The sequence below is a fragment of the Triticum aestivum genome, chromosome 6D (genome assembly GCF_018294505.1).
Source record: "Triticum aestivum cultivar Chinese Spring chromosome 6D, IWGSC CS RefSeq v2.1, whole genome shotgun sequence".
In the NCBI taxonomy this organism is placed as follows: Eukaryota; Viridiplantae; Streptophyta; class Magnoliopsida; order Poales; family Poaceae; genus Triticum; species Triticum aestivum.
Window position 1 is genome coordinate 459,627,044 of NC_057811.1, and position 70,321 is coordinate 459,697,364.

The 70,321-nt window shown below is 47.4% G+C and overlaps 4 protein-coding genes and 1 pseudogene across 7 annotated transcripts in view; 4 read left to right on the plus strand and 1 right to left on the minus strand.

Moving 5' to 3' along the window:
- LOC123145888 (golgin subfamily A member 4) overlaps positions 1–11,565 on the plus strand; it is a 12,175-nt gene extending 610 nt beyond the window's left edge. For both annotated transcript variants that reach the window (XM_044565404.1, XM_044565403.1), the window contains exons 3-12: positions 1,055–1,184; positions 2,113–2,313; positions 2,472–2,594; positions 2,742–2,779; positions 2,853–2,967; positions 3,578–8,116; positions 8,719–8,838; positions 9,770–9,877; positions 10,062–10,204; positions 11,033–11,565. In XM_044565404.1, the coding sequence (XP_044421339.1) occupies positions 1,107–1,184; positions 2,113–2,313; positions 2,472–2,594; positions 2,742–2,779; positions 2,853–2,967; positions 3,578–8,116; positions 8,719–8,838; positions 9,770–9,877; positions 10,062–10,204; positions 11,033–11,264 (5,697 nt within the window). In that variant the 5' untranslated portion in view covers positions 1,055–1,106 and the 3' untranslated portion in view covers positions 11,265–11,565. The remainder of the gene's footprint in view (positions 1–1,054; positions 1,185–2,112; positions 2,314–2,471; positions 2,595–2,741; positions 2,780–2,852; positions 2,968–3,577; positions 8,117–8,718; positions 8,839–9,769; positions 9,878–10,061; positions 10,205–11,032) is intronic.
- Positions 11,566–23,743: 12,178 nt separating this feature from the next.
- LOC123141993 (adventurous-gliding motility protein Z) lies at positions 23,744–34,924 on the minus strand. 3 transcript variants are annotated; one of them, XM_044561030.1, is made up of 13 exons: positions 34,419–34,924; positions 33,845–33,959; positions 33,473–33,509; positions 32,969–33,067; positions 32,719–32,877; positions 29,906–29,992; positions 29,793–29,803; positions 29,523–29,597; positions 28,903–29,109; positions 27,367–27,510; positions 25,243–25,401; positions 24,929–25,195; positions 23,744–24,439 (listed from the first exon to the last, which is right to left on the minus strand). In XM_044561030.1, exons 1-13 carry the CDS (start codon positions 34,718–34,720, stop codon positions 23,876–23,878), a joined length of 2,226 nt encoding a protein of 741 aa, XP_044416965.1. In that variant the 5' UTR covers positions 34,721–34,924; the 3' UTR covers positions 23,744–23,875. The 3 variants fall into 3 exon arrangements, with proteins under 3 accessions (XP_044416965.1, XP_044416966.1, XP_044416967.1); XM_044561031.1 differs by lacking the exons at positions 27,367–27,510; positions 28,903–29,109; positions 29,523–29,597; ... (5 more) ...; positions 33,845–33,959; positions 34,419–34,924 and adding an exon at positions 25,512–25,667 and having other exon boundaries at positions 23,744–25,195; positions 25,290–25,401; XM_044561032.1 differs by lacking the exons at positions 27,367–27,510; positions 28,903–29,109; positions 29,523–29,597; ... (5 more) ...; positions 33,845–33,959; positions 34,419–34,924 and adding an exon at positions 25,512–25,592 and having other exon boundaries at positions 23,744–25,195; positions 25,290–25,415.
- Positions 34,925–35,092: 168 nt separating this feature from the next.
- LOC123141994 (uncharacterized) lies at positions 35,093–35,886 on the plus strand. Its single transcript, XM_044561033.1, has 3 exons — positions 35,093–35,274; positions 35,392–35,627; positions 35,784–35,886. Exons 1-3 carry the CDS (start codon positions 35,121–35,123, stop codon positions 35,799–35,801), a joined length of 408 nt encoding a protein of 135 aa, XP_044416968.1. The 5' UTR covers positions 35,093–35,120; the 3' UTR covers positions 35,802–35,886.
- Positions 35,887–47,958: 12,072 nt separating this feature from the next.
- Positions 47,959–56,180, plus strand: LOC123142701 (uncharacterized). The gene is made up of 3 exons (XM_044561491.1): positions 47,959–48,397; positions 48,540–48,775; positions 55,509–56,180. The coding sequence occupies exons 1-3, from the start codon at positions 47,959–47,961 to the stop codon at positions 56,178–56,180; spliced, it is 1,347 nt and encodes a 448-aa protein (XP_044417426.1).
- Positions 56,181–65,295: 9,115 nt separating this feature from the next.
- Positions 65,296–67,292, plus strand: LOC123141995 (uncharacterized; annotated as a pseudogene).
- The last annotated feature ends 3,029 nt before the right edge of the window (positions 67,293–70,321 follow it).

Consider the following 70,321-nt stretch of genomic DNA (forward strand, 5'->3'; position numbering starts at 1 on the left):
GCTTAAAGCTCTTGGGTGTTGTCCCGGACATGGAAATCTTGGCTACAAGCAGGGCGTGTCTGCATTTTTTCACGATTTCTGAACTCTGCAATTGCACACTGCAACTAGCTGCATCTCTTGTCTGCACATGACACTGGTGTCTTTGCACAGGACACCAGCTGCCCAGCTACTGATCCACTAGTACCAATTTGTGTTATATAACTAGTTGAATTTTGGCTGCAAACCAAGCATGCTCTAAATCCTTGCTTGTGATATGCGAGTTTGTCAAATTGATCATACCCGTGCATCTCTTAGTTGCCTTTTGAAACTAAAGATGCATATGCTATATTTTGATTCCTTGATAATTTTGAAGCTAAACAAGGGTCTAGAGAAACGAAATGCTTAGCCTAGTTTGGCTCAATGAGGCCTGATACTGCATGGAATTAGTCCTATGTATGAATTATAGCAGGACAAGATTCTTGAATACTGCCTAACTTTACCTGTCTGGGTGAACTGGGGACAAATTCCTGTCAGCTAGTATGTTTCCACCCTGTGGCTCTAGATCTACGCGGATAAAAAGTTAAATCCGGGCATCTTGGTGTAGGTGAATTTTCAGTTATTAATTTTTCATTATTCCGTGTATCTAACTCTGGTGAACATGTGAGGTGCTGAGAAACATGTGGTTGTTAGTAGGAATAGCTATGAAATTGTTGGGACCATAGTGCAGAAAACAATATGTCTTCAATTCTTTGTATAACTGCTATCATGTAAGTGTACCAGCCAGTTGCTTTTAATGACTAGCTTTTATACTGAATTTTTCTCATTGGTGGGTATGATTCCTGTCCCCGTGTTTGTGTGTTTGCACATGCATGAGGACATTCTGATCTACTCCCTCCGTCTCATAATATAAGAGCGTTTTTGACACTAGTGTAGTGTCAAAAACACTCTTATATTATGGGACGAAGGGAGTATCTTGTATGGTTTTTGGCTTGAATTTTGTTTGATTTGAAGGAGATTTTTAAAATGTATTTATGGATTTAAGGAAGTTTATATTGTCTTTGGTGCTTGCTTTCAGACAAAAGACCCCCCTAGAAGTACCAGATGCTTAAAGTATAAAGATTGACAGCATGTCAAGGGTGCGAAAATGGAAGATTGAAAAGGCCAAAGTTAAAGTTGTATTCCGGCTGCAATTCCATGCAACAAATGTAAGATCAAGTTATTTATGCTAACATAATTTCTTTGCCTTTTTGGTTGTTGAGACATTTTTTTGGTGAATCTTACTTTCGAGGAAAATATCCATTTTTCCTTGACTCTTGCATGGGTCTAGATTTCATCTCAACTCAAAAACCAGACACATTTCACCCTGAATTCCTGAAACCATTTGTTTTCACCTGTAGGCTGTTCTTTTTTTTTTGCAAAGGAGCCAAAGCTCTGTTTTAACCAGACAACAGCTTTATGAGAAAACCCCTGAAAGAAAAGGAAAATATAATCCAGTCCTTAGGGAATCCTCCACCCCCCACATGTCGATGGAACATTGATGTTGGCACAGCTGGAGTTCCACACCATCGCCGGGACAAAAAAGTAGTGTCCACACAGGCAGCTAGGAAGTCACCCTTAGGCTGGTTTTATATGTGCTTTTCGGCTTTTCACCAAGTCGGCTGCCACATCGCTGATTTCAGCTTACATGCAGCACAGTGAACGTAATAAGAAATAAATATTTGTTTATTTGGGTGATGTTGTATTTTTCTTATTTGTTGATTTGCTGACTAGTTGCCTAGTTATTCTCAACCTAGAGCATGATTATGGGTCCCATGACATTGCCTGTCAAAAACATCCTAGATCCTACATATAGTGGCGTGTCGCCGTGTCGCCCAAAACCGTGTTGGGATTATTTGTGGGGGTGGGGGTGGTATTTCCAAAATTTAGGCTGTGGTTTGTCCATTTTTTGAGTTAGGGGTGAAAGATGCTAATACATACCCTGCCAAAAGTTGTAGGGTGTAAAATTGACTTATTTCCTGCTCTCTGATTTTTACTAATATGAGTCTTGCAGTTTGTGTGAATACTCAGGATTATTGCGTGTTTCTGCCATCCATAGTTGAATGATCTTTACATGGTTACTTGTTTCTGTTGCAGATTCCATCTACAGGATGGGACAAGTTGTTTTTGTCCTTTATCTCTGCTGATACAGGAAAGGTAACTGCAAAAACAAATAAAGCAAATGTGAGGAATGGAAGCTGCAAATGGCCAGATCCTATTTATGAAGCAACCCGACTTCTTCAGGATTCTAGGACTAAGACATATGATGACAAGCTCTACAAACTTGTTGTGGCCATGGTGCGTTGCACAATTGGTTTCGCTTATCCTACATCTTCCTTGGCCATGGACTTGCACACACGTTACGTTAATGTTTTGATATTGTGACCACTTAAATGCTGGATGAACTTACTAACAAGTGATGCTTGCTCTTTCTCCACTTGTTCTTGGAAAATCAGGGGACTTCTCGATCTAGTATTCTTGGGGAGGTCGATGTTAATCTTGCCGAATTTGCAGAAGCAGTGAAGCCTGTTTCAATCGCACTTCCTTTTCGTGGTTGCGACTTTGGAACAGTATTACATGTATGGTTTTTCCCCTACAATATACGTGCATGGGTTTTAGATAATGTTTTAACTTATGTCCATAATCATCAGAAAATAGTCTTTCACTGTTTTGCTTGCCTTCTGGTTGTCCTTTCTAATGTTGTTCTTTGATGAATACCATTGCAGGTCACGGCACAACTGCTGAGCACCAAAACTGGCTTCAGGTTTGGCCACGACAACAACGAAATTAGTTTTGGATTATTGGTTCCAAATCTTATGAGTGCTTTCTTGGTACAGGGAATTTGAACAGCAAAGAGAAACTGGTGCCAGAAGTTCTCAGCAGCTAGTGAATCAAAGAAGTCATGATCCTTCTGAAATTGCTGTTGCTTCATCCGATGTTGGTAGTGATAAGGTTGGTATAAATCCCTACGAAGTATTGGACCTCACTGCAATGGCACATGAAATGAAAACAAAAGAGTTCATTTTCAGGACAGTCATGTGTTTTATACTGTTTCTTGGTAGTAACTACTAACCTCCATGGAAGTCCCATAAAAAAACTACTAACTTCCATGCGTACATGGTTTACTGGTGAAAAATAATTCAAAACTTCTGACTTGAACTGCAACAAAGTAGACCAAGTTATGTGCTAGATTGCTTTGTTGAGAGTGACCTTGGTTATCTCAAGATTATGAAAGGATACATTTGAAGGGACTGCGGTCCTTTGGTTCTTTAACTGGAGGCATCGATCTATATTGAGTGGTCCTTTGGTTCTTTAACTGGAGGTATCGATCTATATTGAGTGTACTATTGCTGATTGTGCTGCAGATACATCACTAGAGAATTTACGTACTAGGCCTATATTCGTGACAATGAATGGAATCTGCATATCATGCAATGCCTACTGTTTTCATTTAATAAATAAATTAGCTAAACCATCTCCATATCCTTTTCTATGCATTTCGTCATTTGATGTAATTAAGTTACTTGGTACAAACCATAATTACCTTTATCATTTGTTATAGGCTAACACAAGGAATAAGTTAAAAGAAACTTCTTTGGGGTTCCCTGTGGCCGAAGATTCTGCGGGTTCAACCGAAGATTATGAAAATTCGTCACATAATTCAGATGGTTATTTTGCCGAAAAGAATGATCCATGTGGCAGTCATGAAATCAGTAGCTTTAGGAGCATACACTCTGGTGATTTACCACTGTGTCCGACAAGTCAAAGCCCTACACCAGAGAAGGGGCCATTTCGGGGTAAGCGTCTTTCACCACAAGGGAGCAGTGATTGGAGTCATGGTTGGACTCCTGAGTTGTCTACCAGTCATGATCTTGCTGCTGCTCATGACGAGAATAATCGAGTCAAGACCAGATTGGAGGTGGCTGAGTCGGCCTTTTCTCAGCTGAAGTCAGAAGCAACATCCCTGCAAGATGTCACTGACAAATTAGGCAGTGAAACACAGGGCCTAGCTAACCAGCTTGCTGTTGAACTTATGTCACGCGGCGAGCTCACTACTGAAGTATCTTTCCTAAGGACAGAATGTTCTAGTTTGAAAAGAGAGTTGGAAGAAATGAAATCTGCTAAACCCTTGCAGCATGAGGCTGATGGAGGAAATGGTGTTCTTGCTACAGATAGTTCAGTACATAATCTCCAAACGGAATGGCTGCAAGGCTTGCTGCTTCTTGAAAGTAAACTGCAGCAGACCAGAAATAATGCTCTCCATGGACTTCAAGCAAGTGATCTTGATTTCCTTCTTGCTGATATAGGGGCTATTCAGCGTGTTATTGAGAACCTCAAGCAAGGTGTTCAGCTTGGACAAATGAAAGAAAATAACTATCAAGAACATTTGGCTCCACCATCCAATGTTGCCCATCAATCAAGCTCCGGACGTGATCATAATTCCGACAAGAAAAACACTGGCAGTACAGCCACGATGGAGGAAAAAATGTGTGGGCTCTTGCAGAAGTTGGAGGACTCAAAAACTGAGAAGGAGAATCTGCTGGAGAAGATGAGCCAGATTGAGCGCTACTACGAATCTTTTATCCACAAGCTTGAGGAAAGCCAGAAGCAGACAGCAATTGAATTGGAAAATCTCAGGAAAGAACACAATTCTTGTTTCTACACAGTTTCTGTCCTCCAAGCCCAGAAGCAGAAAATGCATGAGGAGATGAATGACCAGCTAATGAGATTTGCTGAGGACAGAACAGCTTTAGAAGCTCAAAATAAGGAGTTTGAGAGGAGAGCTGTTGCTACGGAAACAGCACTTAAGAGGGTCCGATGGAATTATTCTGCAGCTGTTGATCGTCTACAGAAAGACCTTGAGTTGCTGTCCTTTCAGGTTCTCTCTATGTATGAGTCAAGTGAAACTCTTGCAAAGCAGCCCATTGTAGAAGATGCTGAGCATTTTCCTGAAGAGCATTCTGCAATAGCAGATTTAAGCGGTACTATAGAACATGACCAAGACAGGCCTGTTGTCAAACAACGGGGAACTGAAGGTCTTCATGAGGCAACTGCATCTCAAATGTTTTCAACTGAAAATGGCACATCACGTAGTTTTAGCTACAAAATGGATGGCCAGCAAAACCTCCTTCGGGCTGCCAAAATTGAAGAACTTCGTAGCAGATCTGAAGTCATATGTAATCCTGATTCACAGGTGAACTGCTCCAACACCGAAGGACCAAAAGATGCTTCTTCCACAATGGAATCTGATATTTTAGAAACGTACGCTGTTAACATTCAGTGGCAGGTCTTCTCTGATGTGCTACGAGAATCTCACTATACGGCACTGGATATGATTAAGCAAATGCAGGGAAGGCTATACGTGCTAGAAAAAGAACTCCATGACTCTAATGATGCTAGGGAGTCTTTAATGCTCAAGTTAAACTCTGCACTGGACCAATCAAAAAGTTTGAAAGAAAGTGAATCAGGATACATTTTCAAGTGTGATGATCTGACAGTGAAGAACCAAATATTAGAAGCAAAGCTCCAAGATATTTCAGTTGAAAATGCTTTACTTATGGAAAGGCTTGTGGTATCTGAAACACTTGTTGAGGAACATAAAACTTGTGAAAGCAAGTACAGTGCCTGCACTGAAGAAAGGAAGAGATTTGAGAACCTTTTAATGAAAGAAAGTCAGCAAACTAGTCAGCTTAAGGATGAGCTCAGATCAGTAATGGAAGATTTTGAGGCAGTGAAAGATGAATTACGTAAGCAGTCCTCCTTAATCACTGAGCAGCAAATTGTTTCTACATCACTTCAAGAGCAACTGAGCATCCTATGCTCTAAACTTATTTCTTTGAGCAAGGACATCGACATTCCATGCTTGGATGACGTATCTTTGCTACATGAACTTGAGAACAAGAATTACGCTGCTGTCATAGCAAGCTTGGAATTCTTCCAGCAGCAAGCATGCCAGAAGGTGCTTCATCTCCATCACGAAAAGGAGGCATTGGAAGAAATGTGCGATGTTCTCCGGAAGAGATCAGACAAGTCTGAAACAGAATTGCTTGATGTGAAGCAGAAGTTTCATTGTGATATGGCTGGAACAGAAGAAAAGTTGAATATTTCTGAGGGACATGTAGAGAAGCTTCAGCAGGAACTGCAGGAAATGGTACATAAATTTGAGACAATCTCAGAGGCTCAAGAGCAACACTCAATCAGCAATAGTGACTTAACATCAAAGTTGGCAAAAATGGAAGTTGAGCTGCGGATTGTCACCAGTGAGAATGAGACTCTTGTTGAAAAGATGAAAGACATTGCTGCTGTTGTTCAGGAACTTGAGAGGACCAAAGTAACTCTTGCAGAATCCGATGAAGATAACAAAACTTTGGCCCAGTCTCTACAGTCTAAAGACGAACTGTTGATGCACATGGAAAATGAAAACAGAGGTTTGCAAAATTGTCTGAGCTGTACTGAGGGAAATTTACTAAGAGAAAAGACAACGAGGGAAGATCTTGAATCTGCCCTCGCAAGTCTTACATCTCAACTTAGTGAGAAGGATCAGGTCCTGCTATCTTATAATGAGGACAAAACAGAGTTACTTCATCTGCGGGACCAGATTTCGGACATGAGTAAAGAAAACAGTTTGATGCAAGATGCTCTTTCAGAAAGTGAGCAAATCAAAAGGGACCTCAGTTGTAAGAATTGCTACCTTCACTCCCAGCTCTCCAATGCTGAAAATCAGTTAGGAACAATTCTGGAGGACTTGCTTGCCAGTGAAATTGAAGCTAGTTATATGATAAGTCAGGTTGAGGAGGTTGCCGTGCAACTTGATTTCTTAAAAAATAATTTTGGGAAGCTTCAGCTTAAGAACAAAGATGCTGACGAGTTATTAAGGGCGCACATGTTGACTATAGCAGAATTAACTGACAGAAATGCCACACTTGAATCAGCTATCCATTCTCAAGAAATCAACTTTGCGAGGGTTATTCAAGAGAAGGAAGGGCTTGAAGAGCTTATGAAAAGAAATGAACAAACATTGGCTCAGGTTAGCAATAGCGAGTCTCGAGATACATCAGTATCAATTAATAACAGTGAGGCAGAATTGAAGTATCATGACGAGATTGTGCAGCTTAGAGACGTGCAGACAAATCTTGAAGAGCACGTTGATGGTTTGAGATCTGCGAAAGATGAAGTTGAAATTCTAAACGTGGTTCTGAAATCAAAATTGGAGGAACACCATACTGAGGCGTCATCACTGCTACAGGATTCTGGATATCAGTTGACAACTTTAAAAGAACAGAACAAAGAGCTTACGCAGAAACTTGCTGAACAAACTCTGAAGGCAGAAGAGTTCAAGAACCTGTCTATCCAATTGAGAGAGCTAAAAGAAAAGGCTGAAGCTGGGAAAAAGGAGAAAGAGGGGTCATTGTTCGCCATACAAGATTCCCTTAGAATTGCATTTATCAAAGAGCAATATGAATCAAAGGTTCAAGAGCTTAAAAGTCAGGTGTTTGTCTCTAAAAAGTATTCTGAAGAGATGTTACTGAAGTTACAAAGTGCTTTGGATGAGGTTGAAACTGGGAGGAAAAACGAGATTGCTCTGGCTAAAAGAATTGAAGAGCTATCAATGAAAGTTTCTGAACTGGAGGTGGAGATGCAGGATTTATCTGCTGATAAAAGAGAGTTGTCTAATGCATATGACAGCATAATGACGGACTTGGAATGCACAAAACTGAACTTCGATTGCTGTAAAGAAGAAAAGCAGAGGATCGAGGTCTCTCTTCAGGAGTGCAGTGAGGAACGTAATAGAATAAGGGTGGAGCTTGACTTGGTGAAAAAGTTGCTGGAGAATATGGCATTAACCGACCATGTCGCCTCACCTGATAATTCTGGATCACGCATCTCTCGTGCCACATCTATCGGGCAAATTCTGGGAGATGTTAAATCTGGGTCTGCACCAGAGTTAATACCAAAACTAACAGAAGTTGATTCAGAATTACCCGAAGATGAAGGTGAAATCCATAGCACACATATTTCATCAAATGTAGCAGAATCAGAAGATGTCGGTAAGTCTGATGAGCATCCACATGCCAAGCATGCACCGACAAAGAACTTGGAGGTAATCAATCTAACATAAATGTCTTTATCTTAGTTTAGACTAATTGCGATTGAAACTAGGGCACATGGAATACTTGACAGTTGCTCACAATTGAAGTAATTTTTTCCCTGTAGGATAGTATGTTTACACATATGAGATATACCATGGTTCTCATGTTATATTATTGTAGTTACCAATTACCTTGAATCTATATATTTCAAACATAAGAGGACTAGAAAGAGGCCTGCGTCTAAGATCTGAATAACCTAAGCACATTTTAGAAACTTCTGTTTCAGCGTTTGATGGGAATAGCTTGTTAATCAGATGGCAATATTAAGTTGGATGATGTCGCGGAGTCCTTTGACCCAACTTCACAAGAAATAAGATCTGGCTCTTGTTGAATTTTTACCTGTCAGTGCTTTGTTTAGAAGTGTATATACACACCTCCTGGTGTGACACTTCACTTTTGCTTTTGCTTCACAATCACCAAGTAGAGTTGAAAGATATTCATCTGGCAGTGTGCATTTATATATATTTTTTTAATAATTGTTTTGCTTCGGTATCTGTAACATTTATAGCAGTGTTTGTTCTCTCAGCTTACTTTAATTGTACTATTTTGATAGAATTGCCATAAGCAATCTGACGAATCATTGGAGAATCATCCAACTGTCGACAATACCATCAAAGATATTTCTAAAGAGCATAAGAAATTGGCAAATGACTTGAATCTTTTCCAGAAAGAGGTATGTTGAAACTTCTCTTACTGTACTTTAACACAAATTCTGTTCCTACCAAGTTTTGAAAGGGTTCTTACATGAAAAATAATAAAATATATGATTTTTCTTATTACTGACGAGGAAAGGATATGAATCTAATCAGTTAAGTTTTCAGAGCAGTAGGTTTGAGTGTTTCAATCTATATCCATGGTGCTTAGATATCATCACATCTGTGAATGGGCAAGTGCTTGCCTAAAATGGAAATCTTAATTTCATTTTCTTCCTCATGTTCCCCGTTAATCTCTATCTTCTTTACCATAGACATCTCGTACGCAGCAAGCCTTCTGGCTACAAATCCTCATTTCATTAGCATTCCTCTCGTCTCTTCATTGCTTTAGCGATGAGCAGCAGCAGAAATATAATCCAACTCCTCTCTGTCCCTTGCTCTAGCTTTTTTGTAAAAGTGATTCACACTTTATTAATTAGGCAAAGGATTACAATCTGATTGGACATTCCCAAATCGTCCGTAGCTCTGGGTTTGCAAGCCCGTTGCACACACCCTTAGGAGCTTTATACATCTTGGTTTGCAAGCCCGCTGCACATGCCCTTACGAGTTTTATCCATATGGGTTTGTTTGATAATAGTAAGGAAGATCTTTGACTTTGTTTTTTGATAGAAAACAGCAGGAGAATTTCTTACTATAGCTTTTTATTAATTTTTATATGAGAACTTGAGAAGTTAATTACAATATGCACCCAAAAACAGTCGCAGCAAAAAGTAATACAAGAAAGAAGGAAACTAATGCTATTAGCCAATCTCCAATGTTGGTTTTGTCACTAAAATTGGGTAATTCAAACAATAAACAACTTATGTTTGGTTTTTATGAATCAGTAATTACTTGATACTTGGCATGATGTGGATCAGGGCTAATTCATTGCAAATTATTTTACATATGCAGCTGGAAAGACTTAAAAATGAGAATTCATCCCCTCTTCTTCCCCTTGACATTAATCTTATTGATCCGTCCCTCAGTGGTTTGGAAAGGGCGTTATCACAGCTTGATATGGTATGTGTACTTCTTACCTTTCTGTTCTAATATAACTGTACAACATTTTTGTTGCCACTACCCTAAGATGATAAAAGAGTTCTGCCTCCACCACCCACATGCATCCACCTCCATCGTTTGACACGAATCTGCAGTCCATTGTACCTTGTGCTAAGTTTGTGTTTGCGCATGTCGCTATTTTCAGGCAAATGAACATTTGCGAAGCATTTTCCCTTCATTTAAAGAGCTTCCTGGTTCTGGGAATGCCTTGGAAAGAGTACTTGCTTTGGAGCTTGAGTTGGCGGAAGCGCTGCAAGCAAAGAAGAAGACAGACATCGTTTTCCAGAGGTAATTAGTCATAGTGCATCTATTTTCATAAGTTTACTCTTGTCTAGTAAAGCAGGTTCCCCTTTATTATCAGCTGCCCTTTCATTCCCTCGTAGTGAACTAAATGCATGCTCACATATCAAGTCTGGTCATGGTAATACACCAAGGGAAGTATCTTTTTAGGGTTGATTGGTTGGTCGTTTTCGGGCCCAAAACCGTCGTATTAGTCGGAGGTGTAAACCAATTTTTGCCAATGTCTCAAATCATGCTTGGTTCATCGTTAACGTTTTATTTCCGGACGTTTCGGTGTCGTTACGGTCGGAAAGTTTTAAGCACCGCCGGAGCCCCCGATTGAAATCCTGGAGAAGAGAAACGAGGGAGAGAGAGAGAGGAAAGAACTGCAGCGATGGCGGCGCACGGAGCATGATGCTCTACTGCCGACCTTCTCTGCTCCTCCAAGGGATCTCCACAACGCCCTGACCTGGTGTGCTCTCCCGCTATCGTGGGCACCGTCGCCACCCCCTGTTCTGCCTGGCTCCATCGCCGGCACCTCCTTTTGGGTGCTTCACCGCCCTCATGGTTGTCGTGCCGACCAGGCCTTCCGCGACCTGCCCACCTTGATACTGCTCCCTAGTGCGGCCTTAGGACCTCCAGAGTTTTAGAAACTGTGTTGATTGATATAGAGCCTCTTTTCATTCTTGATGTTTTTTGGTCTGTCAAGCTACTAAGGTCTCTTCTTCAGAAACTAAGCTAACTAGGATAAAGAAAAAAAACATGAAATTTGTAGCTTCCAGTAATGTAAGTCAGGTTTTACTTAACTAACTAGATGCTCATCTCTTGAACATTCAGCTCATTCTTGAAGCAACACAATGACGAATCGGCGGTGTTCCAGAGCTTCAGGGACATCAACGAGCTGATACAGGATACAATCGAGTTGAGGAGAAAGCAAGTGGCTGTCGAGAGCGAGTTGGAGGAAATGCAGGGCAGGTACTCGGAGCTCAGCTTGCAGTTTGCCGAGGTGGAAGGCGAACGGCAGAAACTCGCAATGACCCTGAAAGCCCGCTCACCCAGGAAACAATAGGAGGAAACGAAGGAAGAAGAAATGTTAGCCGGTCGGTAGTCTTCTTCTGCGGCGGGGAAGAAATACATTTTGTAATGTAAATCATCATGTGTGTGTGTGATATAGTTTCATAAAGACGCAACATCTGACCTGTGTACAGGCCCTCCCTCTGACACAACCTTGTCCATCAACTAATTAATTGTTAATATGGCGGGCGACATCCGCTGACTGCTGCATCTCAGCAGTTTTTAGAGGGTGACTTGAATTGCTTTGCTGTTCTTATTAATTTTTGCCAGAATGTGAGATCGAGATACTACCAGCATTCTTTCCCAGCTTGATTTTGCTTCATTTGTTCTTGAACCAGTTGTCAATGGTATCTGTTTGCTTGCGCGTTACGAGGCTCTCGCTCATATACCATCTCTTACTGAAAATATGCACAATGTTTTTATACAAAGGAGAAAGAAAGGAAGAAATGATAAGTATGCATAAACTATCTCTTACTGGATGCTCATGTGAAGTTATGTAGGAGTAAAACCAAACATTTAGGTGTACATATTTAGACTAAACACAGATTGCATGTACATTGCTGGCAAGACTAGACGAGCGTAGTACTTTTGTTGGTAAAAAAAAATTACTGTTTTTAAAGACAGTATTTTTAAAAAGATGCCTCAAAAGATGTAGACCAAAAAAATAATACAGACATGGTACTATCTAGCGCACATTTGAAAAAGATGCTATGCAGCCGAATTTGTCTTTTTGTGATGTTACGAATCAAATTTTGGTTGAATATTTTGTAGCATGTTTAGTGAGTATTATGTGCATCGTGTGTACATGATTTTCTTTGGATTATTCAAATATTATATATGGGCATTTTCACTAGTTCTTTTAAGGAGGCATTTTGACTAGTTAGCTAGTGCACTAAGAGCATCTCTAGCAGGTCCCGTATACCCCGTCCCATGAAAATCGGTTTAAAGGATACCGCAAAATGTTTTTTTTTTGCATTTTTACCGTATGACTTTTGTTCAGGCAGAAAAGATCCCGTAAAATATTTCATTATTCTGGTAAAATTGCGCAAATCCCCTAAAAACGTCCTTTAAATTACAACTGGATCCGTCTCGACTGCTCCCACCGCGAGGATCTTGTCAGGTACAGAGGAGGAGCGCACATCTTGCCGGTGACGACGCCGCCATGGAGCAAGGCGAGGATCACGCGGACAGACGCGACGAGCAGGCAGCATCATGTAGCTCGCGGCGGTGGCAGCTAGCTAGCTCGCTCGCGACACAGCAACAGCTAGCTAGCTAGTTCGCCGTGGAGACAACATCAACAGTAGCTAGCTAGCTCGCGGGCGACGGCGTGTGACAGCTCGCGTGCGGCGGCGGTGTTGAGGTTTGGCCAGAATCGAGCTCGGGAAGCCATGGCGCCGGCTGCGAGGAAAACTGTTGGGGCTAAAATTTCCTTCCCGCCAAAGAAAAGGGAAGCCTCCAAAACCGAGCGAAATCCTATAGATATAGAGAAAATGGGCTCGCGGATGCGGGATCCCATAATTTTTTTCCGAGACGGCCGGATATGGAGGATCTGTTTGGGCAGGGACACATGATACACCCTGCAAACCGACGGTTATTATAGCGGACGGCCCGGTTTGCGAGATCTGCTAGAGATGCTCCAAGGCCATCTCTAGCCCATCCCTCAAAATCCGTTAGAGGAGTAAAAAATTGGTTTGAGGGGTTAAATCGGACCTAGCCGATCCCTTATCGGCTTTAGTCCCTCAAATTTTTTACTCTTCGCGCCTCTCGATCCTCAAATATACTTGGCCGACCACGAGGTGAGGTCCACATGCCGACACGACATAAGCCGCTTATAAAATGGAACTTTGCAGGTCGTGTCGGGCCATGGCCGTTTAGGCGTGTGCCGGGCCGTGAAGTGCTCGGGCCGACTTGTTGGCTACCTATGATCAGGTTTATTGTGCGTAAAGTACCATGATGTCTATGGAGAAGTTATCGAGGGTATGTTTTTTTAACTTCTTTTGCCCGGATCAAAATTACCACGATATTTGTACGTAAGTTATTAGGTATGCGGCTGAATATTACCATGTTATTTACACAAAAAATGTCGAATTTATGTTAAAAAAACCTAAGTCAAAAGTTATCACGGTGTTTGTACGTAAGTTATCAACTCTGTTGGTATTTATACATGAATTATCAGCTCTGTTATGTGTATATTACCATGCTATTTGCACAAAAATTACCGGGAGTCTTTCTCCCTCCCTCACCATACTATGAAGACGAAGACATACCCGTCACTTCATTTGACGACCATCACTACACATCATTTTCGTTATCAAATGGGTGTCTTGTTGGCGAGTAAAATAATTCGATGGACATTCGGTCCTATTTGGTCGTCCGTGCTATGTTTGCTGCCTTGTGGTCAAATAAATCCGGACGACAGGGGTATGTTTTCAACCAATTTTTCGACTAGTCAAAATTACTATGGTGTTTATACATAAGTTATAAAGTCTGCGGTGTGTATATTATCATATCATTCACGCAAAAGTTACCGGGGGTATGTTTTCAATAACCCTTTCGTATGTCAAAAGTTACCATGATATTTGTAAGTGAGTTATCAGGTCTGAGGTGGGTAAAATTACATGCTATATACGCAGAAGTTACCAGGGGGTGTAATAAAAAAAATCCACTAGTCAAAGTTACCGTGGTGTTTATACACAAGCTATAATCTCTGAGGTGAGTATATTATTGTGCTATTTGCATAGAAGTTACACGTATGCTTTTCAACAACTTTTATTCTGGAGTCGAAAAGTTACCATAGTGTCTGTACATGAGTTATCAACTCTGATGTGTGTATGCTACCATGATATTTACACATAAGTTATCGGAGTTATGTTTTACACAACTTTTTTCCCGAGTCAAAAGGTATACGTAAGTTATCACGCCTGTAATGCGTAAATTATCATGCTATTTACATAAAAGTCAGAGGTGTGTTTTTCAACTAATTTTTTCTCCTATTAAAAAACTTACCATGGTATTTGTACATAATTTATCATCTCTACGGTGTGTAAATTATCATGTTGTTGACAAAGAACTCGCCGAGGTTTGTTTCAACAACTTTTTTTGTTGGTCAAAAGTTAACATGATGTTTGTAAGACTGGCTACAATGGGTAGTAACATAGACTAGTAACATGCACATGTTACAACCTCTATAGTGGGGAGTAACATATGTGTGGTAACATGCAACACTTTATTTATTAAGCTATAGACTCATTTTGCCTTAATATGTGTGATGTTACTCATACTACTAGTAACTAGCTATGTTACCACTTTCCTCCATTTCTTCATTTATTGCTTGCCACATCATCTATTTTATCTAAATATGTGTGATGTTACTACCTATATTACTCCCACTATGGGTAGTCTAAGCAAGCTATGAGGTATCCGGTGCGATGATTATCACGTTATTCACACAGAAGTCAACACGATGAGGCCTTCGAGCGAGACAACACATCTCACATCCTATCCTCTCTTCCATGATTCTGCCTCAGAAGAGGGTGAAAGATTGAAATCCTGATTCACTCAATTTCGCTTATATCGCGTTGGAGTATTGCTCGGTCAATTTTTTCTCTAAAAATTCTAGTCGGGTTTGTTGTCTGACAGTTTTTCAATTCGATAGTACTTCAAAACAACAGATTAAATACGAGTTGCCTTCAACATAAACAACAAACATATGGTAGATTGATTGGTTGGCTAGCTAGAGCCTAAATGAAACAACCAGAGTTTGAATCCCTTGACACATGAATATTTTTGTGTACAATCACAATTTGAATGTGCATGCATATAATTAGGAGGTGCAATTAAAGGAGATGGTTACTTTCCTAAAAATCAAGGACAAAATCATGGTTTAAATGCGCATATATAAAATTAGGAGACACAGTTAAAGGAGACCGAGATAATTAAGGCGATCCATTAATTAGCAATCAGATAATTAATACGATCCAATAATTGCGGGACGGTGAAGAACTGGAAGAAAAATCAAATGAAGATCAGGTCCGCTCGATCCCAATCCAACGCTAGGCGATGTGTTCGAATCTGTTATGCAATTTAAGTGGTTTGGAATTTAGCTTTTCCCATACATAAATAACTAAAGCTTAATTCTTGAAGTCTACTTTATCAAAATGAACAATAAACTTTGGATTCATTCTATGCCCCTTTTCCTTTTTGTAACTTTGTTATGTTCTATTCTACTTTTATTAAGATTCAACAGGATATCTATTTCTTTGATGATTTACATTGATTGCAAGGGCATAAAATTGGGGTAACAGCAATGGTCAATGCCTCCTTTCCCGTCATTTTGTTTACATGTGTTCTTCGTTTCATTCTATATTGCATGTTACTTTGCTTTTGTTTTACAATGCCTCAATCTAAGCATTCCATGCTGCAGGTTATACAAAATGTATATTTTGCAATGTTTTTCTTTTCCGTCGCAATTTGGCCGATGGCTTAAAGAAATAGAGCAACAAATGAAAAATGATTCAAGAAGAAGTCGGTTGAAATACTTACACACACACACCTGATGAAGAAGACAACGACAAAGTGTGAAGGCCAACAACGCAAGACCTGAAGTGCACATTAATGACACGCTTGGCAGCCTGCCTCAACTCCAACCAGGCCGCTGGATGCATCTTTTTCGGTTTCGTGTTGTTTGGTTGTGTTTAAACAATGTTGGGCCTACACGACACATTGCTTAAAGCACCTCTGGGCCTGGCTCTGGGAGAACGCTCGAATCGATCGTTTTTTCAGAGCCAGGCCCGAGAGATGCAACTCGAGTGCACCTGGTGGCTCTGGCGGAGCGAGTCTATAGGTGGGTTTGCACATGTTCTGTTCCGCACACCTCCCTAATCCCCTTCACATGATCCCTTCTAATCTACATGATGGGTGCTTTGATTCGAAATAAACTCTACTAAAAAAAGATGCACATCAACGTTGTGGTTCCATTGTATATCTTGAATTTCGTGCTAATTCAAAGGTTTTTAGAAGAATTTTGGTAAAATCATTGCATCCAGTCAACCATTTGAAATTTTCTTTAACCACTAGCTCCATCTCGCCATTTCACGCGACTTGCATGTTGCATGTTTTCTGTTTCGACGATCGTAGATGAGTAGATCTACGGCTCCCTATTGATCGTACAAACGTGTCACACCTGGGCGTCAGACAACTAAAAAACGATTCGTGCCTAGTCGATTTCGTGACCGTTGGATAAGCATTTGAGGGCAGCCACACCTTCTTCTACCTCTAGCCGGCCCTTCTCTTCTTCCTTCAACGCCCCGTTTCCGCGTGAGGGTAAGTTAACCACATGGATAAGATGTGAGATCAATCCTCCATGCATATGTAACAAACATCAATATGTTGTATCTGAGAAGAAAATGCTTGTAACCAAATAATCATGTGTGTGTTTCTTCTCAGCCTAGCTGAGGAGGATGCAAGCTACCAAACTATCTACAGAACATGGTTTTTACTCGATATTCACTTAGCGAGGCCCAATTCAGCTAGGCTCATCGGACACGCGAAAATGTTCTTGACTACCAAACAAGCCATAACCACCCCTCCCCATTTGTACTCATAGACCATCTAGCTCTAAATAAGTTCCAATAAATCTATTGTGCATTTTGGTTCATCTTCCTTTGTATGTCGCTGAATTCCACAATTTACCTAAAGGTCAGCGTGAATAATAACATATTAAGCTATAGCAATGGGTTGTCATAGGAGCGCACACTGAGCGTACGCAATACTAGTTGGTAATTATGCCCTGCAAAGATAATAGGTTTTCTAGACTATTCTGAGGACTATTCAGTTAACAACTATTGAATTGCTTCTTTATGTCTAAATTTGTTGAACTGCTTCTTAGTAGCTGAATTGCTAGGTGTTTATGTGCACATGTCATCGGTGAACTACTTTGTATTTGAATTGATGACGTCAAGAACTATGATACTATACTATGCATATGCAAATATTTTACCAGTATGAATTGTTTAACTCAAGAGTAAAAATACTATGTCTAAATCAAAAAAGTTCTCATTGTTTTTTTAGAGGGTGGAGGGGGGGGGGGGGGGGGCGATGGTCCCCTCTATTTTTCGGGCGGGTTGAGATTTGCGGAGTTCGTAGGGGTGGCTCTTCGCTGTGCTCTGCTCGGGACATTGAGTGTGCGAGAGTCGCTCTTTTGTTTTTTCTTTCTATACATCTGGACGTGCATTGCCCAGGTAATAATAATTAAACAATTTACAAATAAGGCAGAGATAGTGATTATTAAACATTATATGGTAGTTACGTATATAGTCACACGGTCACAAACACACAACATCATACTATCATAGTAATGTATGTTAAATCACACCCACATATACGGTACTAGTCACGCACCACATCATCATAGTATTGTTTTGCAAATCCATATGAAATAGTAGGAATCAGTCAACGTACGTAACAATCATCATACAACGCGCGACATATCAATACAGTATACATAGGAGGTACTAGTATATAATCACACAACGTGCGCAGTGGTAGGGGCGGTGGTGAAGATCATAGCTGGGACGCTGGCGAGCCAAGCAAAGAAAGTCTGGACCCCGGCAGACTTGAACCACCTGCAAGCGCCTCAAGGCAGTAGGCTGCAGTACCCGACGTCGTGCTCCAGAAGGTCTTGGACCGTCAGGGTGGACACCGCCGCCGCAAACATGATGTGCAACATCATCTGCAATATTTGAATCGTCTCACAAGGGGATGGGTATAATATAATATGTATGTAGCATTGCAGCGACGTATAATATAATACGTACCCAGTCGAGGGCAGCTATGGCGTCCAGTGCAGCTAGCCTGGGGGCGCGACATGGTAGAAAACGAGGGCCGCATCGTAGCAGAGTTGTATGATGTCGATGACGACCTGAACCGGCAGTATCATCTTGAGGTACCTGGACGGTGAACATTTATAAAAAGTCAAGTAAGGTAATTTCTGAAATATGCGGAACATATTTTGACGAAATAAAGACAAATGTATAAAAAAAGGAAAGCAGAATGGGCCAGCCCAATAGAGGTTGAATTAATGACGTCAAGAACTATGGTTACTACACTGTGCATAACATGTGATGGAAATATTTTACCAATCTGAACTGTTTAACTCAAGAGTAAAATACTATGTCTAAATCAGAATAAAATATGTTCTCATTGTTTTTAGAGGGTGGAGGGGGGGGGGGGGGGATTGTCCCCTCTCTTTTCTTGAATAATTATTTACATTAGATAAATTACACGTGTATTGCATAACAATTTTTGGTGGATGCGAGGAAGAAGCTTGGAAGACGAGAGAGAAGAGGAGATGTGAGCAGCATCAACATCACGAAGTCACGGCTGCCTACCCTGGTTAGTTCTGATTAGAAGGAACAACGTGAAGAAGCTTGGAAGACTAGAGTTGTGTCCAAAAGTGACATACTTGCGTGGAAAATCATTTCTAGCAAGCTCACGGAACATGCCTTTGTCACCGATCATGTGATCGGTGCATCCACTATCAAGAATTCATTCCTTTTCTCCGGACATTTAGTTTCTAAGGTTAGCCATGAGACTAAGATTCCTCATAGTCTTCTCATATTCAACATTGAACTCTTCATCTTCATCGTAATTGCCATGTTCGATGTTGTCATCATCACCTTGAGAGGTGATTTCATTAGTTTCATGCTCATGACATCTTTCAAGAGAATGAATGTGAATGGATTCTAAAATGACACTACTAATAATTCCAACATCTCCTTTTGCACGCATAAGATCTCTATGATCATAAAGGCAATCATCAAATTTTGGATCACTGGGTTTCATCTTATGAAAAGCCCGTGATTGGATGCTTGGCGTAGAATGAGTGGAGCATACTAGGAATGGCGAATACTCGCTCAGTGAGGGAGCTCTGTTGGAGAAGAGTGGGACTAGAAAGAGGGAATACCCATGTCAGGCCATGTAAGGCCAATATTTGAGGTACTTGGATCCAGACAATACTCAGCCCTTTCCATTTTCGTCGGGAAACAACAACGAAGTCCATCCAAACCGTCAATGAAGAAATAAGAGGAGGGCAAAGCACCAATGGCGCGTAAATGGTCTTGTGAAGAATCACATCCGGATTCTTTAGAGCGTAATCTAGATATCGCTTTTCCAGACCTTTCCACAAAGTATGGGCACATCGGAAGTTTTGTAAGCGTCTAAGAAAAAGATTTGGTAGACCTCTAACGATGAGATTAACGGTTCATAGATTATGAAGCATGTCAATTTCTTCCTTAGCAAGGGATGAATGGGAGGCACATAAGGGCTATGAATATACTTGCTCAAGTTAAATTCAATAAATATATTAAGCATTTCATGTTTCCAAGAAGTATGGTACTCCCCATCAAGAAAAGACACTCTACATCTAAGACTCCCAAAAGTAATGGAGACCAAAGCTCTGATACTAATTGAAAGACCGAGAAGGTGGAGTCTAGAGGGTGGGCGGGGAGGGCGGGGGGGGGGGGGGGGGTGAATAGACACTTCACAAGGCAAATGTGCAATTTTAGTTTTCTTGAAAATTAGGCAGATTTGAGCACAAGTTAAATGACGACCAATACTTCCTACACACACATATCTAGAGATTGGGCAGCGGATAAAGAACAACATGCAAGTGTGCGAAAGTAAAGATATGTGGAGTTAGGAAGGTCAAACACAATGAAGACATATAGATTTTTGGCGTGGTTCTGATAGGTGGCGCTATCATACATCCATGTTGATGGGGACTTCAACCCAGGGAGGGTAACAGTTGTGCAAGTCCACGAAGGGTCCACAAAGAAGCAACATTGTCTGTTCCATCATGGCTTATGCCCACGAAGGACCAGCCTCACTTGGGGTTGATTTTTACGAAGTGGGCGATCTCCTTGCCCTTAGAAACTCCTTGGTTCAACTCCACATGATCTTGGAGGCTCCCAAGTGACACCTAACCAATCTAGGAGGCACCAATCTTCAAAATGTAATAGATGTGATTGTTGATGATGAACTCCTTGCTCTTGTGCTTCAAAAGATAGTCTCCTCAACACTCAATCACTCTCTCATGGATTTGGCTTGGGTGGGAGAAGGATTGGAGTGGAAAGCAACTTGGGGAGGCTAGAAATCAAGGATCAAATGGTTGGAGTGGAATCCCTTGATCTCAACACAAATGTAGGTGGTTCTCTCCCAGAAAATGGATATGAAAAGTGTAGTTGGTCCTAGTTGTTCTCTCTGAGAGTAGGTGGTGTGTGTGGGGTATATATAGCCATCAACAAAGATCTAGCGGTTACAAACTTTATGCACAACTCGGTTACACCGAAAGTGAATCTCAGTGAGACCGACCAGTGCAAAAGATTCGAACGTTAGACGTTTCGATGAGACCGGATGAATCCACTCGGTGGCTCCGATATGCGATGACCTAAGAGCTTGCATCATCTAGGTGATTCCGATCGGTTTCACTTGGTAATTCCGAAGTGACATCGATGGGTTATAGAAACTTAGCCAACACACTTCGGTGGGATCGAATGTCATCTCGGTGGAACCGAGTTTCTAGGGTTAGGCTTGTGGCTCTGTCTTGTGTATCTCGGTGGGTCCGGGTGTAAGTGTTTCGGTGGGACCGAGAATAACTTTGGGGGATATTGAGAATGTGGTTGAGGGTTTTTGGAGCAATATCTTCAAGCACTTGAGCAAATGACTCATAATCGAAACATCATCCCCTTTTAATAGTCCTATGGACTCAATATGATCTTCGATCACTTAACCAAAAATGAGGAGTCTTGGAGCTTTTGCCAATGCTTGTCCACTAGCTTGAGGTTTCCACATCTCCATACATCTACTAGCGTAGGTTGAACTTTCCTAGAAATGTGCTCGAGGAAAACATTAGTCCAACAACATGTATGTTCTCATGAATTATCAAAACCATCAAGGGAGCAAATGTTCTTTCACCTCCTGCGACCACGCTGCCGCCGACGTTGCCTCGCCGCCCGCCTCACCCCTCGCTGCCCGCTACACTCCTCGCCGCCCTGCGTCACAACACCGCCCGCCCACCCCTGCAGCAACCCCCGTCTGCTCCGGCCACTGGGCCGTGCCACGCCGGCCTCGATGACCTCTTATGCTTCGGCCTCGACCACCTCCTCTGCTTTGGCCTCGACCATCCCTCTGCTCCGGTCGCTGGGCCGCCACCCCACGCCACGCCAGCCACTGGGCCTTTGCCCCGCCGGCCCCATTGACCTCGACCACCGCGGCTCTCCCTCCGGCTCGCCATGCCGCCTGCTCCAGCCGGTGAGCTTTTTTTGCATTAAATTTTTTTAGATCAATGTTTTAGATGAATATATGATGATATGTTGTGGATGATCTCAATAGATGCAATAGATGATGAATAGATATTAATGTTGTTAGAGCAACGGATAGATGGATAGTTTTGTAGGTTTTGTGTTGTTGGTTTTTTGTTGAGATGTGATATGCTATATGATATATGTGATATGCTAAATGTGAAGTAATTTTCTGGATGGATGGATGCTATATGAGATGTGATACGACCACGTTAATTTTTTCTGGATGCTATATGAGATGTGATAAGATCATGATGGATGGATGGATGAATGCTGTTACTCACCTGGAATTTGTTAACTTGTGAATTTTTTTCATGTCATTATCATTTTTTCATCAAAGAATGCTATATGAGATGTGATGGTCTAAGGTTTTCATCCGGTGCAATTTGCAGGCTTTGTGGTGTCACATCTCCCTGGAATGATCGTCATCGAATTGTTGGTCCCTGATCCCGCCGTTTTTGACTACTTCCTCCAATGTTTTTTTATGTCACTAGATTTGTTTTCATGTCAAGTCGTGTAACCTAGGCGTCTCTTGTCCGGAAGGGTTACATCGATAAAGATACATTCAATTGCATATTAATAACTGTAACTCTTTCAAATTGTCCAGGGCTTTTCACAGACAACCTGAGGATGTGTAGATTGGGTACGTTTTCCATGGTCTACCCCGTTCCGAGACAGGATTTCAGCAGCGCCTCCTCGTTGTTCTCCAGATGCGCGTTCTCTCGGGTTTTTGTCAAGACGTGTATCTGGAGAACGGCGGGGAGGTGCTGCCGAAATTTTGTCTCGGAACGGGGTAGAGCATGGAAAACGTACTCAATCTACATATCCTCGGGTTGGATTAGACCTGGCCATGGGCAGCCCGGCCCGGACGGCCCGACCCGAAAATCCCGGGCCGGGCTGAGCCCGAACTTGCCATCGGGGCGGGCTCGGGCCTGTAAATCAAGCCCGACAGGCAGATCGGGCCGGGCTCGGGCCTGTGAAAAATGAGTTTTTAGCTGTGGTCGGGCCGGGCCGAGCGGGCCGTGTCAGGCTTTTCCAGGTTCGGGCCGGGCTCGGGCCCAATTTAGTAGGCCCGATGGTCGGGCCGGGCTGGGCTCGGGCCTGGGTTTTCAGCATCGGGCTTTTTTAGGCCCGGCCCGGCCCGGGATATGCCCACGTATAGGTTGGATTAAGGATCTCTTTACCTATTAGAGAAGTAGGTTGATTCATTTCCGTATCTCGTAAATCCGGTAGAAACTAAAAAATTGATGCTATTAATTAGATATTAATTTAAATGAAATGTTAATTTGTGTGTGGCTCCCAATAAAACAAAGATGGCTGATAATGAGTGGATGTACAATGGTCATACCGGTCCGAATAGAACAACATAAGAGTGGGCCGTGAAAACCGATGTGTTCTTGAAGGAGGTCCACCATGGTTCAAAGAGAGCCCCCCCCCCCCACATTGCCCTTGCGCCCGATGCGAGAACCATCATCGTCTACAAAGTCTAAGATGACAAAACAACTTTGCAAGTATTGGTATATGAAAAACTTTACCATGGCAGTAAACTTTGCTCGAGAGCGGTGTGTTAGAGAGGAGGTGATACGACAACGCGTCGGTGATCATGAGGACAATGGGGTTAGAAACATCGTAGATGATATCGGTGCTGCAGAGATGCCACATTCAACACCTTCAGAGAATGAACCGGAGGAACCAGAGGAAACCGCAAAGAAGTTCATGCGGATGTTGGCCTCGTCAAAGAAACCTTTTTACGAGGGAGCCAAATTTTCACAACTGAATGCCATCTCGCAACCGGTGGAGATCAAAGCCGAGTACGGCTGTACCCGAGCTTGCTTTGAAGCATTTCTAGGAGCATGGGGTAACATCCTCCTTGATGATCATGAACTGCCAAAAAGCATGTACGAGACGAAAAAAAATCATGAAGGCACTTCCTATGAATTATGAGAAGATACATTTTTGTCCAAAGAATTGCTTTTGTTTAGAAACGACGACGCGGATGACAAATACTGTAGGTCCTCTCTAAGTATATTGAGGTGGACAATGTTGATGGGCAGAAGCAGCAGCTAGCCATCCCGTACGGAAGTGGATGTACGTTTTGCCAAAGACCATACATACGTATTGGGTACCCAAGCAGGGCTCAATTTATTCTGCGTGTATTTCATAGTATTCTTATCCAGCAAACACACAATGCAAGAATCACACAAATATTTAGTACTCCCCACAAATATTATGGTACAGAGAGGGAGTACTACCTACTAGCTAGAACCGGAGCAAAGTCGTCTGACTTGTGCAGCAGGCTTCTCCTCCTAAACAAGTCTCCGAACTTGCGTAGGACGGACCTCCTCTTCTTGTGCTTCATGGCATGCTCTAGGCCACCGTACTGTCTTCCGTCATCGAAGTGGTCGAACTCGTAGTAATCATCCATGGCCGCCGCTGCCGCCGCGGACCTTAGCTCGGCGAGGTTGCTGATGGACGCGAACATCCGACGATCCCTCCGGCTGCCGGCGGCCATCACCCTGCCGGAGTCCAGGAACGCCGCCGCGCTGAGCTTCCCCTGCGCATCGGTTTTCCACTCCTCCAACAGCAACCCCGATGCCTTCTCACCGCCACCAGCAGCGGCGGCCGTTTTGCTTGCCGCCGTGAGCTGATTGTGCAGATCCGTGGCACGCCCCTGCGCGGCAGCCTCGCTGGCCTTGAGCGACTCGTTCTCCAGCCTCAGGGACCCCATGGCGTCCTCTTTCTCGGCGACGGCGTCGCGCAGCTTGGAGTTCTCGGCGCTGGCGAACTCGAGCGACTCGCTGGCCGCGTTGGCCTCCTCCGCCGCCCGCTCGAGCGCGCGCCGCAGGCCGTCGTTGTCGTGGTCGACCGCCCGGTGCATCTCGGCGAGCTCGGCGTTCTCACGCCGGGCGCCGGCGGCGTCCTCCTCGGCCGCGCGGGCGCGTCCGAGCAGCGCCTTCTCCCTGGCGCGCCACGCGGCCGCGGCCTCCTTCCAGTCGGACATGACGCCGTCGAGCTGCTCGGTGGCCGACCACAGGTCCGCCTCGGTGGCGCGCAGCAGGCCCTCGAGCCGGCCGGTCTCGGCGTTGGCGCGCTCGAGGTCGGCCTGCGCGTCGGACAGCCACGTCTTCACCTGCTTGGCCTCCATGGTGACGGCGGAGAGCGCGGCGGCGAGGTCGTCCGCGGCCTTCCGGCTCCTCTCCTCGGCGGCCAGAGCGGACCGGAGCCTGCCCCGCAGCCCGTTGATCTCCTCGTCGACGCCGCCGAACATGAGGTCCCTGACGCTCCACTGGCCCTGCTGCGCGGGCCCCGCCAGCCGCAGCGCGGCGGCCTCGAGCCTGGCCTCCTCCAGCGCCATCTTGGCCTGCTCCAGCTCCTTGGTCTGGCTGATCAGTGACTCCAGCATCTTGTTCTCGGTCTGCTTCGCCGTTGCCACCTCTCGATCCAGAAGCCGCACCCGCGCGGACGCCGACGACGATGACGTGTCGCCGTCGCTCCGCGGCTCCATCTTGTTCTCGGTCTGCGCCACCACTATCTGCTCCGTCGTGCCACCACCGCTGCTGCTGGCACGCTGCATGCAGTGAGCCCATACATAAGTTGTATAGTACCATTACCTACCGTACGTCGACCAAAGGGACGCAGTGCAATTATGTTTATGTGCGCACCTCGGAAGATAGCAAGGAGAAGGTGGTGGTAGACGTGCTGCGCTCGTGCCGGGGCGTGGCTTTGGAACTGGAAGCCGGAGGAGTCGTCGGCGCACCACCCCACGATCGCGATCTGCACGGCGAATACTTACATACATAGTCGTCAGCTCGATCGGAATGCATGCTCGGCCGGCCCGGTCGAAAACTTTCTCCGGGACCAAAAATTGTACTCCGGCTGCCTACCTCGGCCTGGAGGGCAGCATCAGGCCGCGCGCGGGAGCGGCGGAGCACCACTGGAGCTAGCCGGGAACTGCCAGTGCAGTGTTTCCTTGCACCTTTGCCAGAAACCGGTCTAGAGTACACCAGATTTATAGTGGATCACGTACGCTAGACAAAAAATACTGCTCGGGGTGTGGAGCAGGTGGAAGAAGGAAAGAGACGGCGGGTTTGATCTGCACCGTTGCGTGCGATCCCACGCCAATTTACAATGCCGCGCGCGCGTAGGGAGTGACGGGTGTTACTAAGGGCCTGTACAACGGTGAGTGCTTACACAGGTGGCTCAAAAAAAACCCGTTTTTTTCATAAGAATGAATTACACAGGTGCTTAGGACGGGTGGCAGAAGCAAAGTTTTGCTTCCGGTGCCAGCCGGTGCTTACAACAAATAACCGCTTCTTCAAGTCACGATGCCTCGACTCAGTGCCTTCATCGGCAGGCAAAAAATAGAAAAAGGGCCCAGCTAGCACCCCATACCAAGCACTACTCGTTGAGGATTAAAGAAATTTTCGAGGCGCCATGCAGGTAGCACCGGTGCACAAGCACCAGCGTTGTACAAAGCCTAAAGAGTACATATTCCAAAAAAGATGACCCAACTTTATTCTAACTTTGTATTAAAGTTAGTATAAAGTTGGGTGATCTATTTTGGAACGGAGGGAGTAGTAGTATACTTTTTTAGCCGTCCTTAACTCCTTAACCGCCCGTTATCATAACCACTCCAGATATATTCTACTCACATGAAAGAGCCAACGATCAAGGATGTGATGCCAATCGCCTTGGCAGTTTCAGGCGGTCCAGTAGCAAAGCAGTCAGCGTGTAAATTATTTCTCAGCCGACGTCGCTCCTATGGTCACCATGACTGATGTGTCAGGCTGCCATTGATTGGATTGGCAACTCGTGAGTTGAAAAATAAGTATATAGCTTATGGACTTCTTTTAGTTCTTGTCCCGGTATGCTTGTTTTATTTTAGTATCATATCATGAGAATGCAGAACTAGTAAGCACATTTCTTTTCCAAGAGAAAAGGTAAACCAATCTCTTGAGGAAAAACAACACACACGCACAGCCCCTTTGCCCGGATCCGTGTCGCTCCTCACAGGAGCGACCTAGGTGCAAGGCTATTGTGGTGGCGTCAGTCACTTCCAAAAACGTTATTATATTATGGGACGAAGAAAGTAGTTGACAACCGAGGATTCAATTGGCTGGAGCACCGGGCCTGATGCGTGTGTCGTGTGCTAGATAGCGGTGGTGGTGACCGCGGGCATCGCCCTACGACTGCATCGATCCGATTTTGCATGGGCTCCCGGCTACACTGGGAGCTCGGCAGTTGTGCGCTACACGACGCCGTGTGCTAGATGCGTGTGTCGTGTTAGTTCGACTAGTTCGGCACAGAGGCGGCCGGATGGTCCGGGCATGATGGTCGAGCTATGGTGGCATCGTCCAAATCCGTGGCACGAATTGGTAGGCTCCTCAATGGTCATGGTGGCGTTCTTAGGCGGAAAGGCGTTCCACCCATCCGCTAGCACCACTACCACCTGTCTCACTCCAAGCAGCGGGGGGACAATCCTCCCCGGGATGCGCCTGGTTGGGTTGGGTGGCTACTTCAGGCATGTGCTTTATTGCTGCATGGTTGCGGAGAGTACCGTGAGAGGCATGCGGCCTCATCCGGTGGAGACCACATTGGTTATTTTCGGAGTACCGGCTGGTGCAGCTACCGGACGATCCGTCCATCAATAGTGCTTGGAGTATCCTTCATGTCCGAGGTAAAAACTCTTGTTCTGGCTTTTACTAGTCATTCAGAGCATTGGCGGACATGCATCGTTACCTTGTTGAAGGCGGGGTCTCCATGGTGATGTTCTAGCTTCCATTGCTTGGTATTCGTGTCCACAATGAAAATACTCATCTTGGACGTCTCCGACAAGACGCCGCGATGGTGGGGCGAGGGTGTTATCCCTTCTTGAAGTTCTTGCTATAGAAGAAGTTGACTTAGTCATAGATATTTTTTATATGTCTTGTAATTGTTTTTTCATAGTATATGGCTTGCTCTCTGCTTGTTTGTGGTCTCATTTTCTTGCATCAGTTTTAATAATTTAAGATTGTGTGCATCTGAGGATGCAGAGTCCAGAAGGTTACCCATCTTTTTCAAAAAATAAATAAATCAGGAAAAGGGTAGTTTGAAATGAGAGAACCCAAGTTGAAGCTTGCAAATGTTGCCTTACTTTCATGGAAGTGGATTTAAACATGCACTTCTTCAATGGATGGATATGGCTTTGCACTTACTTTACCTTTCTTTTTTCTTTGGACAGCCGTGAAGAAAATGCAAACAGGGGTTCTGGAGAAACGAATAGAACAAGGACGTAGGGTCAGCCAAAAAGCATCGTCAAGCTGTGGCAGTTGTGTTTCCGTCATCCATTGAACTATTCAATCAACTTTTTTTGAAGGAAGGAAAACTATTCAATCAACTTGCTGCGTCATTACACCAACTAAAAGTGATAAGCTTGGTTAAAGCAATGCGAACGTGACAGAGAGCAGGAACGCTACCGAACATGGTGACTGATTTTATTATTATTATTTTGAAACGAGGCACAGGCTCTCCTTATTTCATTCAATAAGAAGATAAATATTTAACAAATCTCCTCAATCAAAGATACAAAAGAGATTGTACAAAATAATTTACTCACCCATTATGATATTTCTCAAATGTGTGTATCCCGCCTTCGCCCAAATATATAGCCGCCTCTTCTTTACCTTTTGGCATGATCATCGTTGACATTTTTTTTCATCTTGTTTTGAAAAGAAGGTTAAACCCCCGGCTTCTGCATTATTGTGATGCAGACAACCATTTTTAATTATTAAACAAAGTACATAACAAAGGCAATTACGGCTGAAACATCACAAGATATAAAATAAACACATACGACTAAGTCTACTTTTATGTTGAAGGACTCGCATTGTGCTCATGGAAAAAATAGCTGGTGTGGCATATGCGGCCAATATCACCCGCACCAACAGAGAGAAAGACGACATGAAGGGGCAGGGATGGGCGAGATAATTCTAGAAAGAGGTCAAGTGGTATATGTGATCTATGGAGACATGTGCCAATAGACGGAGGCGGCGGACGCAAGCGATGAAATCCGTCGGTTGAAGGGAAGTGCCCCCCCCCCCCCCCCCCCACATACACAAAAAAAAACAAGAAAATCAACCTTGATCACTAGTTGGCACGGCGAAATTCTACAACTATGCATGTTATATTGTCGGTGCTCCCACGTGCAAAAGCGATCTCTGTCAACTTCCGGGCTGCAGCTTCAGGGCCCATCTATTCCTTCACAAATGCAACGGCGTGCTGCAAAACCACACTTACTATTTGGCAACGAACAACGGATTTAAATGCAAGATCAAACGAGATGTGGGCAAGAAAATCATTTCTTGTCACATGAAGAGAATAATAGATGGTAACTTTGCACAAGCCAACAAATTGCAAATCGTGAAATGACATGTATATTAATTGATAGAATATAAGGCTCAAACCAAATTGGTTTGCATGACTGCGTCCTGACAATGGTTCACACTAGACATGTCAAGTTCAATACATCACATCCGCTAGTATGACAAAAACATGTCCCTATTTGTTTCAACTCATATTACTCACTTTGTTCCAAAATATTTGAAGTTCTACATTCATCCTAAGTCAAACTTTTTTATGTTTGACTAGGTTTATAGAAAATTATGTTAAGGTATACAATATTAAATATACATGTTGCGAATGTTTATTTTCTAAAAATTCTAGTGAAACGTTGTAGATATTGATTTTTTTCTACAAAGTGGACAAATCTAGAACTTCATTTTTTTTTGAACGGAGGGCAATATAGTTCGCCCAAGAAAGTGCACCAGAGATTTTACTATTGCCAGCCATAGCGCAAAAAAAGGAAGGTAAAATGTGTACGTAACCGTGTATGAAATTTGGTATTATGACATACTGACCTCATTTGACACCACGTCCCACAGGCCATCACTAGCCAAAATCAGATACTCCAATTCATCATCTATTTCTTGTTCCTGACAAAAAATTGGAAATGCTTGAGTAAATTGCCCTATGGCCAAGCGCATTCATGAAATTTATCAGGACCTAGGGCATTCTTGTGTAATGGTGTCTTTGCAGTCGTTATAAATAATAGCAAGTTAATGTGTATTGCATGATCACCTGAATCTCAGGCTATGCAACAACCGAGACATTGCGAGTACACCACCTACCCTCCATGTTCCTGCAAAGCAAACATTTGGCATTATCAGATAACAGATCTTTCAACAAACATGTGCTTGGTTTTCAACACAGTAGATCACCACATAACCAGTGTCAGGCTTACCACTAAATGTAACAACTCCTCCAACATTCTCAATCCGTTCCCGCTCGTCACTTTTGTCTGGTTTGTGATCATCCGAGAGCGCAATAGCTGCAAACAAGACATACCGAACTGATTTACCATTATGTAATATATGATCCTCATGTATATTCCTATATCAACAGATACTGGTAGATAAGCTGCTAGTGCAATATAATCTTGCTTTCTTGCACAAATGTAATTTGCAAGCCAACCACGAAATTTAGGCAGCAAGGTCATAGATGTAGGAGATATGCCCTAGAGGCAATAATAAATGATATTATTTATCTCCGAGTTCATAATTATGTTTATGTTCCATGCTATAACTGCAATGATTCTCGAGTCTGCAATATCCACGAGGCTCGGAGGAAGACTCATATGCACGTGTGGAATAATAAACGGTAAGAAGTATTCCTAGTCTGGCCTCTAAGACTAGCTCAAGTGTTGCATGATGGTTCTGTTTTCCTGATCATGGGCATGTTTATGCCAACAATTTTGAGGGCACAATGTTAAGAGAACATTTGTGTTGAATCGACCCAGATTGATGTTATGCTAAGAGATTCATTCGTCACAAGTTAATGGTTTATAACACAGAGATAGTTAATGTTTGCATAATTCCTTAGACCATGAGAGTATCGAGTTTCTTCATGCTTGCTTCATGAACTTTGGGGTTTGTTAAACGTCATCCGTAACTGGATGGCTATTACGGCGGCTTACGGGTTCATGGGAAAGTATGTTAAGTAACTTGATAGCTCGAGTTTGGGATTTGCTCCTTCGACGATGGAGAGATATACTCGGGCCCACTCGGTGTTACGGTGTCCATCATCGTCTGGCCAGACACTTTGTGATTTGATCACGGGGATGCCGGAACACGAAACGAGAAAAGAGAACAAAACCGGTAACGAGGCAACTTGCATAGTGGACAAAGTGTTGGCCCACGGGGATGCAATAAATCTCACCTCAGGTGTTTGTGATATATCGTGAAGCAACAGGAATAGCTCACCTCAACTGGAGGTTCACTCGAATATTCATTCGTGTGGGTATAGGGGTCAATATGGGTGTCCACGGCTCCGATGTTGATCATTGATCGGAAGGGGTTCCAGGTCATGTCTATACTTCACCGAACCTATAGGGTCACACGCTTAAGGGTCATCTATCTGCTGAATACTAGACAGGGAGTCTGAGAGAAAATCACCGAAAAAGTTTCGGACACCGAAAAGTTTCGGACAGCGGAATCGTACCGCAGAGAGAGGTCACCGGATGAGTTTCGGTGAAACCGAAAAAGTTGTTTCGGGGTATGCCATTAAGTCAAAATGGTTTCGGCACATGTCTGATAATTCTTGGAGGGTGCCAGAATCATTCTGGAAACTTTTTGGAATTTTCAGAAAAAAAAAACCGAAAATGTTTCGGAGTTGCCGGTACCGCTTTGACTGTTTTTCGCAGATGAAATTCACTAATCTGAAATTGTTTCAGAACGAATCCAAAATCATTTTAGTGGGTACTGGAATTATTCTAAGACCCACAGAAATATTTTCGGATTTAGTGGACGCGAAAAATTGTCTTCATGAATAGTGAAAACGCATTCTTGTTTGCTTTTCGCAGATGAAAATCACTAAACCGAAATTGTTTCGGAACGCGTTGAAAACTATTTTAGTTGGTACTGGAAATGTTTTGAGCCCACATAAATATTTTCAGTTCGAACGGACGCTGAAAAATGTCGTCATGAATAGTGAACGTGCTTTTTGCTTGGCTTCTTGGAGAAGCCACCTTGAGGGCCTTTTTGGTATTTCCCCCCTTGGCTTCTTGGAGAAGCCAACCTTGGGCTTGGCCTATAAATAGGGGTGGAGGGGCTGCCTAAAGGACCACTCTTTCTCACATACAAGTGCCATGCATGATCTGGCTTCTCTCTCCCTCTCAGCGAAATAGTTTCGTAGAGCCGAAAGGCTGTCTGGGTTCCGGTGGGAACTAGTTCTGGACGGCGAAGCCCTGCCGGATAGATGACACCGTATGTGTGCAACTCTGTAGAGAGATCGTAGTTTCGGTCTTAGTTCGTGAGTGCCTCCCGAAGGGCTGTCCGTGTGACCGTCCGAGTTTCGAAGGTCCTCCCGAAGGGCTGTCCGAGTGACCATTCGAGTTTCGAAGGTCCTCCCGAAGGGCTGTCTGAGGAGCAGATGAGGGTATACATCCTCGCGGTTGGGAGGTTGTAAATCCTAGCTGCGGGGATCTGCACCGCCGATTGTCATCGACTCTACTTCCCGCTGCGCTACGAGTCGGTAACGAAAAAGATCAAACCATGTATGCAGTCTCCATAGTGGTCCTGGACTGGTGCGTAGGTCGGAAATTTTTTGTTTTCTGCTGCATTCCCCTACAATAGATGCATTATCCAATGAAATACTAACAGTGATAAAATGTTAGCCAACACAGTTCCGATTCGGTCTTGGTGTTTTCCATATAGGCATTTTCAGGTGCTGTTTTATATGTATATGCATTTTCTCAAATACACTACTAGTTTGCAACCTTGTACATACCTAAAAAAGGATATGTCCAGTACTCCATTTGACAGAGAAAAGTAAATGTAAAATTAACCAGCGTGCATTACTGACATGATACAAAATAAATAGTAACTCTAAGAACATATAAATTGCTCCATGATACACCGTCTCGACGAGGTTCATCGCAAATTTGAATAACATACCAGGATCATGATAATAAGTAATGTATGCAAACATTTTAGTACAATAGCATATAATGCATGGTTAACACTAATTGGGATAAAAGTTTCGGAAAAAAAATCACACCTTTGCCCGCCTTCAATATTACAGCCCGTGAATCGCCAACATTTGCCACATAGAGATGGTTGCCAACCAAAATTGCGGTTAATGCAGTTGACCCGTCCTCTCTATGAATATTGGTTTCAGCATCCAAGAAATCTGAGTCAGTCTTCGTATAGCTCTCACCTGAGAATTACCATTAGTTAGTATTGCCGATTACCTACTAGCTAGATGCATTGAATGATTTTGAAATAACACTCATGAGTAGACATCATACTTATTGATGTTTTTGTATCACTAATGAAAGCTGGATGTTTCAAGAGATTTTCAAATAAGTGCTCCTTGAGATACTCAGCGGCACATGAACCACCATGTCCTGTGATGACAAAAGAATTTTAGTCTGAACAATAAACGAGACACAATGAAGTGTTCGAACAGTGAATTCTCACCATCAAATACTCCAAAGAGGTTTATTTGTTTAGCGTCCATTTTAGATGATTTCATGTCATAAAAGTCTTCCATACTTGCTCTTCTCCCTCTGAAGCTAGAATATCCGCAACACAAACTTCCATCCTCACTGCAACCACAGATGTTCGCAAGGGAAGAATTAAGGAATATTATAGATGAAGAATAGGCTTACAGTTGCCACATGCACTGTCAAGGTTAAACAGCTCATATGGTCTGGTAATTGCTGGCAAGAGCATCTCCAAGTGGTGGTTTTATAGGTGCTTGATTGTGTCACAGTACCACACATCACCAAGCACCGCTTAAAAGAAAATACCAGTGTAGGTACAATTGTACAGATCACACTGAGTAAACTAACAACAAAAACCATGCATTGTATGTTCGTTTATTAAAATGGTTTGTAGCAGTTTTCCACACAAAAAAGGCTCAGTGAGAGAGGGGGGGGGGGGGGGGGGGGGGAATAAAGGCACACGCATTTGATGCCCACACTATTGATCACATCCCAATTAACATCACACTCTTATCCATGGTAAAACATAAACATCTATTACTAATTACAGAATATTACATGAGACGTTTCTGCAATTCTCACCAAGTTAGATAATTTGGGGAACATTGATGACTCAGAGACATTTCAATAAGTAACCTTCGAAAAAGTTTCTATACTCCAATTTCAGGTATTTCTAACCTTTTCTTCTGATAATGTCACAGTGGTTGCACCACCCACACTGTAATTTACTATAGCGCCAATAGTGATTGCGTCTCCTAACCACTGTTGAAGCCTGTGCTTGACATTGGTTCGTCTAAAAACAAACAGACTATGAAAATTTAACATTTATCAGTGAATGAAGTACAAAAGTATCGGATTGTTGTTGTTGTTGATCCTATACAGTTGTTAGAAATCAGAGAAGAGTAATGGTTAAGCTAACAGCATAAATACATGAGGGATTTCTCTATAATTATAATGTAAGCATACAATCCATCTACATATACGCGGAACAATCGCCGCATTATAAGTTGCGGCAACCAGAGACTAAGGAACCAAGCTACGTATCCTTCCTAGTGACCATCTTACTTTGTGGTACTAATTAAGGTGCTTAGGTTATATCTACCTTATCATCAGGTGCTACCGGAGCACCTGATATTCTCCCTAGATCCTCTCACTGCATGTTTTAATGAATAAAGATTCTAATAAATTCTAGCATGCAGAAGACCTAGAGAGTTCTAGCTAGCTAGGGTCATCCGAGAGAGCATGAGGTTACCTCTTCCAGCCACCGCATATGTGCTCCTTCCCGTCCTCCTGCTCACTCTCCTTGGGCGCCGCCGCCACCGCCGTGGTCACATCCCCGGCTCCCCTTGCCGCCCGAGCGGACGATGATGCGTCGACCATCCTCTTGGTGGCCCCCACGCGGAACCGCATGTACTTCAGTGGGTGCCACTGCCACACGGGGATCTTCTTGAACCTCGCTGGCCTAGGCGGCCGCGCAGCCCTCGTTATTGCCGCAACGGGTGGAGACGACGAGGTGGAGGCCTCCTGGTCCTTCATGCCTCCGTCGGGCACCATCTAAACAGCCTCCAACACCAAAAAATCAAGCTTCTCCGGTCCGGACGAGGGCGGTGGCCGGCGAGGGTGTGTAAGTTGTAGGGGGCGAGTTGAACCGATGGAAAACGGAGGAGAGAGTCCGGGCGTGATTTCCCTATCCGCCTTCCTGGCTTTTTGGAAGAAAAATTGGTTTTGGGAAGAAATCGAGTCCTTGTTCCCCGCTCGATCGCGCTTGGACGAGCGGATGGGCTTGGCCCAGTTAGTTTAGCGGACGGTGTTTCCTAACCCTATCCGAATCCGATACAGACTGTGATCGCGGCGACCCACCCGCCTACAAGTATACGAGCCAAACTGAACAGAACACGCACACCCTCTCGCCTGAGTTGTGTCTATTCCATCGATCGCCGGCCGGAGGATTGAGATGGAGGGCAAACCAGCGAGCGCGGAGACGCCGGCGAAGATGGGCCCGGACGATGCCGACAAGGAGATGGCTTACGAGGCGAAGAAGTTCGCTTCGCACGTTCGTGTGTGGGAATCTGCATGGGGCAAAACCTGCGGTTTCTTCACGGACTCGAGTGAGTAACCCAACGAGTCAATCAATCTCCTTTAACTAGCAGCCGTCCCTCCTTCGTTCATGCATGCTACTAGAACATTTTTGTTTTCTGACATGCATGCGCTTCACTTGCTTGCAGCGGCGCTAAGCTCCATGCAGTTTACACACTACACGCCCGGACACATACCATCCCAGGGAGCCGGGTCCAACCCGGCAACCTTGCAGGTCCTCTCCATCAAGCTCGTAAAAGTAGCCGGTGGCCTCCAGTGGCCATTGTCCGTTTACGGCGTGGTTGCCGTCCGCGACATCGTGGATCACAACCGCAACATTCTCTTCTCCCGCGGTAGGAGCGAGGCCCTGCAACTCACACAAGATGTAAGCATTGCTACAATCCTCATTTCTCTTTTCTTTTGGGGATCTTGATTATTGCACAGGCTTCTCTTGTGCCAACCTCTCTGTTATTATTTCCTTTCTTGGGGGTACCTATATATCTTGCTTATTAATGGCGTGATTGATCGATGATGCTTGCAGGATCCTTTTTTCCCTTGATTGGCCCGTCACGTGCCATTGTATTTACCGACTTGGTTGACATTGAAATCCAACTAAAAGTAAAAGGTGGAGGCACAAAAGCGTCTCAAGATAAAGCATTGATCAATTATGTGTCCAACTACGGCGGTGCATATGGCCCTGGTGCATCTACACTTTCCGTTGAGAACTCTTTTCGCACGCTAGAGTTATGCTTGCAGACTGTCAAACGAACCGTCCAGGGCACTATCATGCTTGTCCAGGTCGTCAAGCATGGGTCATGGCCTTTCAAATATGGTGGCCAAGTTGCTTGCTCCCCACTATCTGCGGAACTGTTGTTCGATGATAGTGGATTCACTCATATCATTAATCCCTCATCTAACCAAATTGTATTGCTTGATTTAAAAATTGAAGCAATGCGGGAGTGTTTTGATGGTTACCTATATCTATCGAGGCAAGTTGTTTCTGTAGATTCCAAAGGAAGACTGAGCTGAGCTGAGCTGAGCTCCTCCGCCCCCCGCTCCGCCTCCGCGCCGCGGGCCACGCCGGCCGCGGCGGCCACCAGCCCCCGTGGGCAGCTGCGCCTCCTCAACGGCCATGGCTCCGTCTCCCCGACTGCCTTCAACGCCTGTCGCCCCCTCCTCGGACCATTCGGCATGGCCGTCACCTGGATCTAGGGGTGTGACCCCTGCGCCCTCCGGTCCGTCCGAGGTGCTGGAAACGCAGCTGTCGCCGCGCATCCCATCCCCGGATCCGCCGCGCCTCCTTCTCCAGGGTGAGTGCTCCCATGCCGCTCCTCCTGTTTCTCCAGTGGATATTGCTGCGCCCCCTCTTTCTGTGCGACCCCAGCTTAGATCCATTGTGGTTATCCCGTCGCCGGCCGCTAACCATTCCTCTTCCGGAGACGAGGAGGGATGGAGCACTTATCGCTCGCGGAAAGCCCGGCGTGCCCTCCAAACTCCACCGGCTCCTCCAGCTCACCGGCGCGCTCCCCGGCGCCCCGACTTCAATGCTTCCACTGGTCGAGCTGCCTTCTTAAGGCGCTTCAAAGGGCTCTGTTTCCGCTGTCTCAGCTCAGAGCACCGCCGGATCGATTGTAGAGACCCTCTCCGCTGCATCTACTGCAAGAACACTGGCCACTTTGGTCGAGAGTGTAGCCGCAACCCCCGCAACCGCCCCGCCGGCGGCCCGGTGCCCTCCAAGGCGCCGGTGCACCAGCGCCTCCGTTTCCCTCCGCCGCACCACCCTCCTGCCCCGTCAGCCGCCATGGCAGCTAGCCTCCACTTCCACACTGACCCGTCGCGCCGCCCCCGTGAGAGCCACAAGGTCATCATCTCCACCCCGGCCATAGAGCGCCAGGAGTCCATCCTCCGCCACCACGCTGTGCTGCTTTCAGCCGTCGACAAGTCGCGCCCCACAAACCCCATGGCCGTCGACAAGGCGCTTGAGGCGCAGCTGTGCATCCCTCCGCATCTCCTGAGGGTCACCTACCACCACCCGGAGGATTTCCTTGTTCGCTTCAATCTTCCTGCGCACCACGACCTGGCCGTCCGCCAGGGCATGGTGATCGTCGACGGGGGCGCCCTCCGAATCAGGCCCTGGCACGAAGATGACCACATGACCCACGAGAACTTCAAGCTTCATGTGCGGCTGGTCATCGAAACCTGCCGATGCAGCTCTGGTCGCTTGAGGGTGCCGAGGAGGCCCTCGGCGACCAGTGCCGGGTGGATCGGCTCGACTCCAGAACCTACGAGCAAGACCACACGAAGACGTTCGGGGTGTGGGTCTGGGTGTGGGACGTCTCCCACATCCCGACCAAGTGTGCCCTCTGGTTCATCAAGCGCGGCGCCGGCAGGACTGAAGAGATGTACGGCTTCTCCCCCAAGCCGCGACGTGGCCCCTCCTCCGTGGGTTCGGCGTCGCGACCCGCTCATCCACGTCGACCGCATCGAGGACTGGACGCCGTTGTCCCCGCGCTCCTCCTCCTCGCCTCAGAGCGGCCTCCCCTCCTCCGAGTCCGAGGCCGACACCAGGCCGTTCCCGGCAATCTACCCCGGCACCTGGCAGATCAAGGTTGAAGATGGACAAGCCCCTGGAGATCAAAGCCGAGCTCAGTGTCCCAGGCCGGCCGTGGTGAGCACCGGCTGCCACGGCATGCCGTTTGGAGGCCCCAGGCGCAGCCACGACGGTGACGATGGAGGGGGCATGCGCTCGTGGAAGGACACCCTTCTGGGACGCGGGCGTACCTCCCGTGACATGGCGACGACGGTGCAACCCCACCAACGCCAGCGCAGCCGCACGCCTTCCAGCCGTCGCGAGCACCAACATCATCGCAACTCCTCCAAGGGCAAGCAGGCGTAGTCAGATCGTTCCCCTGCCCAGAAATACCCTCCGTCTGACCCGGTGGCTGACTTCTTCGACGGCGCCACGGACCTGGCCCCTCCGCCACCTCCCCCTGCTGCTGCAAACGACGTCGACCTTGCGGCTGAAGTGGCGACGGCGGAGCCGCTCTGCTTCCCCGACAACGCCTCCAGCAGCAACAACCTGCCAGCTGCTGCTCTCTCAGCCCAGGGTTGCTGCGCTCCTGCTCCAGCCATTTCCGTAGTGCTGCAGCTGGGCGCAGTCACCCAGAGAGTGCAGCAGCTCGGCATCCAGGATCAAGACACAGCAGCTATGCCACACCGTCTCTTCGCTGACGTCCCGCCCCCTGCTTCCGCCGCCACACCCTTCTGCGCCCAAGAAGACGAGGACTGCATCAGCCCCGGTGCGACAGAGCGCCCGCCAGGAAAACAACCGCACGGAGGTGCCGGTGGCGCATCATGCGACTCTTCGTATCATCCGCGATCTCGGGCTGCTGGGACCAAAAGACAAGATGACACCTCAGGCGGCCAAAGCCCTGGTCAAGAAGTTCGACGAGCCACTCACGGAAGAAGACATCATCGGCCTGGCAAAGCTCACACACCAGGATCCAGCTGCTCTTCGAGTTGCCGCCGGCCTTGCCGGGCCGGATGGAGCTCCCCTCGGGGAGGATGCTTAGTTTATGTTGCTACAAATTAGGTGTAGTCTCCAGAGGCGGTCAGTCTACGACTGGCTTGAGTTAGGGCCAATGTTTAGTGCTTGGTTAGAGGATAAGCTTCCATGTCGACGGAAGTTGGGGCCTATTGGTGGCCGTCGACATGCCACGGTTGTAGTTGATGTGTTTTTCCTTCAAAATAGTATTAGTCTCCGGAGAACCCTCATGTGTCCCCATGAATGACATCAACTGCGCTATCATGCCTTGGAACGTTAGAGGACTCAATTCGGCGGCTAAACGAGAAACTGTTAGAGAGGTAGGCGCGGCACAGAGACTGGCCATTCTCTGTTTGCAAGAAACAAAAATAGATGTTTGGTCTCAAGCCATGGTAAACGACATCGGAGGTAGTTCGATGAAAGACACCGTAGTTCTTCCGGCGATAGGATCTAGAGGTGGCATTGCGATCTTCTGGAACAGAGATCTTGTATCTATCTGTTCACAAGCCGTAGGCCAGTTTTCGAGCACGACTGTCGTCTCTCTTGTGAGCTCGGCAACTAGTTTTGTGCTCACCACGGTCTACGGCCCCTCGGACGGCACAAACAAGGAGGCATTCTTCGCTGAATTAGCTAGATCAGCCCCCCCTTAGGTACTCCATGGCTCATCAACGGAGACTTCAACGTCATCTACGATGCGAGAGATAAGAATAACCTCACCCTAAACAGAAGATTGATGAGTAGATTTAGAGAGGCACTAGACTCGGCGGCGCTGAAAGAAATCAAGTGTAAGAACAGAAGATTTACTTGGAGTAACGAGAGGGAATCGCCCAAGCTAGTTAGCATCGACAAATTCTTTGTCAATCTAGAGTGGGAGGCCCTTTTCCCTTTCTTCATGCTCGTCGCTGCTTCCACGTCATGCTCCGACCACTGCCCTCTGATCCTGGCAAGCGCCACTGCTCCTCCTCGACAAGCACGTTTTCGCTTCGAGAGCTTCTGGGTCAAGTTCCCTCACTTCAGGGAAACGGTGCAGAGGGCATGGCAACACCCAGCCACCGAATCTTGTGCTTTCAGCAGAATCAGAACAAGGCTTGATAGGGTGGCCAGGGACCTCAAGATTTGGAGTGGAAGCCTGTTCAGTGACTACAAACTGCAATTCCACATCGCTTCAGAGATCATTTTGAGATTTGATGTGGCAATGGAGAAGCGGCAGCTAACCCCGGCTGAATTCAGTTTCAGAAAACTTCTCAAGCAGAAAGTGGTTGGGCTGGCTGCGGTTGAGCGAGCTCGACGGCGTCAGGCCTCTCGGATTACATGGTTGAAACTGGGGACGCCAAAACCACATTCTTCAACGCCAAGATTTGCTCTAGAAGGAGAAAAAACTTCATTCACTCCCTGCACGCCGACGGTCGGGTGGCGATCGAGCATGATGAGAAGGCCAACACCATCTATGAGCATTTCAGCAAAATCATGGGTGCCACAGAAACTAGAGGTTGCACCATTAATTGGGCGGATATTCAGTTGCCTAACATTCAAACCGATGGCTTGGACGCCCCTTTCTCTGAAGCTGAGATCTGGGCTGCAATTTTGGCATCGCCAGCGGAAAAAGCTCCGGGTCCGGATGGCTTCAACGGACAGTTCTTCAGAGCCTGCTGGGATATCATAAAAGGCGAGGTGCTGGCTGTCTTCAACGAATTCCACGCCTTATCAGGAGCAAATTTTGCCAAGATCAACTCTGCATTTGTGGCCCTGCTACCAAAGAAAGATGGAGCTGATTCAGTGGGAGATTTTAGGCCTATTAGCCTCATCAACTCCCTTGCCAAGCTCATCACCAAGGTGCTGTCACTCAGATTAGCTGACAAGATATCCACCATAATCTCACCAGCCCAGAGTGCATTCCTTAAATCCAGATGCCTGCAAGACAACTACTTGTATGTAAGAAATTCAGTTCGCTCCCTGCACCGCAAGAAGAAACCGGCTTTGCTTATCAAACTGGATATTGCTCGAGCTTTTGACTCGGTGTCATGGGAATTCATTCTTGAGCTGCTCCAGCAACTGGGTTTTAGCTCCCGTTGGAGGGACTGGATCGCTCTGTTGCTCCGGTCCTCGTCGTCCTCCTTCCTGCTCAATGGTGACCCTGGAGCCCCCCTGATCCACCGTCGAGGGCTGCGGCAAGGCGATCCCTTGTCGCCTCTGCTGTTCATCCTTGCAATGGATGTCCTCCACCGCCTGATAGCAAAAGCAGCTAAGGACGGTATCCTCGCACCATTACCAGGAAGAGAGCTAAAGCTGCGCACTAGCATGTACGCGGACGACGCCGTCATTTTCGCAAACCCTGACCGGGCAGAGCTGGACAAGCTTTTTGAGATCATATCCCGTTTCGGCGACGCGTCTGGCCTGCACCTCAACATCAACAAATGCTCGGTTACGCCCATAAGATGTGAGCAGATCAACCTCCAGGAAGTTCTGCAGAACTTTGGCGGCCAAATAGCTCAATTCCCGATCAAATACCTGGGCTTGCCGATAAACCTGGGAAGACCACGGATGGTTTTGTTTCAGTTCATCCTGGACCGTATTCGTGCCCGCCTGGCTGGTTGGAAGGGACGGCTCATGTCCATAGCAGGAAGGAGGGTGCTCGTCCGTTGTGTTCTTTCAGCAATCCCTACTTTCGCCCTCTCCGTCCTTCGACCGCCCAAGCTTCTGTTCAAAGAAATTGACAAAGCTCGCCGGAAGTTTCTGTGGACTCAGGATGAGGAGCTCAGTGGAGGTAAATGCAAGGTTGCCTAGAAAAGTGTATGTACCCTGACTGAGAACGGGGGCCTCGGCATCCTTGATCTGCAGAAGTTTTCCAGTGCCTTGCGCCAGCGATGGCTGTGGCTTTCATGGCAAAGTGAGGACAGGCCATGGAAGGGATCTGAACTTCCATGAGACAAAGCTGACATAACTCTATTCGATACTGCGACCACGGTCACCCTCGGCAATGGGAAGTTGGCTTCGTTCTGGCTATCTCCATGGATCACCTCCCCAACCCTGGCCACTTTGTTCCCAGACTTGTTCAGGCGCTCGAAGGGAAAAACAAGTGTGTGGCCGATGCCCTTGCAGACGACTCTTGGATACAAGATATCAGACTCCGCTCAAATGATGTCCTTGTCCATAGTTTCCTGATCCTCTGGAGGGCGCTGCGGACAGCAAACCCGGTGCTGCAACCTCACGTTGAGGACAAGATCACATGGCACATTCAGAACACCGGTACTTATAGTGCTAAATCAGCATACAAGCTGCAATTCAGAGACTGCCCGAAGACGGATGACAAACAGCTCATCTGGAAAACCTGGGCCCCGGGAAACATCAAAATTTTCTTCTGGTTACTGCTCCGCGACCGCCTATGGTGCAGTGACAGATTGCAACGCAGAGGATGGGAAAACGGATACTTCTGTTCTCTCTGCCGAAGAAACTTGGAGACCTCAACTCACCTTTTCTGGGAATGCCCAGTTTCTAGAGCAATTTGGAGACAAATAGCAACCTGGACTGACTGCGACAAGCTTGCACTCATTTCAGAGAACATAGATGACACCTCCACCTCCGCCCAAAGGATACGCAACATCCTCCAACAGGCAAGGCCGAGGCTCAGAGAGAAACTCAAAACGACAATCTTCCTAGCTGCATGGCACATCTGGAAGGAAAGAAACAACCGCACCTTCAGGCATCAGGCAAGCCAAGTCTGCAATGTGGTCGGTGCGATCAGGAGAGATGCAGAAGGCTGGAAGCTGGCAGGAGCTAAATGCCTTGAGACACCGCTGGGTGATCCAGGCTAGAGCCATCTCTCTTCCCAGTTATAACGGAGGCACCTTGTACCAAACTCTTGTAAACCACCATGATCACTTGATCATGAACATATTTTCCGCCATCTCTCTGCTTAATATATGAATGCCGGTGATACACTGGTTCTTTCAAAAAAAGTTGTTTCTGTAGAAACTGAAGGAGTGTTGGACATTGTCATACAAACCTACTCCAAATCTGGCGACATAGCTGCACATGGTCATATTCGTTTCACGCCCAACTATTGCGGCATAAGCCAGGATAAATTTGCCCTTGGTGATGCTGAGGTGTTGGTCACTGTTGCTTGGTCTCTCGTGGCTAGGAGCAAGCGGGGAATCATGGCAGAACGAAGCATTGTTTGAATACTAAGATATGATATTTGGCTGTGGAACACCAACCAAACCCTTACTCTGATTTCCATGTAATTTGTCCAGCTATTTGTACTTTAAGTTATATTGTGTGTAGTGCTTCAGTTTTCATTAATCAACATCATCATTGTCAATTAGTTGTGCATTGGTCCTCTTGTTGAATTTAATTCTTGTAGAATACTTGGTTTCATGAATGATTCATCATTCACTAGATAAGAGGCGTGGGTGAACCCTTATCACAAAAGTATGGGCAAAACTTTTACAGCTGAATATATTTGGGCATAAGCTTCCTAGTCATTTATACCACGAAATTATCCACCAGAATTTGCACAGATTTTGTGCCAATCAACCTCTACTGTAAATAGGGTGTGTGAACTGTGATACAAACATGTGTTGCACTAACAGATCAATCAATCAATCTTGTTTAACCCGAAGTGTTCATGTTATGTCAGATCGTTGTTGTATAAAGCAAAAGGGAAGGGCTTGGTTATCTAGTATAGTTCATGCATGCTAGAACTGTTGGGGAACGTAGTAATTTCAAAAATTTCCTACGCACACGCAAGATCATGGTGATGCATAGCAACGAGAGGGGAGAGTGTTGTCCACGTACCCTCGTAGACCGAAAGCGGAAGCGTTAACACAACGCGGTTGATGTAGTCGTACGTCTTCACGATCTGACCGATCAAGTACCGAACGCACGGCACCTCCGAGTTCAGCACACGTTCAGCTCGATGACGTCCCTCGAACTCCCATCTAGCCGAGTGTTGACGGAGAGTTTCGTCAGCATGACTGCGTGGTGACAATGTTGATGTTCTACCGACGCAGGGCTTCGCCTAAGCACCGCTACGATATTATCGAGGTGTAATATGGTGGAGGGGGCACCGCACACGGCTAAGAGATCAATGATCAATTGTGTCTGGAGGTGCCCCCCTGCCCCCGTATATAAAGGAGCAAGGGGGGGTTCGGCCGGCCTAGAGGAGAGGCGCGCCAGGAGGATTCCTACTCCTACCGGGAGTAGGACTCCCCCCTTTTCCATGTTGGACTAGGAGAGGAAGGGGGAAGAGGTGGAGGGGAGGAAGGAAGGGGGGGCGCCGCCCCCCTCTCCTTGTCCTATTCGGACGGGAGGGGGGGGGAGGGGGGAAGGGGCGCGCGGCCCTGCCCTGGCCTCCTCTCCTCTCTTCCACCTAGGCCCACTAAGGCCCATTAAGTTACCGGGGGGTTCCGGTAACCTCCCGGTACTCCGGAAAAATCCCGATTTCACCCGGAACACTTCCGATGTCCAAACATAGGCTTCCAATATATCAATCTTTATGTCTCGACCATTTCGAGACTCCTCGTCATGTCCGTGATCACATCCGGGACTCCAAACAACCTTCGGTACATCAAATCATATAAACTCATAATATAACTGTCATCATAACGTTAAGCGTGCGGACCCTACGGGTTCGAGAACTATGTAGACATGACCGAGACACCTCTCCGGTCAATAACCAATAGAGGAACCTGGATGCTCATATTGGTTCCTACATATTCTACGAAGATCTTTATCGGTCAGACCGCATAACAACATACGTTGTTCCCTTTGTCATCGGTATGTTACTTGCCCGAGATTCGATCGTCGGTATCTCGATACCTAGTTCAATCTCGTTACCGGCAAGTCTCTTTATTCGTTCTGTAATACATCATCCCGCAACTAACTCATTAGTCACAATGCTTGCAAGGCTTATAGTGATGTGTATTACTGAGTGGGCCCAGAGATACCTCTCCGACAATCGGAGTGACAAATCCTAATCTCGAAATACGCCAACCCAACAAGTACCTTTGGAGACACCTGTAGAGCACCTTTATAATCACCCAGTTACGTTGTGACGTTTGGTAGCACACAAAGTGTTCCTCCGGTAAACGGGAGTTGCATAATCTCATAGTCATAGGAACATGTATAAGTCATGAAGAAAGCAATAGCAACATACTAAACGATCGAGTGCTAAGCTAACGGAATGGGTCAAGTCAATCACATCATTCTCCTAATGATGTGATCCCGTTAATCAAATGACAACTCATGTCTATGGCTAGGAAATATAACCATCTTTGATCAACGAGCTAGTCAAGTAGAGGCATACTAGTGACACTCTGTTTGTCTATGTATTCACACATGTATTATGTTTCCGGTTAATACAATTCTAGCATGAATAATAAACATTTATCATGATATAAGGAAATAAATAATAACTTTATTATTGCCTCTAGGGCATATTTCCTTCAAGAACATTCATCACACATCCTAAATATCACACATAAATTTTTGTTCCTTCCAATTAGTCTTTTTCTATTGGCGCAACCATTTTCAGCTCCCGATGATTTCTCATTTTATTTTATTTTTACGGAAAAGGCCCAAGTTCAGTCAGCCCCTACAAGACCTTCCTTCCAAGAGTATGAATTGTAGAAAAATCTTGAAGAAATCAGTGTCGTCTTCCTTTTCCATCCACCTGCAGTGAGCTATAAGCGGAGCTTGTTCTGCCTAGCTATGTGTCTTCGTCTTATCGGAGCCACGTTGATGAAACCTATAACTGGTAGAAGCAGCAGACATGAAGTCATCGACATAGACTAAGATGTCGTGACCAGGATATGAAAAGTTCATCATCTGAGCGGTCCTACCACAAAGGAGGGCCAGACGACAATCCCGATTCTGGCTAGAGGGAGGAAGGGGACACAAACCTCATAATTTCCTAATGAGAACATATGAAGTTGAGCTTCATCGAATGGAGAAGGACCCGGGGAAGAAAAACACCTGGCAATGCCATCCCCATCGCATGACATCACCGCCATGGACGGATGCTAATCACGCAAGTCCAAATGGCCGATGATCGATATCGTCCCAAACTCGTCCACAACCCACCGAGGAAGATCATACACATGGGAAAAGCCGAGAAACCATTATTTCCATCGCCGCTGCTGCACCAACTTAACCGGTATAAGAAAACTCAAAACCCCTACTGGGCGTGAACTGAAGTCACAAATCTGGGGTTCCAGCACCCTTCTGCCAACATAGTGGTCCATGGAAGGTAGGGAACCTGCGGCGGCACAAGTGGGTGGAGGGGGAGTGCAGTTACCTCCTTGCCCCCTACTATTGTACCAGAGAAAAAAAATGATTTGTTGGTGTGCAACTAAAAACAGATCTATTGGTACGGTGTGCTGAGATCATTTATCATTTACTCCATCCGTTCCTAAATATAAGTCTTTCTAGAGATTTCAATATGGACTACATACGGAGCAAAATGAGTGAATCTACACTCTAAACTATGTCTATGTACATCCGTATGTAGTTCATATTGAAATCTCTAGAAAGACTTATATTTAGGAACGGAGGGAGTATATGATTTTGTTTTGCGATTAAAATCATGTCAACCGGTGTGGTGTGCTGGGAAGGACGTGTGCAACGATGTACATGCAGGTCCTTTGCCTTTTAGAAATAATAATACCATGTAAGCTTCTTTCGGTTATCCACAAAACCTACCGTACTTTGGCAACATGTATCCAGACTGTTGTGAAATTCTACAAGTGATTTAGAGTAAAAGTAAGTTCCCTAGCTTGGTGGCATTTCTTTTTTCGAAAAGATCAGATCTATTATAAAAATTCACCGGAAGTATAAAACACTTCAAACATAATTAAAATTACATCGAGGCTCATGGACCACCGAACGACCATTGCCGCCGCTAGTAGCTTGGTAGCATTTGATCACCACTTCCGTGATGTCTGACGTCATTCCCACACTCATATGTAGGTGATAGGGTCATGGAAAGTGAAAGCAACAACACATAATCGACTTCGATCCAATGGTGCTTCTTTAGTACCCGGTCACCAGCTCCGGGCTAAACACCCTATAGGTGATGTTTATTTTTCCTGTAGTGCTAGGTCCGACCCTAATTATTTATATGTGGTAATGGCGATGTTTTGCCTCATTACCTTGTTGGAGGTTTTGCTTGGAGTTTTCGGGCTTGATCCTTAGGGTGAAAACCATCGATCTAGCCTTCGGTGGTTGCATTCGACGAGCGCGCCGTTCCCCTCAGAGAGGTGGTTCTTTTGAAGAATATTTCTCGTAGTATTTTGTGTTGTCATGATATGGCTGGTGCCAATGATTCTTGTTGTATTTCATCATCTTCACCAAGGAAAACCTTTGGTTTTGTATGACTTTGCTCTTTGTACGCGTGACCATATATGTGTTTCCATTGGTATTGACTGTATCCATCCTAGTCACACAACGGTAGGGTATCTTTTTTTGAAGTTAAAGGTAGGGTATCTAAACATTATGTTTTTATTCACTTGATGTTATGTAAGTCAATAAACAACGCCCCTTATTGGAAATCCATTTTGCTAGCATTTAGTTAGTCTAAGTGCAGGGTTTGCTAGAGCATCTACAACCGCAATTGCCTAATTCCGACTCCGAAACACACGCGGACAGTGACCAGACAACAAACAAAAAGTTGATTCCACAACCACATACACGATTTCGAAATCAACAAATCCATATTAATTATTTCATGCAACGAAAAACCTAATCTAAGCGGATCTCGGCCGGCTCCGCTATGCCCATGTCTGGCAGCCGGCCGCCCCTCAAAAGTGTTGGTCCGGTCGACGACGAGGTAGAGTAAGACATGAGACACTAGCTGGCTCATGGGAGGAAGTGTGGGCTACTTTTTCGGGCCACGTCATAGGTGGGCTGCGTGGAAGGGAGAACCAATCGTACGTCGGGAGGGGGTCGAACCATCAGTACTATACCTGCGCGCGTGCTGGCCATTGTGTGAACGGATTCAAATCGGAGATGGAGTACTCCGTCCAGGTTTAGAAAAGGAACGAGAGTCAAAACAACCTAGCTGGCACATATAAGTACGTAACGTACGAATCAATTATCAAACTGATCCCAAACACGCCCTCTCACCAGCGCCGTCGCCGTCGCCTGAGTCTTCTGCCTATTCGATCGGCGGATTGAGATGGAGGGATCAGCCGGCAGATCAATGGGCACGGAGACGCGGGCGCCCAAGGAATCGGAGACGTCGTCGCCGATGGGTCGGGATGGTAGCCACCAGGAGAAGGTGCCGCGTACTGACTCTTCTGAATTCAAATCAGATATGGGGGCAGAGTCAGTGATGGATACCAGTGAGGGGACGTCCATGGTCAAATCAGACGAGTCGATACCCGAACCTGCGGAGCCCAGCCCCACCAATGCAATGGCCAGATTGGAACAGTACTCCGTCCAAGATGAAAGCGATCATGACAAGATGGACAGAGGCAAATCAGGCGCACTATTGACCATGGAGGCCAAGGAGAAGGCCGCTGAGGAGATGGCTCACGAGGCCGAGATGTTCGCTTGGTACATTGAGGGTTGGGAATCTGAATGGGGCAAAACCTGCGGTTCCTTCACAGACCAAAGTGAGCAACTAACCCCCTCTCTTTTTTCTTTCAGCAAGGGATCGATTTACTTAATTTGCTGCTTACAAAGGGGTAGTTCATGCATGTTAATTAGAACACTCATTTCTAACAAACGCCGCACTTGCTTGTGTGCTGCATGCAGCGGTGCTGAGTTCCACGTGTTTTGTACACTACACACCCGGACGCATGCCACGGATCCGTAGTGGGTCTACCCCCGACACCTTGCAGGTCTTCTCCATCAAACTTGCAGAAATAACCGGTGGCCTTCAATGGCCATTGTCTGTGTATGGCGTGGTTGCCGCCCGAGACACCGTGGATTACAACCGCAATCTTATCTTTTCTTGCGATAGGAGCCACGCCCAAGAACTGAAACAGGATGTGAGTATGCTACTCCCCTTTTATTTCCTTTTGCAAATCTTGTGCACGCCTAGCTTCCTCTCTACTGGTCGATTAATGTTTTTTTTTGAAAGACCCGGCAAAACGCCGGCTTCATTGATTTAGCAGAAAGCAGCGGGAAACATTTTGATCAAGTGATCAGGTGGATGAAATTGGAAAAGTACAGCTCTCTCTCCTCTAATTAAGCTAAATTTTCGCGAATTGTGTCCCCGAAGGGAGGCTTTATGAATTTGGCTCCGGCCAATCTCCATTGCTCGATATTGGTCCTAATCGCCGCGATGACATCTTCCACCCGAGGTGTTTTTGCCCGGAAAACGCAGTGGTTTCTTTCCCTCCATAATTCTCAGGCGATCATGATGATTAGAGTTCTGATTCCGCGCCTGTTTGCGGTAGCAGTCTTGTTGATGAGGAGTTGGCAAGTCTGAGCCGAGCTGAGTGGAGCCCTTGTGTCTGGTACGAGTGAAGAGCAGCCCGACCATCTGGCACAATTCCCCCAAACCTGTTGCGAGAAGCTACATCCCCAAAACAGATGAGTAGATGTTTCCAAATTCCTGGTGCACAGAGGGCAGAAATAGCCATTGGGCCAGCCTCTTCTCTGCAATCTGTCATTGCACCACAGGCGGTCTTTGACTAGGAGCCACATGAACATTTTGAGCTTGTTGGGTGCCCAAACCTTCCAGATGAAGCTGTTGTAAACTGGGTTGGGGGCCTGCTGACATTGCATCTGGTAAGCCGATTTGGCAGTGTATGTACCTTCGCGAGTGAGCTTTCAAGTCATTTCATCTTCTTGGTCAGGAGCCATGGTAATGTGTGCTGCGTCGATGAGCCGCCACATCTGAAGAAACTGAGGTGCTATTGGAGCAGTATCTCCATGTTGCAAATCTGAAATCCACTGCTCATTGGCTAGAGACATCCGAACTGACCTGTTTTTGCGCCTCGCATGACTGAACAGAGTAGGGAAGGCTGTGGATAGTGGCTCGTCACCGATCCAACTATCTTTCCAGAAGTTGGCCTTGTTTCCATTTCCAACTTGGATTGATGTCGCTTTGCCGAAGAGAGCCCTTTCATGATCGTCAGGAGTAGGGGTCACGGCAACCCAAGGCTTATCCGGCCGCGCCCATGCGAGCCACTGCCATCGCAATCTCAGTGCACGGTTGAATTTTTGCAGGTCCAGTAATCCAAGGCCTCCATGGTCTAGAGGGGAGCAAACCTTTTCCCAGGAGACTTTGCACTTTCCACCAGAGAGCTCATCGTCTTGTGCCCATAGGAAGCGTCTTCGTGATTTGTCCATTTCCTTCAGGATTTTCTTTGGTATCTTCAGTGCAGTCATCGCAAAAGTTGGTAGGGCAGAGAGGACGCATCTGACGAGGACTCGTCTTCCAGCTATGTTGAGGAGCTTGCCCTTCCAGCCGGCCAACCGTGCTTTCAATCTGTCGATCAGGAATTGGAAATGCGCCATTCTGAGCCGAGTTGGCGAGATTGGGAGCCCCAGGTAAGTTATTGGGAAACTGACGATCTGACCACCAAAACCCTGTAGCTAATCCGGCACGTTCAGATATTCACAGCAGATTGCAACAACTGATGATTTTCTTTGATTCAGTTTCAGCCCGGTGGCTTGCCCAAAACTGTCCAGCAGATCAAGCAACTTGCCCACCTCCTGAGCAGATGGATTTGCGAAGATAACAGCGTCATCGGCGTATAAGCTAACCCGCAAGCTTGGACCGCGGCCCGGCAGAGGCGCCAGGACCCCAAGATCGGACGCAGCAGCAAGCAGATGGTGGAGCGGGTCAATTGCGATGATGAAGAGCAGAGGGGAGAGGGGGTCGCCCTGTCTTAATCCTTGCATGTGCCAGAAGTGATCGCCCGGCTCCCCGTTTAGCAGCACCGAAGAAGAGGCCGACGATAGCATTAGCGCAATCCAATCACGCCATCTCGGGGGAAAACCCAGCTTTTGCATAAGCTCCAGGAGATAAGCCCAGTTGATGGAATCGAAAGCTTTTGCAATATCCAGCTTGAACAGAAGGGCCCTTTTCTTCTGCCGATGGAGCGCCCTGACATAGCCCTGCACGTATTGGTAGCTTTCATGCAAGCATTTTCCCTTCTGGAACGCCGTTTGTGCAGGGGAAATCAGGTCTAGTAGTCGAGACGCCAGCCTCATGGACAGCACTTTTGCAATCAGTTTAGCAATGGAATGAATGAGGCTGATCGGTCGGAAGTGGCCCATCTCTGTTGCTCCATCCTTCTTTGGCAGCAAGGCAATGAAGGCAGTGTTCAGATCAGCAAAGTTGTCACCCGCTAGGTTGTAGAACTTTTGGAAAACCGCCATGATATCTTGTTTGATAATGTGCCAACATGATCTGAAGAACTTGCCGGTGTAACCATCCGGCCCGGGAGCTTTATCAGTCGGAGATGCCTTGATGGCAGCCCAGATTTCTTGCTCACAGAAAGGTAGATCAATGCCTTGCAGGTCGACGGCTGGCAGCTGAAGCAGGTCCCAGTTTAGCGTGCAGCTCCGTTGCAGGGATTCGCCAAGGCCGCGGGCGAAGTGATCGAAGGCCAGCTGAGCTTTCTCCCGCGGCTCCGTGACAATGGCGTCGCCCTTTTTGATGGAGTGGATGTAATTTTTTCTACGACGCGAGAGGAGACGGGCATGGAAGAACTTTGAGTTGGCATCTCCCGCGCGGAGCCAAGAAATTTTGGAGGCCTGCTTCTTGTGAGCCCTCTCAATTGCTGCCAGCCCGAGAACTTTCAATTTAAGCTGCTTCCTCAGGTGAAGCTCATCAGTTGACAGCGGTCTGGCCTCCTGCGCCACGTCGAGCCTCATGATAACCTCGTTTGCAATGTGGAATTGAAGTTTTGCACCCCCAAACAGGCTTTTGCTCCAAACCTTTAGATCCACCGCTACTCTTTCCATCTTCTTTTTCATCCTGACGAACGGGCAGTCGTGGCGGACAGGCCTCTCCCATGCGTGTTGCACTGTCTCCTGGAAGTGAGGGAAAACTGTCCAAAAATTCTCAAATCTGAACCTTGCCTTGGTGACAGGCCTAACTCCATTAGCCAGCACCAGAGGGCAATGATCAGAGAACGAAGTGGAAGCCGCCATGAGGACGAAACTTGGGTGCATATCCTCCCATGCCAGGTTACAAAAGACTTTGTCGATACTGTAGAGAGTTGGGTCGTCCCTCTCACTGCTCCACGTAAATCTCCTGTTTTTGCATTTGACCTCTTTCACCCCGGCGAGGTCAATTGCTCTGCGGAAACGGCCCATCATCCTTCTGTTGATGTTGCAGTTGTTCTTGTCTCTAGCTTGGTATATCATGTTGAAATCGCCATTCAGCATCCATGGCTCTGTTGCAGGCGGCGCGACCGCGGCCAGTTCCGACAGGAAGTTGGCTTTCTGTTGGTCGTCCGTCGGGCCGTAGACCGTAGTCATCCAAAATGAGCAGCCTGTACTAATGATCTTCACCCTTGCAGTGATGGAGAAGCTAGCGACGATCTGATCCGTGATGTCGACGGTCTGCTTGTCCCAGAAGATTGCCGCGCCCCCTCTCGTGCCCATTGCCGGAAGCACGACGCAGCCCTGCAGAAGATTTCCCCCAACGTCGCGAGCCATGTCAAGAGTCCATGTCTCCAGTTTAGTTTCTTGAAGGTTTAGGATTGAAATCTTATTTGCCTGCGCCACCTCTCTAACTGCAGATCGTCTAGCCGACGCGTTCAGGCCCCTAACGTTCCACAACATGATTCTGTAATTTGTGTCAAACATGGAGACAGTGGTGTTCGCTTCGCTGACTAACATTTAAAACAGAGGGGTTACAGCACACCTTACATCTATCCATGGGGCACCGCTGGCCTCCAATAGTCCCAAAATCCCGGCGGTGACTAACTACTGATCCTGCTAGCCGAAGACTACACATGAAGACTAATCCTAACTCGAACTGGTTTAAGACCAGTCGTCGACGAAGACTAGAAGCTAAAACTAACATGATCCAACTACATCCTCAGCATCCGCGCCGGCCATTCCAGCCGCGATTTCCAGGGCCTCCCTGTCCAGGCCGGTGAGCTTTGCGATCGCCTTGATGTCGCTATGGGACAGAGGCTCCTCGAAGCGCTTGAGCAGAGCCGCCGCCGCCGCCGGAGTCATCCGATCCTTTGGGCCTAGGCCACTGAGCTCCTGGACGAGGCGCAGCGCCGCGCGCTGAGCCACCGGCACAGTGCAGCCGGACGCGGCCTGACGCGCGCTCCGGCGAGAGGGAGCAGAAGTGGCCCGCACCTTCGGAGGGGCTGAAGAGCGTGGCCGGACGGGCGGAGCGGGCGGGGCGTCGAGGATGGCCGTTGACAAGGGGGTGAACAGGTGCGGCGAACCACCCCTCTGACTGGTGTTCCCTTGCCCAGCGTCGATGTGGAGGCAGTCGACCTTCTGGGTAATGGCGGCTACTTGAAAGCCCACAGCAGCAGAAGCCGGAGTGGAAATGCAAGGGCTGCTGAGAGGGGCGTCAAGGTTGGCGATGCAAGGCAGAATGTCGTCCTCCAGGAGGCCGTCCATAGCCCCACGACGCGCCGAAGCGTGAGGCGGCGAGCGGCCACCATCTTCAAAGGCCAGCGGGTAAGTGAGCGCATCGCGCATGGCGTTCTCGATCTCCAGCTGCATGACGTCTGTACGAGGCGGAGGGGAGAGGGCGCGCTCGGCAGGGAAGGAGAAAAACTGGGCCACCGGGTCAGGCTCGGAGGCGCTCTGGCGCGCAGGCTCGCGCGGTCGGAGTGGGGGCGGGGGGGGGGGTGGACCTGAGAACCGGGCCCTCCTTTGCCTTTGCCTTTTTGTGCTTGACTCTGTCCTTGGTCTGGTCTTCATGGCGACGATCAGAGGCGGCCTTGTTGCGTGGCCGGGGAGCGGCCTCGACGACGTCAGTGGCCTTGCCCTTGGCGTGGCAAGAGTTGCCCAGAAACGCGTCCTTCCAGGTGCGCCGCAGCCCACCTTGCTCACCGTCGCGGTCTTGGTCACGGCGATCGACGACCCGAGGCCCGCCCCTGCATCCGGAAGCCGGCGCCCTCAGAGCGGCCCTCCTCCCCGGGGCCTGGCCGTCCTCGACGCCAGCAGCCCAGGAGCCAGGCTCGGTCCGTGGAAAAGGGCGGTCGTCGTCATCTTCGGAGGAGGAAGGAAACCCGCTCTGCCCCGAGTGCGAGGAGCGTGGCGAGAGCGGGGTCCAGTCCTCCATCCGATCCACGTGGATGAGCATGTCGTAGCGGCGGACACCCGGCGGAGAAGGGATGCGACGATCGGGAGGGGAGTAGCCGATGATCTCGTCGACGCAGCCCGCTCCCCTCTTGAGCACCCAGAGCGCCCGCGTGGTGGGGATGTGCGCGACGTTCCATGTCCAGAGCCAGCAGGCGAACGTCTTGGCGTGGCCTCGCTCCACGGTCCGGCTGTCGAGGCGGTCGATGCGGCTGAAGTCGCCGAGCGCCTCATCCGCCCCTCCAAGGACCAGAACTGCATCGGGAGGCCTTCAACGACGATACGGACGTGCAACGGCAGGCTCATGATGGCTGCGTTGTCGTCTTCGTGCCAAGCACGGATGAAGAACTTGAAGCCGTCCACCTTGATGGAGCCCCTCCGCACGGCGTCGTCGCGGTGCGCCGGCAGGTCGAAGTGGACGAGGAACGCCTCAGGTTGGTGGGAGGTGACGCGGAGCTGGAAGGGCGGCGTGCCTACCAGCTCCTCGAAGGCCTTGCCCACCGCCGTGGGGTTTGTCGCATGGGTCCTGTCGACGGCAGAGAGCGTGACGGCGTGCTGACGAAGGACGAACTCCTCGCGCTCGAGGACGGGCGTGGCGACCACCACCTTGTTGCTGACCCACGGGCGCCGTGCAGGGTCGCAGTGGAGGAAGCGGTCCATTGCCGGAGGGGGCGGTGGAGGGGAGGCCGGCGACGGGAAGCGGAGACGGTCGCGCACCGGGGCCCTGGACGTGGCCGGCTTCAGTCTTTCTCGGGCGGTCCCTCCTGGACCCCCGTTCTTCGGATTCTGTGGGCACTCCCAGGCGAAGTGGCCCTGGCGCTTGCAGAGGATGCAGCGGAGAGGATCTCTGCAATCCTTGCGGCAGTGGAGCTTGCTGAGGCATCGGAAACACTTCCCTTTGAATCTGCTTAAAAAGACGTCACGGCCGGAGCGGGCATTGAAGTCCTGATGGCGATTCGAGCGGCGCTCGGAGGAGGGAAGCGGATGGACCGCAGGGCCGGATCCAGCACGCCCCCCTTTCCGGGATCTGACCTCCGTCCAGCCGTGCTCATCGCTCGAGGGGGAGGAGTTGACGGCAGGGGATGGGGCGACAACCATGGATTTAAGTCGCCCATGCCCAATGAAGGGGGACGCGCCCAGATCCGCCGGGCGGAACTGGTGTTCCGAGCAAGACGGCTCGCCCCGCCGGAGGATTCGCGGCGTCGAAGCCGGATCTGAGCCCGCAACGGTGGTAGCTGGAGACGATGGCGAGAACGGGCCCCGAACGGACCGCGCGACGATGAGAAACCGCGGGGTGGAGTGGAGCGCCCGCGAGGCGAAGCAGCCGAGGAGGGACGGGACGGGACGGCGGCCATTAAAGCCGGATTTGTGGCCGCCGCGGCCTGAGTGGCCAGCGGCGCAGCGGAGCGGAGCGGGAGCGGCTTCTGCAACGCGTGTGATGATCCTGGTCGATTAATGTTAATTGGGTGAAACTGATGCTTGCAGGATAGTTTTTTGCACTTGATTGGCCCGTCCCGTGCTATTGTGATCGAGGACATGCTCGACTTCGAAATCCAACTAAAAGTGGAAGGTACAACCCAGTCTGAAGACGAAGCATTGATAAGACATGTATGCAGTTACGCGGGAGGAGGATATGGTCCTGGTGTAACTATTGAGAACTTTTTCTGCACACTAGAGTTATGCCTGCAGCGAGTTACTCGATCGGTCCAGGCCACTATCGTGAGTGTCCAGGTTGTGAAAGGGTCATGGCCCTTTGAATATGGCGGACGAGTTGCCTGCTACTCGCTGTCAGGGGAATTTGTGCCCACTGATAGGGGACTTGTTCGTGTTATTGATCCCTCGTCTAGCCAAATTGTGCTGCAGGATACAAAAGATGGAGCGGAACTGAAAGGTTTTCATGGTTATGTGCATCTTTCGAGGCGAGTTGTTTCGGTAGGAATTAGAGGAATGCTGGATGTTGAGATACAAGCCTACTCCAAATCTGGTGATACCGCTACACGTGGTCATGTCCGTCTCCTGCCCAAACTTTGCAACATAAGCCAGGAGAAATGTAACCTAGATGGCGCTGAGGTAGTGGTTACTGTTGCTTGGTCTCTTGTCCCTACGGACAAGCGGGACATCATGGCAGAGGGATGGAGCGGCGCGAAGGTTATTTGAAGCTTGAGGGTGGAAGATCAGTAGTGGGGAAGGCTAAAAGGAGTGGCAAAATTAAGAGAACACCAACTGATTTCCATGTGGTTTATTGGAGTTTGGTAGTATTTATGTACTCCCTCCTTTTTTGTTACTCTATATATTAGTTTTACCTTAACTCAAACTTTGTAAATTTTGATCAAGTTTATTATTAAAAATATATTAGCATCTACAATAGTAAATCAACGCCAATATTAGATTCATCATTGAATATATTTTCACATAATTAAAAGAGGACGTGCGACATGCTGTGTATATAAGTGGTAATTAAGTAGTCATGAACGTTCACAAATCAAAACAACAAGAAACTTCCATGGCTCTTCTATTCTTTTTTTACTATATTATACCCACACCATCTTGTGTGTGCAATGACCATGACGAGTAAATAGCATAAAACTACTAGTTTACAGGCTTTGGTTCCAAAAAACTATCACTTTTTAATTTTTCTCAGAAAGCTACCGAACGCGCGGTCCGCTGTTTCAAAAAACCCAAACCCGCGGTGACTAGCGATTTAACCCGTTTTCTGATGGACCGGGCCCATCTGTCAGCCCACGTGGCCACGCGCGCTCACGGCGCAGCCGTTAACGGCCGTTAGCCGACCCGGGTCCGGTCGGAACCAAAGTGGGCGGTCGGCCACACACTCTCTCACTCCCCCTCCTCTCCCCCGCGGTGACCTAGGTGGGCGATGGCGGCGGCGCAGCCAAATGTCGTCGGCGGCGAGCTATTGAGGCAAGGCGGCACCGGCCAGGAGGGCGGTGGACACTCAGAGGTGGACAAATGGCTAGGCAGCTCGAGCTTCCCGGCGCAGCGGTCGCAGCAGCCATCACCGCCCGCAGCTCATGTGGATCCGGCGAGCTCAGATCCAGAAGTCCGCGCGGCTAGGGCAGTGGCGAAGCGCATCCACACTGATCCAGCAGGCGGCCACCATTGGGCGTCGTCCTTTGGTGGAGTGAGGTAAGCACTGGTCAATGTTTCTGGTTAGTTCAAATTAGTTCTGGTAACTATATGCCAAGCTTTAGTTAAAATTTCCGTGTGCTTTAGTTCAAATTAGAACTAGGGTTAGTAATTGTTTGTTCTTGGCATGCTACTGTAGAAGAAAGTGCATTTGGTTAGTTCATTTGGTCAGTGCATAGATGTTCTTGATATCTGAAGAAAGTTCAGTAATGTTCAGTAATGTTCAGTGACTTAAAAAATAATTGTTTGTCAATTTAATCCTACAGCTTAGATGATGAGATTTGGGACTTGAGGCTACATTTTCAAGGAATAGATAATATGGAGAAAAAGTATTCAGTTTCCTCAGATATCAGTTATCTGACCATATTAGCATTGGTTGAGTTGGAGGGCTATGGCATGGATGCATTTCTGACTTATGTAAAGGAAGAGGGAAAGGGGCTGGAGGGTGTGGAGGCCCTGGATAGTGAGGAGGCATTAGAGGAAATGCTTGACTTATTTGTTGATAAGAAGGTACTGAACATCAGTGTCAGAAAAGCTACTGATCCAAGCCCAGCTGATGAGGAACAGATCCCCATTGATCATGTTGGTGAACCTGTTGTTTACAGAGTTTCACAAGAAGGTGTTATGTACCCTGCCTCTAATGCTAGCTTTCCATCTTTAACCCCTGATGAGCCCTACATGAACACACAGCAAAGCAGCAATTTGAACAAGGGGAAAACAGTTGTGGAAGAAGAAGATGTAGAAGAAGAAGCAGATGAAGAAGAAGAAGATGTACCAGTGGAAGAAGATGTAGCAGAGGAAGAAGATGTACCAGAGGAAGAAGATGTACCAGAGGAAGAAGATGAAGTTGAAGATGACAAATCATCTTCAGATTTTGAGTTCTTTAGGGGTGATTACAGAGGGCAGAAAATTTCTTACAAAGCTTGGTGTAGGGGTGAAGATGAGGCTGGCACTGATACTGCAGAGCACTATTGTGCAGCTAACTCAGAACCTTCTGAGTTTTGGGAGGAAGAACCAATAGTTTCTGAAGATGAAGAAGTAGTGGATCCTGCTGCCAAAAAGCTTAAGCCAGTTAGAAAACCTGGCCCAACTAGCAAGTCTCACAGTGAGCCTGAGCACAACAAGTTTGAAGATTATGTCCCTGAAGCTGATGAGTACTGTTTTCCAGGTGATTTTGGCATAAGTGATGAAGAGGATGCACCAAGGCTGCCATCTGGAAGAAAGAGTAGGAAGAAGCAGAAGAAGGAGAGGAGATGGTATGATCCAAAAAGGCCTGATGCACATGAGCAGTTTTCAATGCATTTGTGCTTTGAAAATGTAGTTGAGTTCAGAGAAGCACTTAGAAATTTTCATGTGAGGACTCTTAGGAATTTTGAGTATCACAGAAATGAACCAACTAGGGTTATTGCTTGGTGCTCTGAGAGAAAACATGGTTGTGAGTTTTACATAGTTGCCTCCAAGATAGCTCATGAGGCAACTTTCAGTATCAAGAAGATGAACCTGGATCACACTTGTGGAGCAAGTGGAGAGAACACAAAGGTGACAGTCAATTGGGTTGCTAAGGTTTGTGAGGATACAGTCAGATCCAACCCTGGAGCTGGTGTTGACACAATTATGTCATACACAAAGAAGAAGTTTGGTGTGCATGTGCCTAAAAGCTTGGCATATAGGGCAAGGAAGCAAGCAGTAGAGGTTGTGCAAGGAGATCACAAACTCCAGTATCACAGAATAAGGGACTACCTGCAGTGTGTGCTAGATACTAACCCTGGCAGTAGGTGCATAGTAACAACACATGAGGACCCACTTAACCCAGCTCCTACCCCAAGGTTTCACTATATGTTTTACTGCTTGTTTGCATGCAAGGAGGGTTTTCTGAATGGATGCAGGCCATTTATAGGTAAGTATTCAGAAATTTATATGATTTGTAAACATTGATGTACTTAGGCACTCATGTTATCATGTTAGCAGGTCTGGATGGTTGCTTCATCAAGCTAAGCACTGGTCAGCAGATATTGGCAGCTACAGGGAGGGATGGCAACAATAACATCTTCCCAATAGCTTTTGGTGTTGTTGATAAGGAAGAGACAGACAGTTGGACATGGTTTCTCACACAGTTGAGAACAGCCATTGGAACTGGCAATAAGTTTGGCAAATACACAATTATGTCTGACAAGCAGAAGGTATTTTTCTGAACCTAGTGTTTACATTTGCCATGAGTAAAATGTTATTAAGTAGTAACACTTAAGATTACACTACATTGAACAGGGATTGTTGAATGCAATAGATGATGTATTCCCTGATTCTCCACAAAGGTTTTGTCTTAGACATATTTATGCCAATTTTCAATCTGCTGGTTTCAGAGGAGAGGAACTTAAGAAACATTTAGATCAGGCTGCCTATTCCTTTACCAAACATGGACATGATTTAGGCATGGAGAATTTGAAAAAAGAAAGTTTAGAAGCTTGGCAGTGGTTGTCACAGATACCAGAGCATACATGGGCTAGGTATAAAATGGACACTGTATGCAAAACAGACCTGTTAGTAAACAACCTTAGTGAGGTTTTCAATAGAATGATATTGGATGTTAGGAAGAAACCAATCAGGACTATGTTAGAGGGCATAAGAACAAAGCTGATGATTAAGTTTCAGAAGATCAGAGAGAAGACAGAGACATGCAGATGGGAAATCACACCTACTTATTCAGAGATTTTAGAAGAGGGGAAGAAGTGGGCTAAATATTGTGAAGCATACATGGCAGGGCCAGGAATATGGCAGGTCACTAGTAGCTCTGAAAACACATATTGTGTTAATTTGAACAATGAGACCTGTGACTGTAGGAGGTGGGACATGACAGCTGTCCCCTGTAGTCATGCCATTGCTGCAATGCCGAAAGTGAAGATACACCCTGAAGACTATGTTTCTGCTTTCTTCAAGAAACCCATGTATTGTGAAACATATAAGCACATAATATTCCCTGTGCCAGGTCCTGACCATTGGCCTCATACACCTGGTGATGATATTTCTCCACCTGTTTTTAGAGAAAAGAAAGGTAAAAAACAAACTGCCAGGAGGAAAGGCCTGTTTGAGGTGCCAGCTAAAAAGGATACTTCTAGGATTGGTACAGTGACATGTAGCAACTGCAAGAAGCAAGGGCACAGGATCAACAATTGTGGTGTCCCTTTGAAACCTAAGTTCCAGATGAGGCTGAACAAGCACCAGGTATGTCCATTCATTCCATTGTTACATTCATTGCATTGTTACATTCATTTCATTTGTAGGAAAATAGTTCTAACTAATATTTTTGTGTAGGTAACTAGCTGAAGTGGTTGAACTACTCTGTATGCAAGTGCACTGTTTGATTTGGTTTGTCATAACACTGCCTCACTAAGTACTTGATGTTGTACTGTTTGATTTGGTTTGTAATATGGTACTTTATGTGGATTCTGCACTTGTCTGCAACTTTTATCTATATGTGGATTCAACACTTGATAAATTGATGGTGCTGCTGACCAAGTGCATACATTTATTCAGAAACATCCAAATGCATACATTTATTCAGAAACATCCAAATGTTACATAGATAGAAAGATAGTCTCATAGATTACATCCAAATCTCACAAATACTACCAAAACTATCTCTCAAATTGACTTACAGATAGCTAGAAAGATAGATTACATCCAAATCTCACAAATATCAGTCATAGCGCTCAAAGAAACGGACCCACTTGGCCCTAGTTGCTGGATGAGGAGCCATGACTGCCCTCATCCTTGCCCACCTAATTATCTCCATGAATGACCTTCCCCTGCCGCCAGTGAAAACCAGCTCTAGTTCTTCATCATTGCACATCTCCAGTACCTTGTCGGAGAGTCGGCGGTTGAACTCCTCTTGCTGCTCATCCTGGGCCGCCTCTAGTGCCCTCTGCCTGCGCCTCCTCCTCCTCCTCTGTGCTGCTGCTGCTGTCCTAACCTCCACAGCCTCCCCCTCTTCCTCTGTGACATCTCCCATGTCAGGATCCATCTGTGGTTTTCTTTTGGGTGGCGGCTGGTGGAGTAACTGGGAAAGGGTGGGGGTGGGGAGGGGTTTATATTGATAGATGGATGGGGTTGGGTTTAGCAGGCCTAGGGTTGCATTTGGTCAAAGACTAGTGGGCCAATAAGCCCAAATACCCACAGAAATAATATTAGTAGGCTAACAAATAACATATAAAAGATATAAGATCAAGTTGAACACTTAATAGCATACATTCTACATTTCCACAACTTAGTAGCATAAGAGATCCATTTGCACTACTTAATAGGTGATCCATTACAACTTAACAACATAGGAAATAAGGTTCTTGCACTAGGTTAAACTTCACATTCCCCCAAAATGTACACCCATAATCACTTGCAGTCATGCCAGGCCACATCCTTATATAAAGGCCTTTGGATGTACTTACTTCACCAAGATCAAGCTTCAAGACTCAAGGATGGCCTTGATTTGCTCTAACTTCTCCTTGCTGCCATACCCTTCTTTCAGCAGCTCAGCAACCACAAGCTCAAGCTTTGCCTTCTCCTTCTTAAGAACATCTCTGTCAACTTCAACAGCCTTCATAGCCTTCCTGGTGTTCTTGATGATATCAGCTTGGCTCTGCAAAATGCACCTCTGCTCTTTTGCAAGTTTGAGCTTTTCCATCTGCACCTCCAACATAGCTTTCTCATCTAACTCCTTCTTCTTCTTCTCAAGTTCTTCCTCCTCCACTTGTTTCTGGTACACCTTCTTGTCCACCCTACCATCCTGCCAATCAAACATCTTGGATACATCATCAACAAGCTTGGTGTACTCAATGCAAAGCTTGTCATTTTCAGTCCTAAGCTTGGCCAACTCCCTTTCATGTTCACTCTTAAGCCTGGCCAACTCCTTCTCAAACTTCTCCTTGTCCTGTACCCTTCCAAAGTTCTGCTCATGGAACATCTCCCATAGTTTGCACAAACATCTCTGAAGAACAGTTGGCCAAGGCCCATCAACCCACTCTACAACACCACAATTCACACCATTTTCCTGCATTTGTAAATGTGATAAGACTATGGCCCCACTCTACAACCTACTTGATAAACTTGAGATTTTCTAACTATGAATAACATAAATGAGATATGATAAGTTATTACAATGCCATGATTAAGTTACCAAAGTGACAAAAATACATATGTGACTGTCATATCAAACAAAATGCTGCATCATATCAAACATCACTGAACATCCATAACATAAAACTTAATGGGCATCTAACCTGGACTGGGCAGCCATAGAAACGCCTTCCTGTTACAGGCCCTTCAAAAGCAACACGCTTAATAGGCCTCAGTTGGTGCAGAATGCACTTGGGATGAGCAAGCTCAAGTTGGCTACAGAAAAGGGGCTCCACAGTGGTGTCTCGTTCCTCCTGCAACCATAATAACCAACAAACACTGGTTTCAATCTCCACTCAATACCAGAATCAACAAGCACTGTTCTTTAAACCTGATCACTAAAAAATCTCCAAATCAGCATGAACCCTAACACTGTACAGAGATGAACCATAGGTTACCTCAATCCTACAATCAAACCCCACCCTCACTAATCAAGAACAGTATCACACACACAACAACAACACTACACTCAGCAACATCCATGGCTAGAGCCTAGGGCTACTAGCACCTAACCCTAACCCTAACCCTAGGTGGCAAAGAACTTACCATAAGTCCCATGTCCATGCTGACAACCTCGCACTCCTCCTCCGAGCTGGTTTCCTCGTCATTCCAGGAAGGCATTGCGGCAAGGAGGTCGACGGCCACCGGCCTCGAAGACGGCGAGCGGCGGCGAGCTCGTACTGGAGCAGAGGAGTGAGAGCAGGGGAGTGAGCGAGCGAGCACGAGAGCGCCCGACCGACCGAGCGGTTATTTAACCCAGTTCCGACCGGGCTGGTCGGCTAACGGCCGTTAACGGCCGCGCCGTGAGCGCGCGTGGCCACGTGGGCTGACAGATGGGCCCGGTCCGTCAGAAAACGGGTTAAATCGCTAGTCACCGCAGGTTTGGGTTTTTTGAAACAGCGGACCGCGCGTTCGGTAGCTTTCTGAGAAAAATTAAAAAGTGGTAGTTTTTTGGAACCAAAGCCTGTAAACTAGTAGTTTTATGCTATTTACTCTGACCATGACAGCTATATACCCTTCTATTCTGTCTGGCAGTTTACACAACGAAACATCACATTCCAATATGACTGCATTGATGAATGTGAAGAAGCTCGTTGTCCGGGGTCTACTGGATGAGCTCCGTGGGTGAGGAGGAGGACAATAGGGCGTAGGTCTCGGGGGCCAAGATAGAGAAGCGTGTGGAGAAGTTGATGGCCAACTAGGACGAGGAGACGAGGATGGACGGAAATAAGGAGGCATGGGACGAATATAATAATGTTTTTCGTTCCAACGCGCAGGCATTTGTATAAGGCTTAGAGCATCTATAGCCGGACATGGCAAATCCGGCCCCTCAAACGCCCGCCGAGGAGGACACGTCCGCGGGTACTAACCGGGCACGCCTCATCTGTTGGCTTCCAGACCTGCGTCCCTCATATCCGAAACCTCAAGCCCATGCCACCCATGCAATGCTACTTATAAACACAATCAACTAGCCGGATTATCATTGCATCGCCGGACAAAAGCACAAAGTTCATTGAAGGTTCATCGGTGGACAGTGCAAATTCATACTACAAATACTTAGAACATAGATAAAACATAAATAAACGTGGAAGTGGAGGAAATCACCATTTCCTCGCCGGCCCCTTCCCCTTCGGGTTGTAGGCGCGGCTGTGCCCCTCCTCCACGTAGGCATCGACGTTCGAAGGTGCATCGTCGACCGAGCTAGAGGTGGAGCCGTCCATCAGGCTGGAGTCGGAGTTGCACCTTTTGCCCAACAGCCTGCGGAGCAGGCGGTCCTGCTCCTTCGCATGGCGGTCCGTCTTTGCCTTCGTCGCCGCCTTCTTGTTTGCCTCGCCCTCCGACAACTCGATGGCGAGTCGGAGCGCCTTGGCATTCTTACGACGTAGATGTCGCGCATCCGTCTCCGTCGTTGTGAGAAAGCGGCGAAGGTCCGATGCGAGGAGCGTGGCCTCGGGATCGACCGGCGCGCGAACATCCCCTCCCCCGCCGCCGCCCTCTCCCTCGCCCGTTGCCGCTCACGTTAGGCTGCTCGTGCCCGTCGGCCCCGGCAAGGGCACAGGGACCCAGCGGTGGCCGGGTACCACTTCCGGAGCAGAGCTGAAGGAGCGGAGCGGCCAGAGCTGCCGCTGGGCAGGACGGGCCGGCGACGTTGTCGCGCGCTGGCGAAGTAGAACCGCCACTGCCGGGTCCGCCTTGGTCGAGCTGCGAACGCCTCAACTCAATGCGGAGGGCGACCTCCTCCACACCGCCGTGCTCCGCTTCGCGCATCATGCTTGCCCAGTCGTCGTCGTAGCCGGAATCCCCACCAGGGCTAGCGCTGCTTTGGTCGCCCGCCATTGAATGGGTTCGGGGATCGGAAGTGGATTGTCCAGAGAGGGGACTGAAGTGGACTGCGGTCTATGGTTTTCCGGATGAGGATATTTGTGAGGCACGCGTGGGCTAGGCTGGGCCAAGCCGACGTGGCGGACACGCCCGGGCCGCCAAATTTGAACTAGATATGAGGGACGCCGGATAGTCCGGATGTTTGAGGACGGTTTAAAACGCCCGGCTGGGTTTGGTTTTTCACGACCGATCAGTGACCAGGCCGTCCGTCTAGACATTTGGCAACGGTTTGGGGTGGCCGGTTGTAGATGCTCTTAGGGTAGGTCGATGAAACTGTGTCTATGGTGGTGTGGTTTGGGCTGTGGGAGATTTCAGTTTGCTTGGTGCGGGCATCTTTTCTTTTCCCCGAATTGGCGCTGGTGTGACATACTGTACGTACGCATGCTTGTGGGTCTGGCGGTTTTTCCAAAAAAAAAAAGTCAAACTAACCAGCCTCCAGATTGTAACCGACTCGGACTCCGATCGAGAAGAACCTAGCTTGCGCCTATAACTGACTCCAGAGTCCAGACACCGGAGTAGATTCGGTCAGAGGGTGTCTATTCCACGAAAAAAGGAAACTACTAAAATCAATCGAACCGGCCGGCCTCCAGATAAGTTTGTAGCCGACCCCGACTCCAAGTCCCATCGAGGTGACCCCCAGCTCTGCAGCTCCCACCTATAAGTACTTACGAGTCAAAGAACAAGAGCACGTGTATCCTCTCGCCACCGCCGCCGCTGCCGCCTCAGTTTTGTGTATTCGATCGACGGAACGAAAAGCCCGCCCGCCCCCGCGATCGATCAGTGGAGTGAGACGATGGAGGGCAAACCAGCGAGTACGGAGACGCAAACGCCCATGCGTCCGGACGGTGCCGACGAGGAGATGGCTCATGAGGCGGAGAGATTCGCTACGTACATAGTTACTGGGAGTCTGCATGGAGCAGAACCTGCGGTTTCTTCATAGACCAAAGTGAGTATATAGTAACTAACAAATCGCATCGTTTACTTTAGCTAGTACTATAGGTCATGCATGCCAGATCACCCCAGCTGTGTACTGTACTTAATTTGCTGTTTATTGATTGACACATGCTTCACCTTTCTACAGCTGCGTTGAGTTCCATGCAATATACACACTACACCCCCGGACGCATCCCAACCAATAGTGCCGGGTCAACCCCGGAGACCTTGCAGATCTTCTCCATCAAGCTCCCGGAAATAGCTGGTGGCCTTAAGTGGCCATTGTCTGTGTATGGCGTGGTTGCTGCCCGTGACATCGTGGATCACAACCGCAACATTCTCTTCTCCTGCATTAGGAGCCAGGCCCAGGAATTGAAACATGATGTATGTATTGCTACTATCTTTTGATTTTCCTTTTGAGATTGTGTGCCCCCCTACCTTAGTCCTCTCTTGTTGATTAAAATATATTCACTGATGGTGCTTGCAGGATCCTTTTTTGCGATTGACTGGGCCAACCCGTGCAATTGTGTGTTCGGACACGGTCGAATTTGAAATCCAACTGAAAGTAAAAGGTACAACACAGTCTCAAGATGAAGCATTGATCAGATGTGCACGCGATTGCAATGGAGGATTTGGTCATGGTGTATCTACAGTTTGCTATAAGAACTCTCGCTGCACACTTGAGTTATGTTTGCAGCGAGTTGCTCAAACGGTCCAGGCCACTATCTTGGGTATCCAAGTTGTGAAAGGGTCATGGCCTTTTGAATATGGTGCACGAGTTGCTTGCTCCTCGCTATCAGGTGAAATTGTAAACACTGATGCTGGACTTGCTCGTATTATTAATCCCTCGATCGTCTAGCCAAATTGTGCTGCTTGATTCAAAAGATGGAGCAAAACTGAAAGGTTTTGATGGTTACCTGCATGTGTGGAGGCAAGTTGTCTCTGTAGGAACCAGAGGAGAATTGGGCGTTGAGATACAAGCCTACTCCAAATCTGGCGATATCGCTACATGGGGTCATGTTAGTTTCATGACCAAATTTTGCAACATAAGTCAGGAGAAATGTTCCCTTGATGGCGCTGAGGTGTTGATTACTGTTGCTTGGTCCCTAGTCCCTACGGAAAGGTGTTTAATCATGGATGATGGAAGCCGCAGAGGGAATCTTGTTTGAAGCTAGAAGATATCAGTCAGGAAAGACTAAAAGGAGAGAGCAAATCAACAGAACACCAATCAAACCCTTACTCAAAGTAAGAGTATAACTTATTAGAGGTTGTTAGTATATCTTTATTTGTTAGCTATGTAATTTGACCAACTATTTGTGTACAAACTGTATTGCATAGATTGTGTGCCAGTGCTACTCCACCTCTATTCAAAGTAGGGTGTGTGTGGCACAACATGTGCCTTAACTAAGAAATCAATCAATCAATCTTGTTTAACAAGCGATTCAGGCACGTCAGACCGCCCTTGTATAATGCAAAAGGGGAGATGTCTTTTTTTTTTCACGAAACTTCGGCAGGGATGCCACCGAGCTACTTAATTTGCTGCTTATCAAGTTATATTGTAATTTCCGTGAATTGTTCTTTCTTTGTACATTACAATAAAATGTTGTATATATGATGGCACTTATGATGATTAATTAGTGAAGTTGCCCGGCTTTATCTTGCTGCCATATGCATGCGTTGTTTTTCTAGCTAATTATGGGAAAGGAAGGATGCCACATTTGTAGCACTACATCTTGAGATCTGGTTGACAGATGATGTTTTTGGACATTCAGGTGAACTGCATTGGCGACAACCGTATAGGATTACCCGACCGACCCCGCGTCGCTCTTGTAGGAGCGAATCGGGGGGTGGGGGGTCATTGGCCATCGCCGGCGCTCTCTCCCGCTCCCCTTTCACTCGTCGCCATCGCCTCGCCACAGGACCGCCGGTGATAGTTGCAGTGAGGATCTGGTTGCACCGTCCTTCTGCGGGGGGCTCTGAAATCATGGTGGCGGCCTCAGGTGATGGTGCATCGCCGGCTTCGCAGCTAGCGGGAGCCTCTGGTTCTGGCCGACGGCCTTGGCTGCACAGGCATCGAGGTCAATGCCCCCCGCCACGATGTCCCATGTTGCTCGCGTGCGCCCGCAAGAGATCGTCCTTCGGAGGTGCGGTGGCAGAGGCCTTAGATGAGGATCGAAGGCATGTGGGTCGTGGGGCTTCCGCCGGTTTGGCGGCGCCACCCTGCTGATCCGACGAGGTGGCTCCGCTCGAGATTCGTGGCTAGAAGACTGCGGCGCACCTTGTTGGTGCTGCCGGGATGGTCGGCCTAGGGTCATGGGTGCTGCAGCGAGGAGGTCTGTGGCGCCTTGGTTCCTGTTCGCCAAAAAATCTGCCTTTTGTACTCCTAGATCCAGCCATGTCGGCCTCGGGGCCGACGGGCCTCAATAGGGGTCTCTTCGGCAAGAGAGCAATCAGAAGTGGTGTTCTTCATCATCGTTGTTGATCCGTCTGGTGACCACTCCAGCCTACAGCTGTGGCCTCGCTGTGGAATGCGGCGATCACCGAAAGGTTTTCATGTGGGTTTCTCCCTCCAGATCTGGTGTTTGCCTTGGGCCATGAGATGCAATGTCTGGACCACGGCTTGACGCAGAGGGTATAATTGTGCAAGGAGGGCGGGTCATCGCATGTAGATGCTGGGATCGCAAAACATTGATTGCAGTAACACATGATGGACTTCGAGGTTGGTGCTACTCGTGCACCCGGTCTCGAGCTCCAGGGTGAAAACCTAGGTCATACCTGACAGTGATGATGTTTTTACATCATTACCTTTTTAAAGGCATTGCTCAGATATGCTCAAATTGGTTCTTCAGGGTGAGAACCTAGAATCTGGCCTTTGATAATTGGATCTGGTGACAACAACGCTTAAGCATCGCTCCCTTTCTGAAGGCGTTGCCATTGAAAAATCTTGTCGTACTTGTGGTGTCATGAGATGTTTGGTGCGAATATGGTCATTGATGTAGTTTGTTGATCGCGGATTTGATCGCTTCGGAGTTTTTCTCCTTTCCCTCGCTTAGGCATAACCTTGATCTTTTATGACGTTGTTATTTGTCGGCGTGTTTTTTATGTGTGTTTGTGTTGCTCGTGTGCATCATATCTATGTAGAGGCCGGGTGTGTGCTCATTGTGCTCATTTAGTTTGTATTATCTTGATGCTTTATTTTGTGTCCATAAAATCAACCCTTTGTGTGAAAAAACTTGATCGATATGTACTCATCTCTTTCCAGAGTACAAAAAGAGACGGATTTCGGATGTGTGATTATTGTGTTTGTTTATCTTGATGCTTCATTGTGCACCAAGATTCATGCGCTTGATCCAACGACGGGCACCACATTGCCTGCGAATTGATGTCATTGTGTTTGTATTATCTTATGCGAGAGGGTCCACGTTCAAAGCGCTAATCCAACGAGACTAGTTGATTGGCGTCGCGCTGGTCCGACGGAACGTACGATATATAGGGATCCTAATCCTAGTAGTTCTTCGATAATTATGCCAACTATTTTGTGTCCAATCCGGAGGCGGACTCTGGAAAGAAACGATTTATATATTGTTTGCAGATCGTTCGATTGAACGTGGAGTCGATCGATCGAGCCATGGCCGCCGCGCAGCGCTACCGCACACGGCTGTTTGTGGCGGCGCCGGACGACGGTGAAGGAGGCTACCTCCTCTTCAGCCTCGACCTCAACCGTCTCTTCTCCTCCCAGGAGAAGCCCCAGCCCCAGGCCGACGCCGACTGCCCGCCGCCGCCGCTGCCGCTGCTCAGCCTGCCCGACCCCGTCGCCTGCTTTAAGAGAATCCACTCCAATGAGTATATGGTGTTCTCGGACTCTCCGTGCGGCGACCTCATTGCCGGCATCGGCGCCAACGGGCGGACCCTGCTCTACGACGGCGCCGCCTTCACCCGCGGCCCCGACATGATCTCCCCTAAGCGTTTCGTGTTCTTCCTAGTCCCCGTGCGCCGCCGCATGTTCTTCGCCATCACCGCCTACCCCGAATACGACTCGGGACCCCAGTTCGAGGCTCTCCAGCAGCAGCCGAGCCCTGGCGGCAGCAGCCGCTGGGCCTGGAGCGCCGTCCCGGACCCGCCGGGCCTCGCCTGCCGCCGGGCGGAAGTCAAGGCCTACTTTGTGTCGGGTGCGCGCGTCTGGGTATCCGTGCGGTACCAGGGCACCTACTCCTATCACACGGGGCGCCGCCGGTGGCGTGCGGAGGGCGCCTGGGAGCTGCCCATCTACCGGAGGGGCGTGCTAGTTTCGGACTTCCTCGGCACCGGCCGGCGGCTGCTCTTCGGCTTCCGTGCTTTAGATAAGTATGACAATGAGAATCCCTTCTGCGCCGTCGACATGGACGCCAGTCCGCCAGCGGTCGTCGCGACCTGGCCGGAAACATATCCTGCTAAGCAGCTGTGGCGTGCTGGATATGGAACATGCGGGCAAATGGCCCAGGTCGGGTACTATGGAGGTGGTAGGTTTTGCCTCTGGGTAGCCAATCACGACAACAGCAAGAAACAGCGACGCAGCATTCTCAGTTTCATGGCTGTCCAGCTCTCCCCGGAGCTGCTCCTGCTGGAGCGCCAACTCACCGACTACATGCTACCCATAAGCTCGCGCTATTTTGGTGCTGATGTAATAATGTAGC

Excerpts from the sequence above, each read along its gene's own strand:
- LOC123141993 (XM_044561030.1), bottom strand. The coding sequence starts at position 34,720 with ATGGTGCCCGACGGAGGCATGAAGGACCAGGAGGCCTCCACCTCGTCG. Across the intron at positions 33,068-33,472 it reads GTACAATTGTACCTACACTG|GACATGGTGGTTCATGTGCC; the intron begins GTATTTTCTTTT and ends TTGTCATCACAG. Across the intron at positions 32,878-32,968 it reads TGATACAAAAACATCAATAA|GTGAGAGCTATACGAAGACT; the intron begins GTATGATGTCTA and ends GGTAATTCTCAG.
- LOC123141994 (XM_044561033.1), top strand. The coding sequence starts at position 35,121 with ATGGAGGGCAAACCAGCGAGCGCGGAGACGCCGGCGAAGATGGGCCCG. Across the intron at positions 35,275-35,391 it reads CGGTTTCTTCACGGACTCGA|CGGCGCTAAGCTCCATGCAG; the intron begins GTGAGTAACCCA and ends ACTTGCTTGCAG.
- LOC123142701 (XM_044561491.1), top strand. The coding sequence starts at position 47,959 with ATGGAGGGATCAGCCGGCAGATCAATGGGCACGGAGACGCGGGCGCCC. Across the intron at positions 48,398-48,539 it reads CGGTTCCTTCACAGACCAAA|CGGTGCTGAGTTCCACGTGT; the intron begins GTGAGCAACTAA and ends TGCTGCATGCAG. Across the intron at positions 48,776-55,508 it reads CCCAAGAACTGAAACAGGAT|GATAGTTTTTTGCACTTGAT; the intron begins GTGAGTATGCTA and ends TGATGCTTGCAG.